This window comes from Pelophylax lessonae (assembly GCF_965119305.1).
Source record: "Pelophylax lessonae genome assembly, contig: HAP1_SCAFFOLD_341, whole genome shotgun sequence".
Classification (NCBI taxonomy): domain Eukaryota; kingdom Metazoa; phylum Chordata; class Amphibia; order Anura; family Ranidae; genus Pelophylax; species Pelophylax lessonae.
In genome coordinates this window covers 4,345-76,433 of record NW_028120003.1, presented here as the reverse complement: position 1 = coordinate 76,433, position 72,089 = coordinate 4,345, and the positions used below count along the sequence as shown (strand labels likewise).

The 72,089-nt window shown below is 46.4% G+C and overlaps 4 protein-coding genes across 4 annotated transcripts in view; 2 read left to right on the top strand and 2 right to left on the bottom strand.

Moving 5' to 3' along the window:
- Positions 1-10,370, bottom strand: part of LOC309543757 (uncharacterized protein) — a 116,222-nt gene extending 105,852 nt beyond the window's left edge. Inside the window, exons 1-3 of the mRNA XM_082276197.1 lie at positions 10,270-10,370; positions 9,980-10,183; positions 7,745-7,936 (exon numbers count right to left, since the gene is read on the bottom strand). Coding sequence (XP_082132323.1) covers positions 7,745-7,936; positions 9,980-10,183; positions 10,270-10,323 — 450 coding nt within the window. The 5' untranslated portion in view covers positions 10,324-10,370. The remainder of the gene's footprint in view (positions 1-7,744; positions 7,937-9,979; positions 10,184-10,269) is intronic.
- On the bottom strand, positions 5,052-7,012 carry LOC309543752 (uncharacterized protein; the record flags this gene model as incomplete). Its single annotated transcript, XM_082276194.1, has 2 exons — positions 5,052-6,032; positions 7,004-7,012. 2 exons carry the CDS (start codon positions 7,010-7,012, stop codon positions 5,052-5,054), a joined length of 990 nt encoding a protein of 329 aa, XP_082132320.1.
- Positions 10,371-13,922: 3,552 nt separating the features above from the next.
- LOC309543755 (uncharacterized protein) lies at positions 13,923-51,967 on the top strand. Its single transcript, XM_082276195.1, is given in 10 exon segments — positions 13,923-13,945; positions 14,953-15,080; positions 15,167-15,290; positions 15,407-15,504; positions 16,227-16,368; positions 17,763-17,947; positions 18,161-19,122; positions 49,814-50,663; positions 51,479-51,821; positions 51,824-51,967. Coding segments are annotated over 8 exon segments (2,697 nt in total). The 5' UTR covers positions 13,923-13,945; positions 14,953-15,080; positions 15,167-15,205; the 3' UTR covers positions 51,856-51,967.
- Positions 45,220-49,559, top strand: LOC309543758 (uncharacterized protein; the record flags this gene model as incomplete). The annotated part of the gene is made up of 8 exons (XM_082276198.1): positions 45,220-45,292; positions 46,524-46,655; positions 46,738-46,861; positions 46,978-47,075; positions 47,118-47,324; positions 47,443-47,584; positions 48,945-49,183; positions 49,551-49,559. The coding sequence occupies exons 3-8, from the start codon at positions 46,777-46,779 to the stop codon at positions 49,557-49,559; spliced, it is 780 nt and encodes a 259-aa protein (XP_082132324.1). The 5' UTR covers positions 45,220-45,292; positions 46,524-46,655; positions 46,738-46,776.
- Positions 51,968-72,089: the final 20,122 nt, after the last annotated feature.

Genomic DNA, 72,089 nt, shown 5'->3' with positions numbered 1-72,089 from the left:
AACAACAATTATATGTAAATTTTAAGTTGAATTGGACAAAGAAGGCCCTAAAATATCTTGGAACACGGATTACACCAAAAATAGCACAACTATTTAGCTTAAATTTCAACCCTTTACTAAAATCAATAAACCTATTATTGCAAAAATGGAAAGGGGGAATATATTCATGGATCGGCAGGTGCAATATAGTCAAAATGAGTGTATTACCAAAATTTCTATATATGTTCCAGGCACTTCCCATCCATATCCCATCTCGATTCCTGTCACAGATCGAAACCACGATAATGAATTTCATCTGGAAATCAAAACGTCCGAGAATAGGGAAAAAATATCTATTTAAATCAAAATCAGAGGGGGGCCTGGCAGTTCCGAACATGAGGAAATACTACCAAGCTATTCAACTGGGAAGAGTGATTGACTGGTGCCGTCATGGGAAATATAAGACATGGCTAAACTTAGAGCAGGCACAATGTGAGATCTTATTGAAAAGAGCTCCATGGTGCTATAAAATTATACCAGCATCCATGAAGAATCATCCTATTATAGGAAACACAATTAAAATATGCGCGAAAATATTCAAACAGGAAAAACTCATCCGGGAGAATTCCACCCTGTATCCAGTCTTGGGTAACCCCCACTTTGAGATAGGATATCAGGATAAGAAATTTAAGATATTGGCAGAGAGAGGAATATTCCAGATATCAGATTTCATCTCAGAGACAGGATGGGTAACCATGGAGGAACTAACAAGTGTCTCAGGCCATTTTGGCCTAGATTTATGGAGAGCATTTCAATTACGCCACTTTCTAGGGACGTTGCAGATGCCTTCTCAGGGGGACAAAATTGTATTACCTTTTGAAAAAATATGTAGCCAGAATGGGATTTTGGAACATACTATATCAAAATTGTACTCCCTGATAATGACATCAGCAGAACAGCGAAAACTTCCGTTCCTGAGGGAATGGGAAAGGGAAATGGGTACCACATTTTCAATAGAACAAGAAAATCAAATAATTAAGTCAGTATTTTCAACTTCAATGTGTGTGAGAATTCAAGAACTGAATTATAAGATCTTTACCAGATGGTATTATACCCCAGTTAAATTGAATAAAATTTCTGTAGCAAATACTGACCGCTGCTGGAGATGTGGAGCGGGGAGAGGGACAATGTTTCATATATTCTGGACATGCCCTGAACTAGAGGTGTTTTGGGAACAGATCTGGAGGACAATACAGAAGATTATGAAATGCAATTTTCTTAAAGAACCATCCCTCTTTCTGCTCCACGCCCCCAGTAAACCGGTGCAAAATTATAAAAAATCTATTATGCCCCATCTAGTAAATGCAGCAAAGATATGCATACCCCTTAGATGGAGAGAGACTAAGCCACCTAATATAAACATGTGGATGAGGAAAGTGGAGGAGATAAGCAGCCTGGAGAAATTGGTTCTATCAGCCCGCCAACAAACGGATAAATATGAGAAGAAATGGAAACAGTGGATAGATTATACTAATTCAGAGGAAGGCCAATCTGTAATCATAGAGCAAGAACCAGCTCATTAGCATACAGAAAATAGATAAATTAGAATAACAGAGTATTAACTATCCCTTCTGTTTGTTTTTTTTTTTTTTGTAGTTTGTCTGTTGTTAGGACCTCGGAGGAGAGGGGGGAAGGGAAAAGAGGGAAAAGATAAGGAAAAAGGGGAGATTTGGGTTCAGTTATAGAATATTATGAAAGATATTTGTCCCGAATGCGGGACATTGATGTTTTGTACACTATAATTTTGGAAGTTAACATGTATTAAATGTTTATGTAACTGAATTTAAAGAAATAAAGATATAATTTGAAAAAAAAAAAAAAAAAATTTTATAGCCTACACATCAGGATTTTGTCAGCCGAAAATTCGGAGTTGGCTATTGAAAGCACCATACTAACAAACCCGAAAATCGGCAGATCGGTCGTCGGACGAATTTTCCCTTCAGATTTTCTTATCGTGTGGACGGGCCTTAAGGCTGGATACACACTATACAACTTTTGTTGTTAGATTTACCTTCAACTATGTAGTGTAAGGGCCTGCCTGACTGCATACAAATTTAAAATGTTTAGGTTTGACCCCATATTATATGGTTTTGGTAAATCTAAAGGAAAAAAAATCTAAAGAAAATTGTATAGTGTGTATCCAGTTTAAGGCGACCCCCAGGCACTATATTTAAAGGAATTCTTTTTTTTTTTTTTTCATTTTAAGCATTAATTAAAATCATTGCTCCTTCAAAAACGATATTTTGTAAAAAAAAAAAAAAAAAATGCATTGATTGTGTCAAACATGAAAAAATAATAAAGAAAAGAAAACAGGCACACAGAAATTTCTGGTGTTGGGAGAACACCCAAATGGACGATGTTCAAGCCAAACTTATGCCCGTCCTGAACCATTTGCCCATCCCTCCTCCCTGGTTATCTCTCGCCTCGACTACTGCAACTCCCTCCTCACTGGCTTACCTTTACATAGACTATCCCCCCTTCAGTCCCTCATGAATGCTCCTGCCAGACTCCTTCACCTTACAAACCGCTCAGCATCTGCTACCCCTCTCTGCCAATCCCTCCATTGGCAGCCACTTACCCAAAAAAAATTCAATTCACAATACTAACGGTAACTTAAAAGCCATCCACAACCCGGCTCAGGCTACACCACTAACCTGGTCTCAATATGCCAACCAAATCATCCTCTTTGATCTTCCCAATATCTTCTGCTTTCTAGTTCCCTTGTCACTGCCTCCCACCTCCAGGACTTCTCCCGAGTCTCTCCTATGGAACTCCCTACCCCAATCTGTCTGACTATCTATTACTTTATCCACCTTTAGGTGTTCCCTGAAAACTCATCTCTTCAGGTAAGCCTATTCTTCCCCCACCTAACAACTGTACTTTTATTTTCTCCATCCGCCCATCCCCCGCAGTTATTACCTTTTGTATCACTTGACCCTCCCTCCTAAATTGTAAGCTCTAAAGAGCAGGACCCTCCGATTCCTCCTGTACGGAATTTTATTGTAATTGTACTATTTGCCCTAACATTGTAGAGTCTGCACAAACTGTTGGCACTTTATAAAACCTGTATAATAATAATAATAATATATGAGTGCCTAGTCCGGCCTCTGTCAGCCAGGGTTCCTCCAAAGGTTCCTAGGGGCTCCTTGTCACTTCCTTGGGCTGTATATGGAAGTGTCACCTACCAGCCGTTTCTGGATACCCAAGCTTGTCATCATTGCACCGACACACACAATTTTTTTTTTTTTCGTTCAATATATTTTTTATTCTAACTTTAATTTTAACAAGAGTCCAAAAAAAACATAAAATGGTAAAGGAAAAAATCCAATTGGTGAGGATGATCACATGTCTGGAATGTGGAGGCGGAGTCAGTAATACTTTGTGTACAATATAATACACAACATGTTACATTATTATACCAAAGTATTGTAGAAAAGATCACACCATAGAAAATGGGGGAAAGGAGAAAATAAACCCGGATATGAAGGTGACATTTGTGTACGAGGAACACCTTAACAATTACCATTATTTTATTCTCCAGGGCCTCTGCTTTCATATAATATATGTTTGGGGGTTTTATCCAATCTTCAGGCCCAAAATCTGCATTTTACCATGTGTGCAAAAATAACGCAAACACAGCTCTGGTATTTATGTCCTTCAATGTGTACTGTACTCATAAATACATGGGTGTGATCTCAGGGATTTGTATGACCCCTCCCCGACATAGGAAACTAAGCGGGTCTATGCAAAGAATATGTTGGGTGAGTGTAAAAAGCATGTGTCCAGCCGTGACAAATTCTGGCCGTATTCTAATAAACGCAGTGATTTCTATAATCGTTAGCTCCAACTAGTGGCCATAATGAGGTATTAGTTCCAAAATACCTCAATCAGGACAAATAGTTCAATACCGCATTATGGCCACTAGATGGACCCAATGATCATAGGAAATCACTGAATGAAATAAAATAAGACCAACATTTGTCATGGATGAATGAATGCTTGTCATATTTGTTCATGTATTTTATAAAAACTAAACATGTAAGTGAAGTGGTAACTATTGAGCCAATCACTTCATAAAACCACACATAATATCTCCCTTCAAAGGGAAAACAGAAATTATTTACAGGAAATCAAACAGTATAAATATTTTCCAACCAATAACCTCCACCCAGACAAGATATGTAGAAATATAAAGACAAGCGGTGTTACCTCTCTTGCTGCACTCCGCCAAGCCACCCAAACCTACACAGGAGCAAAGGAAAGAAGTTCTCACCTAGTTTATCTCCGAGTTCTCCTTCCCTTCTGTTGGAGGAAGGGAGAAGGATGGACTGAAGACAGAGAGACACGCTTCGGGGTCACCACTGGTAAGTAGAGCCTTGAAATGAAGGACATCAACTTCAGAATTTCTGTCTTGTCTGTGTAAAGTTTACTGATAAAGATATATGGGATCTCACAGCTTCTAGCTCTGTAACCCGCTATATCATTATCAGTAACCGTCACACAGACAAGCAAGACATTCTGAAGGTGATTCCTTCATTTCACGGCTCTACTTACCACTCTACACCCCAAAATTTACTCAGCCAATGAAAAGCCAACACGGGACAACACTTCATCCATGTCTTTAGTGATTTCTGATCTCCTTATCAACTTTTTCTTACATAATGAAGATCAGCCATGGAGTATATCTGAGGTGTATATCAGGGTGTGCTTCTTCCCCACATGTCCACCAACATTCATATAGAAGACATTTCCCGCAGTCATATAGAAGACATTTCTCCTGGACTATACTGTGTGATGTCCTTTTCTTCTACTTTACAGTCTGGAGACAAAGTGAGACAATCCTCTGAGGTTTTCCTCATCTCCCGTCCATCTACTAAAAATGCTTCGTCCCCACATGTCCACCAACATTCATATAGAAGACATTTCCCGCACTCAAGGCACTAATACACCTCCAGGGCTTTGTGTGGTCCCTCATGTACAGGAAGACAGGACTTCAGTGAGGTACAATTCCCTCACTCAGGATAGGAATATGGCTTCTCTCCTGTGTGCAATCTCTGATGTCTGTAAAGACTGTACTTCTGTGAAAAACATTTCCCGCACTCAGAACATGAATACGACTTCTCCCCCGTGTGAAATCTCTGATGCATGGAAAGATTTGACTTGCGTGAAAAACTTTTCCCACACTTAGGACAGGAATACGGCTTCTCACCAGTGTGCAATCTCTGATGTGTGAAAAGATTGGACTTGCTTGAAAAACATTTCCCACACTCAGAACAGGAATACGGCTTTTCCCCCGTGTGCAATACCTGATGTGTGGAAAGATGGGACTTATTTAAAAAACATTTCCCACACTCAGCACAGGAATATGGCTTCTCCCCCGTGTGAAATCTCTGATGATTGTTAAGACTAGACTTCTGTACAAAACATTTCCCACACTCAGGACAGGAATACGGCTTCTCACCAGTGTGCAATCTCTGATGTGTGGAAAGAGTGGACTTCAGTGCAAAACATTTCCTGCACTCAGAACAGGAGAATGGCTTTTCCCGCGTGTGCAATACCTGATGTGTGGAAAGATTGGACTTCTTTAAAAAACATTTGCCGCACTCAGAACAGGAATACAGCTTCTCCCCCGTGTGAAATCTCTGATGATTGTTAAGACTAGACTTCTGTACAAAACATTTCCCACACTCAGGACAGGAATACGGCTTCTCACCAGTGTGCAATCTCTGATGCGTAGAAAGATTGGACTTTGTTGAAAAACATTTCCCGCACTCAGGACAGGAATACAACTTCTCATCTGTGTGCAATCTCTGATGTGTGGAAAGATGGTACTTTGATGAAAAACATTTCCCGCACTCAGGACAGGAATACGGCTTCTCACCGGTGTGAGATCTTTTATGCACATTAAGCTTGCATTTAAAACGGAAACACTTCCCGCACTCAGTACAGGAGAACCTCTTATGTAAGGTAAGGAAGGCACTGTCCCTCACAGTCTGAGGTTCCTCAGGATAAGAGGAATACGATGGTCCGGCACCATCCCTCACAGTCTGAGGTTCCTCAGGATAAGAGGAATACGATGGTCTGGCACTGTCCCTCACAGTCTGAGGTTCTTCAGGATAAGAGGAATACGATGGTCTGTCACCGTCCCTCACAGTCTGAGGTTCCTCAGGATAAGAGTAATACGATGGTCCGGCACTGTCCCTCACGGTCTGAGGTTCCTCAGGATAAGAGGAATACGATGGTCCATCTACACTGTGTGGTGCCGCATGGACATTTGAGGTAGCCGGGTTTTCTCCTGGACTATACTGTGTGATGTCCTCATCTTTTACTTTACAGTCTGGAGACAAAGTGAGACAATCCTCTGAGGTTTTCCTCATCTCCCGTCCATCTACTAAAATATAAATACAAAGATTATTACTAGACAAGAGCAGATTGGTTCCCCTAAACCAGTACTCCGCCCACATCAGGCAGCTTTGTCTCTGAGGATCTTACAATTCCACCCTAAAAGTTACTAGTAAATGGTAGAGGGTGACTAGGTGTCCCAGGAGCCACACATCAAGTCAAGACCTGCTGTATGATAGTAAATGGCAGTCTCAGTCTGGACCTACGCTTGGTCACGCCTTGATGTGTGGGACACCTACTCACTATCTACCATTGCCTGTGCCTAGTAAATGGGTCCTCTGATCTCCTACCAGTTAATTTCTTTATTCATGGACCTTAGTCAGAGAGTGAGGAAACAACGAGAACTGTCTTTTATAGGAGTGACAGTGATGAGGGGATTATAGGACGAGTGTCCGCTCCCCCTCTATCATTCATTGCCATCTTCCCAACACAAGAAGTCCTGCACTTCCTTATTTAGTCCGTGATTTAGTCATGAATAACAGTGGGGCTGAGCCCCACCAGAGGTCAGAGAGTGAGGATGGGGGGAGAACAACTAAGATGAAGATTGGTTGTTCCTAAATACCACAATCATTAGGTTATTGACTCCTCCCTCATTATCACTTTCTGTTTAAGGTTCCAAAGTTTGAGGATGTTGTCCCATTATTATCAACATGTAAAAGTCTGTCCTCCAATCAAATCATCAATGACCAGTTGGTAGGATATGGGTGTAACATAAGAGAGTCCATATTATGTGTATATATAGCAGTGGATAGAGGGGAGAGAGCAGAAGTCAGGAGTATGTAATGTACAATATAGAGTATATAGTGCAGGGATCAGGAGTATGTAATGTACAACCTAGAGTATATAGTGCAGGGGTCAGGAGTATGTAATGTACAATATAAATTATACAGTGTATGGGTCAGAACTCATAATCTTGGTATTCAGTAATCAGTGGTGGCCTAAATGCTTACATGAGACAAGTTGCAGAGGTCCCACACCGCTGCCTCCCATCTACTAAGAGTGAATACATTGTTTCTATGTGTTTATCAGATGATGGGGGATCTAGGTGGAGCCTCCATACTGCTCTCTCCTTTACAATAAAGTCTCCTCTTACCCGGTGATGTGAGGGGCAGCTGATTGTCCATCATGACATCCTTGTAGAGATCCTTGTGTCCTTCTAAATACTCCCACTCCTCCATGGAGAAATAGACAGTGACATCCTGACACCTTATAGGAACCTGACACACACAATGATACAGTCACCATCCAGACACATCCCTTGTCTGTTACTGGATAATGTCCCAGAATTCCCAGCACCGCTCACCTCCCCTGTCAGCAGCTCCATCATCTTCTTGGTGACTTCTAGAACCTTCTGTGTGTTGTGTATTGTATGGATCAGGGATGGAGGTGGGGGGATGGTGATGGGATTCTGGATTCTCAAGGATCTTGTGGTCATATTATGAGATCTCCTTCTTGTGTCATTTTCAGTAGATTTCTTCATTATTACTGTACAGTTCTGTGTTATACAAAGATAAATATCACTCTCCCACAGGGACGTCTTATTATCGTCATGGTCCCCTGGGTAAAGTAATGTACTTGGGTCCTTACCAGCCTGCTCAAATGTATGCACATAGTCTCAAAAACGAAAGTATAAAGAGATGATAGAATTAAACATATATTTATTACTACTTTCAATATAATACATTTTAAACAATAAGAAAACATGCCTCAAATCAAAGACTAATCAACACAGAGCAAAGTACAGGGGAGTAAAAGGGCACAGTACAGGGGAGAATAGGGGCACAGTTCAGGGGAGTAGAAGGGCATGGTGCAGAGGAGAATAGGGGCACGGTACAGGGGAGAAGAGGGGCACAGTACAGGGGAGTAGAGGGGCACAGTACAGGGGAGTAGAGGGGGCACAGCACAGGGAAGAAGTACAGGGGAGAAGAGGGGCACGGTACAGAGGAGAAGAGGGGCCTGGTACAGGGGAGAAGAGGGGCATGGTACAGGGGAGAAGAGGGGCAAGGTACAAGGGAGAAGAGGGGCACGGTACAGGGGAGAAGAAGGGCACGTTACAGGGGAGAAGAATGGCACGGTACAGTGGAGAAGGAGGGCACAGTACCGGTAGAGGAAAGGCACTGTACAGGGTAGAGGGAGGGGCATCATACAGGGGAGTAGAGGGGCACCCTACAGGGGAGTAGAAGGAAATGATACAGGGGAGTAGAAGGAGGGCACATTACAAGGGAGAAAGAGGGCACATTACAAGGGAGAAAGAGGGCACATTACAAGGGAGAAAGAGGGCACGGTACAGGGGAGAAAGAGGGCACGGTACAGGGGAGAAAGAGGGCAAGGTACAGGGTAGAAAGAGGGCACGGTACAGGGGAGAAGGAGGGCACGGTATAGGGGAGTAAAGAGGCACAGGAAAAGGGGAATAGAGGGGCACGGGAAAAGGGGAGTAGAGGGGCATGGTAAAAGGGGAGTAGAGGGGAACGGTATGGTACAGAGGAGTAGAAGGGCACAGTTCAGCAGAGTAGAAGGGCACACTACAGCGGAGTAGAATTGCACAGTACAGGGGAGAAAGAGGGCACAGTACAGGGGAGAAAGAGGGCACAGTACAGGGGAGAAAGAGGGCACAGTACAGGGGAGAAGGAGGGCACAGAACAGGGGAGTAAAGGGGCACATGAAAAGGGGAATAGAGGGGCACGGTATGGTACAGTGGAGTAGAAGGGCACAGTTCAGCAGAGTAGAAGGGCACAGTAGGGGGAGTAGAAGGGCACAGTAGAGGGGAGTAGAAGGGCATAGTAGAGGGAGCTATTCTCAAAAGTGTCAGTTAGTGTCCAATATGTCCTCCACAATATCGCAGTCAGAAAGCTCTATTTGTGGGATGAAACATAAATGTTATTTTGGTACAGTGTCGCACGACTGCACAATTGTCAGTTAAAGTAACGCAGTGCCGTATAGCAAAAAAAATGGCTAGGGGGGTAAATCTTCCAGAGCTGAGATGGTTAACCAGCAAGACTGTCAGTACATGGTTCACACTGATTTTTAGGGCACTGATCATCAGTGCTGTCAATCAGTGCCTCCTCAGCAGGACTCTGAGCTGAGAGCATCTCTCTCATGCAGCTCAGAGCCTGCACTGATAGTTCCTCCTCCCTCACACAGATGGGAGAGGAGAGAGCCAATCTGCTCCTTCTCCTCCCAGCCCTCTCCTCCTGTGTGCACCATGGGAAGGGTGAACCCCAGCAGCTAAATGATCAAATTCCGCTGCTTAGCTTCACACTTCCCATGGTGCACACAGGAGGAGAGTGGGGGGAGGAGAAGGAGCAGATCGGCTCTCTCTTCTCCCATCCATGCGAGGGAGGAGGAACTGTCAGTGCAGAACCTGGCTGTATGAGAGAGATGCTCAGAGTCCTGTGGCCAGCAACCCCGCTGGGGCCCCCCGACCCTGGTAGTTCCAACACTGGTACGTACAATTTATGTATTCATAGTACCTGTGTGGATGTTCTTGTTGATAAGCAGAACATCAGAAGTCTTAAAGTAACCCCTTCATTACTCTCACCTCTCCAGTCAGCAGGCTGAGGATCTCCAGGGTGAGGTTAAATATCGTCTCATTCTGGGGAAATTCCTTCCTTGCATTCTTCACAAAACTCAAATTCTGCTGATTGTCCATCATGACATCCTTGTAGAGATCCTTGTGTCCTTCTAAATACTCCCACTCCTCCATGGAGAAATAGACAGTGACATCCTGACACCTTGTAGGAACCTGACACACACAATGATACAGTCACCATCCAGACACATCCCTTGTCTGTTACTGGATAATGTCCCAGAATTCCCAGCACTGCTCACCTCTCCTGTCAGCAGCTCTATCATCTTCTTGGTGACTTCTAGAATCTTCTGCATGTTGTGTCTCTCAGGTTTTAGGGAGTCACATGGAGGCACTGTGATGGTCATATGATCACCTGACTTCACAAGAGGAAATCTCTGTATTAAGGACCCAATAGGAATATCATGTTAGAATCCCATAATCCTCCTCACCTCTCCGGTCAGGTCTGTGTTTTATTTTCATGGGAAGGTATTGGACTGGCCAACCAGTAAGTGATGCTGCACAAACAGACCTCCTCAAAGAACAAGTCTCCTTCTTTGTTCTCTTTTGTGGCCTGCAACATATTTCTTCACCAGTGAGATGGTGAGGTGAAGGTGAGGTTACTTCACGTTCTTTAAGAAGGTCATCAAAGTAAGAGCAGGTGGCATGAGAGGACCATCAAAGATCAAGAGTCTCTATGAGCCCTAAAGCCCCCTCTTACCTCAGAGCCTTACAGCCCGACTACCCTCTCAGAGTCCCCCAAAGTCCTTCAGGCACACTATCTTCTCAGAGTTGTTCAGTCCGATTACTTCCTAAGAGGCCCCCAAAGTCCTTCAGCTACAGTTCCTCCTCAGGGGTCCCAGAGCCCTTCAGATGCAGTAAACCCTCAGAGGTCCCAGAGTCCTTTAGTCCCGCTACCTCCTCAGAGACCCCTCAGCTCCTCTCCTTCCCTCAGAGCCCTCAGTATTTTCCTCCCTCTGACACCAATGATGGAACATATTCTTCATGGCAGGCTGGAGAATGTTTTCTTCCTCCTGACCAGCAATGTAAGGGGCTCTATGCTCCATACTCCTGACCCCTGCACTCCATCATTGTGTTGGCTGCATATTGTAATGATTGCCCATTGGCTGCCTGTGTAGTGTAATAATTGCCCTTTGTAGGCCATGTATGGTCAGGATGGTCATTGTCTTCTCTATTTATTGTCAGTGCTGTTTGTTTAGAGGAACATATTACTAGAATTTATCTCCAAAATGAAGAGAATTTTCCAGCCCCGTAAGAGGGGAAATGTTCTGACACTGAAGGGGTTAATCTAGGTTTCCACACTATATATGTGTGTATCATCATCTGCTGGAGATAAAAGAGGTCACAGTGACTATGGAGGAAGAGGACGGACATGACGGGGGGTTACTGGGTGTAAATAGGAAATAAGATCTTTTTTTTCAACTTTAAATTTTTATTGGAATTTTAAACAATTTCAACAATAACATTTACAATCATTTGTTACTTCTGTCTCATTGCTTGGTACATGGAACAACAGTTAGGAAAATGAAGAAAATTACAGGAGTACACGGTAAGAAGAAAATAAGATCTTATTACCTTCCACTCACCTCTCTCCCGGAACTTCCTGTCTTTATTCCAGATCACTTCCTGTCTGTTCTTGACATCACTTCCTGTCTGTATTCCATAGAAACTTCCTATCTGAGTATAAGTGAGGTCTCCATCTTGTGGAGTTCAATGGAACTGCAGCCCTGAGAAACATCTCATAATAACCATTCCTGTTCAATATCTATTTTACATGGCTAATTTCAAAACAAAGGTATAGAAAACAAACTCTGGAAATTGATCTTTTTGGATAAGGAAATGGAAAAATATATCATAAAGCATTAAAATATATGTTAATCCACTCAAAATGAACATGCTAAGCATAAATTGCAAGGATGTAATGGTCACATAGGTGGAGATCTCTCAAAGTAATAGCAATTCCTTCAAGGGTTATATAAATAAAATAATTAATCCTGGAGTGAAAACATCTGTAAAGCAATACATAATATATACATAATACATAATATATAAAAATATGTAAATGTGCAGCTCTAAACCAAAGTGATAATAATAAATAAATCACTCAAAGTAATGATAAAAAGTCTAAATATAGATATAAGGTGAATATAAGGTAGTTTGACCGTCCAGGTACCGAGCGGCAAGCTATTCATCAGCGGGAAGTGACAGGACACAAGTTTTACCCCAGTTTTACACGCTTTACTTACCATTTGTCTGTGAGTGCAATATTTGAAGAATTTGTGTGTTGGAATAAAGGGGATTGTTATGCAGTATCACGCTATGTCGTGTTATTGATTTATTCACATGCACCTGGTATATGCGGAGCGATTCCTGTGTATAAGTGTGAGGCGAGAGTCCCTTCCTGGTTTTCAAGTCTTTGGTGGACCACACATCCCTGTGTTTGAGATATACATTGGCTTGTTATCCAGCGGCCTCTGGTAAGTGTACTGCCATTGTGTGTGCACAGCGGTGAGGTGGAGGCTTTCTAGGATCTGAATGTACAGTTGTGGAGGAGCTGCACTCTTTGATTCTGTGGACTCTCTGCATGAACTTGTCTCACATCATTTTATATTCCATCACAGAGACTTTATTCTCTTCTTATGATAGCGCTGCTAGTGTATTATTGGAAGTTGAGATGAGCATTTTTAATACTAGTAACATAAAAAAAAAAAAAAAAAAGTGAAAGAAGGGAATCTCTTGGTTTCCTATCTGGATAATACAAATAATTTTATAGTGTCAAAAAAAAAATGTATTTATACCCAATGTTTATAAATCTTGTACATTGTACATTGTTTATACTCCAAAAAAAAAAGAAATCCCCAAACCCTAAGCACCCCAAGTGTCAATTCTAAATGTATATATCTTAAGCAGTGAAATAAAAAAAAAAAACATCAAAAACATAAATATTGGGGAAAAAAAAGGGGGCTCCAAAAATATGAGTACAAAGAGGGAGGAAACCCCTTTTTTTCTTTATGTAGCTTGTGTAATGAAAAAAAAAATTAAAATATTAAAAATAAATAATAAGAAAGGAGGGGGATCAAAAGTAATATTTTAATACCATCCTCATAATATGTAAATAAATCTAAACACATGCCTACCATATATACATGTTTATAAATCTTGTACATTGTTTATACTCCAAAAAAAAAAAAAAAAAAACGACCCTAAGCACCCCAAGTGTCAATTCTAAATTTATATATCTTAAACAGTGGCAAAAAAATCATCAAAAACGTGACTGTAGTGGAAAAAAACATAAATAAATAAATAAAAGGCTCCAAAAATATGAGTACAAAGAGGGAGGAAACCCCTTTTTTTATGTAGCATATTATATTACATAGTATAATTTAAATTTTTGAGGGGTAATATATTATTTGACTTCTCTTCCTACAATATGTAGGTAACCCGATCTATAAATAAACCTCCTCTTCTCCATCTTTCTCCAAAAAAAAAAAAAAAAAAACCCCACCAGGTGTCCACCTCACCAAGTGAAGGAAGGGAAACTGTTGTTTCTCTATATATCTTATGCATACAATTCCCTGCGCTTTCTGTCAGTCTCCCTCCTAGACTCGGCTTCCTCCTCCGACCGCTGTTCCAGCAGGAGCTCCGCCTCTTCATACACACTCAGGGAGGAGAGAAAGGGGAAGGATATACAGTACATACACACACAGCACAAGGCCATGTTCACACTACCAGACGGTTCTCAGGGCTGCAGTTCCTCTGAGCTCCACAAGGTGGTGATCTCACCTCTACCCAGACAGGAAGTTTCTATGGAATACAGACAGGAAGTCTCTATGGAATACAGACAGGAAGTGGTGTTAGGTAAAGAGGACGTTCCATAGAACGTAGAGGGAGACACTGCAGGATCTGGCGGCAGAAGAGGTAATAAGTAGATTAACCCCTTCAAGGGGATCAGTTGATGATTAATATATCTTTCTTCCAAAGCTGACCACACATGGATGGAAATGTGAGCGATCCCTGCTGAACCAGCTGAATTTCCATGTATCTATGGTCACCTCCCCTCCCCCTCATCTCCTTCATTATGTAAGTCATGCTGAGATAATCTCCCATTGGCTGAGCAATATTCTCATTTGTCTCTGAGCTCCTTCTTGCTATGCCTCGTCCTGCCTGTTGTTTCCTTGGATTGATTTTCTGTGTAGTGACCCCGGCTTCATCTCTTGGATGCGTTCGTCTGTTGCTTGTCCTGACCTTTATCCTGATTTCTGGATCTCCGCCTCGTCCCTCCTCCATATCCTCTTACACAGCTTTTCTCCACCCCTGCAGTGACCCTGGGGGGTGGAAACGTGGCACCAACACGCAGCAAAATCCATCCCCACCATTAGAAGCTCTGGAGAAAATTGTCTGCTATTTACACTCCATTCCTCCGCACGTCACCTGCTCACATGAGAGATGACTTTCACACATTCCTGACATATTTCTGTATGGTAAAGGTCAAAGTTCACTCTTCATTTTAGGAGAAGTGGGAGGCACCCGGGAACAATGATTTGGTTAGCACAGGATCCTCATATAGAGGTCCCCTCAAATCTCCCCAACTAAATGTCCCTCCATTCAGAGTCTATATGTCCGATGACATCACACTGACCTCACAGCTCCTCCCCCCAATGTCCATCCATCTGGCTTTTTTTTCTCATGCTCTTAGGATGTGGGCGGATCCTTGGCATCCTCATTAGCAAAGTGGGTCTGTTGGTCCTGCGTTGTATGTAATGATGTCAGAATGCCTGCAACAAGCTTTTACCCTGCGCAGTGTGGGGGTCCTGTGGGGGTAAATTATGCCTCATTCTGAGGTGGGGCTTTAATCAAATGGAAACCTGAATGGTGAGGTGAGGAGGATTCTGGGAGTTTCATTTGATTTTACTATTTGTGTTCAGATCTAGAGTTTTCCTCCTGTGAAGTCTGGAGATCATATGACCATCACATTGCCTCCACCTCCCTCCCTGATAGAATAGAGAAATACAAAGAAGATTCTAGAAGTCACCAGAGAGATCATGGAGGAGAGGTGAGCGGTGCTGGGAATTCTGGGACATTATCCAGTAACAGACAAGGGATGTGTCTGGATGGTGACTGTATCATTGTGTGTGTCAGGTTCCTATAAGGTGTCAGGATGTCACTGTCTATTTCTCCATGGAGGAGTGGGAGTATTTAGAAGGACACAAGGATCTCTACAAGGAAGTCATGATGGAGAATCAGCCGCCCCTCACATCACCGGGTAAGAGGAGACTTTATTGTAAAGGAGAGAGCAGTACGGAGGCTCCACCTAGATCCCCCATCATCTGATAAACACATAGAAACAATGTATTCAGTAAGTGTGTGTGTTTCCTACAGATGGATCCAGTAATGGGAACCCACCAGAGAGAAGTCCCCGTCCTCTGTATTCCCGGGATTCCACACAGGAAGATCACACCATCCCCCACCATCATCAGGTAGATGAGGAACAATCACTGATAGTATCATTAGGATCTGTACATTATCTGCATTGTTACCATTGATGTCATTTTTATTATATATTCAGAGTGGAAACCTGAGAGATTCTAAAGTTGGGGTTAAAGAAGAGATAAAAGAGGAGGATGATGAGGATGGGGTGATGGAGGAGTCAGAGTTTCTAAAAGAACACAAAGATCTGTACCAGGACACCATGGTGGAGTCATCCAGCTACAGAAAGCCACCAGAGAGATGTCCCCGTCCTCTGTATTCCCGGGATTCCACACAGGAAGGTCACACCATCCCCCACCATCATCAGGTAGATGATTGTCAATTATTGGTAATTCTGATTTATATACAGCATGTTTGTTACAATGAATGTTTTATTATATATTCAGAGTGGAAACCTTGGGGAGGATAATATTGTTGTTAAAGAAGAGTATAAAGAGGAGGATGAGGAGTATGGAGTGATGGTGGAGTTTTCAGAAGGACACAAGGATATGATGGAGCCACCTAATACCAGGAACCCACCAGAGAGATGTCCCCGTCCTCTGTATTCCCGGGATTCCACACAGGAAGGTCACACCATCCCTCACTGTTACAAGGTTGGTGAGACAGAGATTATAAAACACAGACTCATGGAGACAATGTGTGGATTTTTATGTGATGTCACAATAATAATCTTATATTTTACAGATGATATTCTTTCATTTTCTTGGTTTAGAGTGGAGATCCAATCGATATAGAATTTGAGGTTAAAGCAGAAGAAGAAGAGAGGTATGTGAGGGATGATCAGCAGTCTATGGAGGAGGATGGAATAACGGGGACATTTATAGAGGAGGACACTCCTACAGAGATCAGCACAGGTGGGTCATTAACACTAAATACATTCCTCCACCCATACTGCTCACTGATTGGTCCAGAGTAGGGGGGGGGGGGCTGGGTGATATCAGCCTGTAATCCCCTGGTCACTTTCCTGTGCTGTGTTTCCCATCCTGTATTTCTCTCGGATAATCTTCCTTCTCTGTGCTGCAGACACATTTTATGTCTCTAGACTGGATTTATGAAGATTCTGGGGTTCAGCTGGTAGCAAAATGTTGATTTTCACCATAGACGTTGCTCAGCCTAGACCCCTGGGTCTTCTGCCCCATGCCCAGGTCTAGCAAGATCTCTGACAGAACAATCCTCCCGGGGTTACTTGCTCTGTTATTTGCTGGCTGTGTTGGGTGGAGGGATATGTCTGTATAGTCTCACACCCAAGTCACTGAGTTCCTTTCTTTTTTTTTTTTGAGCCGTGTATATTCTATCTATACAATGCACACACTGTTACACACAAAAACTTGAATAAAAGACATGAAAAGACACGCACACTGGTGAACAGTCGCAAACAGTTTTACAATCCACAGTAAACATGAATGAGCCACAAATCCACCCTTCTCTTGTCACGGAGAATAAGCTGACAGTGCGCCACTCTGCAATTCCAGGTGTACTCTCACCTCTTCAGATGGACCCCATTGCTCCATACCAAGAGGACACACCCAGCATGAAATGACACACCTTCAGGTACATGTAGGCGGAGCCTCCTCTTTAGGTAGCCAGCTCCTGCTACTAGAGATAAAGAGACTCCATAGTGCTCACTGTTATATTTATTACATGGATAAGAAAAGCACTCACAAGGTTAAAAAAGCAATCCAGTATTGAATACACCCAATCACTGCAGATTCCCCAAGCATCAGTCTCAGTGTAACTTGAGGGCACTCCGCCTAACGTGATGATGTCCTCAAACCACTCCCATCTGATGCGTTGCATCCTGATTGGACTTCCCCAAAGATATATATGGTCTTCAGGATCAGTCCAATCTCCATCGTGGTTGTTCTCCCCCATCCTCACTCTCTGACCTCTGGTGGGGCTCAGCCCCGCTGTTATTCATGACTAAATCATGGACTAAATAAGGAAGTGCGGGACTTTTTATGTTGGGAAGATGGCAATGAGTGATAGAGGGGGAGGGGGACACTCGTCCTATAATCCCCTCATCACTGTCACTTCTATAAAAGACAGTTCTCATTGTTTCCTCACTCTCTGACTAAGGTCCATGAATAAAGAAATGAACTGGTAGGAGATCAGAGGACCCATTTACTAGTTACCTTGAGGGGGGAATTGTAAGATCCTCAGAGACAAAGCTGTCTGATGTGGGTGGAGTCCTGGTTTAGGGGAACCAATCTGCTCATGTCTAGTAATAATCTTTATATTTCTATTTTAGTAGATGGATGGGAGATGAGGAAAACCTCAGAGGATTGTCTCACTTTGTCTCCAGACTGTAAAGTAGAAGATGAGGACATCACACAGTATAGTCCAGGAGAAAACCCGGCTACCTCAAATGTCCACCCGGCACCACACAGTGTAGATGGACCATCGTATTCCTCTTATCCTGAGGAACCTCAGACTGTGAGGGACATTGCCAGACCATCGTATTCCTCTTTTCCTGAGGAACCTCAGACTGTGAGGGACAGTGCGGGACCATCGTATTCCTCTTTTCCTGAGAAACCCAAGACTGTGAGGGAGGGTGCCGGGCCATTGTATTCCTCTTTTCCTGAGGAACCTCAGACTGTGAGGGACAGTGCCGGGCCATCGTATTCCTCTTTTCCTGAGGAACCTCAGACTGTGAGGGACGGTGCCGTCCTTACAACAGATAAGAGGTTCTCCTGTGCTGAGTGCGGGAAGTGTTTCAGTTTTAAATCCAATCTTCATGTGCATAAAAGATCTCACACTGGTGAGAAGCCGTATTCCTGTCCTGAGTGCGGGAAATGTTTTGCACAGAAGTCCGATCTTTCCAGACATCAGAGATTTCACACGGGGGAGAAGCCATATTCCTGTCTTGAGTGCGGGAAATGTTTTACACAGAAGTCTAGTCTTCACAATCATCAGAGCTCACACACTGGTGAGAAGCTTTATTCTTGTCCTGAGTGTGGAAAATGTTTTTCACATAAGTCATATGTTTCCACACATCAGAGATTGCACACGGGGGAAAAGCCATATTATTGTTCTGAGTGCGGGAAATGTTTTTCATGCAAGTCACATCTTTCCACACATCAGAGATCGCACGCGGGAGAGAAGCCGTATTCCTGTCCTGAGTGCGGGAAATGTTTTTCACAGAAGTCCACTCTTTACAGTCATCAGAGATCTCACACTGGCGATAAGTCTTATTCCTGTCCTGAGTGCGGGAAATGTTTTTCACAGAAGTCCCATCTTTCCACACATCAGAGATCACACACTGGTGAGAAGCCGTATTCCTGTCCTGAGTGCGGGAAATGTTTTTCAAAGAAGTACACTCTTTACAGACATCAGAGATCTCACACTGGTGAGAAGCCGTATTCCTGTCCTGAGTGCGGGAAATGTTTTTCACAGAAGTCCTATCTTTCCACACATCAGAGATTCCACACTGGTGAGAAGCCATATTCCTGTCCCGAGTGCGGGAAATGTTTTTCAGAGAAGTCCAATCTTTCCAAGCATCAGAGATTGCACACTGGTGAGAAGCCATATTCCTGTCCTGAGTGCGGGAAATGTTTTTCAGAGAAGTCCAATCTTTCCAAGCATCAGAGATCTCACACGGGGGAGAAGCCGTATTCCTGTCCTGAGTGAGGGAAATGTTCCTCACTGAAGTCCTGTCTTCCTGTTCATCAGGGGTCCCACACAACCCTGGAGGTGTATTAGTGCCTTGAGTGCGGGAAATGTCTTCTATATGAATGTTGGTGGACATATGGGGAAGAAGCACACCCTGATATACACGTCAGATATACTCCATGGCTGATCTTCATCATGTAAGAAACACTTCATAAGGAGATCAGAGATCACCAAAGACATGGATGAAGTGTTGTCTCGTGTTGGCAATTGATAGCAGGAGAAAAATAAAAATGGAGTCCTTACCTTTCATTGGCTGAGTACATTTTGTGCGGGAAGATTTCACAAACACTTACAGATCTGGTTGTTATAAATGTGCTGATGAAATGTGACCCGCATTCCCCCAGTCATGGTGAATTGGGATTTCCTATAAAGGTCAATTCCATCTGGTGGCCATAATGTGCTTTCCTGACAGATGTCAATGGCAGCATACGTTTGGGTAGCCCCGCCCTCGTTCCTCCCCCATGAGACCCCACCCCATAAATGTTCAGGATAAGCCAATGGCTGCGTTCCTTTTTTGTCCTCCTCACTTATAGCAGTGGTTCTCAAATCCGGTCCTCGGGACCCACCAACAGGCCAGGTTTGCAAGATAACTAAATTACATCACAGGTGATCTCATTTGCTTCTCAGTGATTGCAGTATTCTAGTCTGCATCCCCCAAGGTAATACTTAAAATCTGGCCTGTTAGTGGGTCCCGAGGACCGGATTTGAGAACCACTGACTTATAGGACCATTTTTGTATGAAGTTTTCCTACCTATTGGAAGCATTGGTGGGCGGGTCTGGTGCTGGGCAGCTGTGCGGGATGTCAGGAGCTTCCTTTGGTATCCAGAAGTCTTCCAGGATGTCCCGAGTGGTTATTGAGTCCCCAGCTATCAGCAGGGTGGTGTTATGGCACACATATGTAGAGGATCCATGCCTGGAGAGTGGGCCCTGCCATCGGCGGCCATTTGCATTGGCTGGGAGCCCAGCTGTTAGCGGGTGGCCATTAAGTGTTAGACACGTGAAATCCGTTTCGGTGCAAAAACAAATTCCAACAAATTTTTGGTTATTCCTAGATTCGGATGTATCCAAATCTCCAAATGAAATTGTAATGAATTTTGTTGAAATCTGTTAAAATTGGTTTTGTTTATTTGTTTTCTAACGAAATTCCAACTTTTCAGAATGATTCAAATTCGGATCAGACAAAAAAACGATCAACCATACCAGGCCACAAGTCCTCAACATGGGGGGGGTGGGTGCTTTGGGTAAGCTATGCCCCCCCACCCCGAAGCACCTTGTCCCCATGTTGATGGAGACAAGGGCATCTTCCCCACAACCGTGGCCTGTGCTTGTGGGGGTCTGCAGGTGCAGGCAGGGGGCTTGTCATAATATGAAAGCCTCTTTTACCAAGGGGGCCCCCAGATCCCGCCCCCCCCCCCCATGTGAATGAGTATCGGGAACATTTTACCCGTACCTATTCACCAAAAATTGTCAAAAAGTAATAAAAACACACACAAATTTTGAAAAATCCTTTATTTAAAAAAACCTACTGCAGGCTCCTCCTCCATACATAGGAAAAGGGCGGGGTCATCTGTCTACATCACCTGGAGGCACTGCCCCTTCTGGCCTCATGGATCGGTGCATGCTGGGTCCCTGACGTCAGAAAGGGCGGTGCCACCAGGTGATGTAGACAGGTGGCCCCGCCCCTTACCTTTATAAAATATGTGAAACGGGGAGCCTGCAGTAGGCAGAGGGTCTCCATGATGGCGAGAGCTTCTCTATTTATTTATTTTTCCGGGTGCGGCGGGCTTTGTGATTGATGACGGATCTACATCGGGGGACGCTGGTTTTTATTTTATAATAAAGGATTTTTCAAAAATTGTGTGTGTGTTTTTATTACTTTTTGACACTTTTTTGGTGAATAGGTACAGGTACTATGGTCCTGATACTCATTCACATGGGGGGGGGGTCCCTTGGTAAAAGGGGCTTTCAGAAAACGACAAGCCCCCTGCCTGCAGACCACCACAAGCACAGGCCACGGTTGTGGGGAAGAGGCCCTTGTCCCCATCAACAAAATGGTATGGGGTCTGGTATGGGTTAGGAGGGGGGGTCTTGCTCTTCCCCCCTTTTCTGACTTGCCGAACTGCATGCTCAGGTAAAGGTCTGATATTTATTTTGGGGGACCCCACGTCAATTATTTTTTTTTTACATTTTGGCATGGTCCTGGTATAGCCTGGGGGGCGGGGGGAGACCCCTTGTCATTTTTTTAAACATTTTCTATTGCCGGGCAATGTCGGCATTCTTTTCTTTCCATTCATCTGTCATTGGGGAAGCCCACTGACGGCTGATGAGTCGTCGGTTGGTAAGGATGCGGGCGGCCGGCTTCCCAGCCCCCTGCTTAACAACCAGCTATTTCTTCACTCAGAATTCCAATCAGTCGATTGTTTCTCGACCAATCGGAATTCTGATCGTTCTGATAAATTCTTTAGATTAATAAACTAAACAAATTTTAGCGAAAAGGAAAATAAATTTAACAAAAACTAAACAAATTCCAAAACCAAACTAAAAGAATTCCAAATTCCAGAATGAAATGAAATTAGTAACATAATGAATCTATCCGAAACGAAACAAATGTTTCCATTCTGCACATGTCTCCTAAGCGTGCCCAACCCAGATATAGCAGTTGTGTTCCTGCCTCTGGGATCCGGGTCGCCCTGCGGATGCTTCGATTGCCCTGTGGAAGAGGTCCGGGACACGTGAGTATGTTTGGCTTGAGGTCAGCAGAAGGGAGCAGACGCCATGCGGGCTGCTAGGGAGTAACCAAAAGGAAAACCTATGGAGAGGACTCTGCTCTCTGGGTGATCGATGTGCATTGCAGCATCTTATCAAAGTTTGGTGCAGTCGCCTACCTTTGTCTTCTTTTCTGTCCTGAGGAGAGAACTGTTTGTTGAAGCAAGGTTTGCTTTCTGCGTAGCGGTACCCCTGCAGGAGCCGCTTGGATATTGGTGTACCCGGGCCTCCCACTGATTACTCCACAGCCAGATACAGGGTATTTTCACACAGCCAGGTGCACACACTCTTCCGCTCGTTGTCTCCAATGACCAGTCTAGGGGATGTGTTTTTATGTTTTATTTGGAGAACTTGGATAGGAGAAGAAAAACCAGAGCCAACATGAGAGTTCCAACATCCTATCTGATCAGAGAAATGGGAACCTACAGATGTTCACAAGGAACCACTGTCATATGTGTGGACTTTAAGGGCACAGCATGAGACAGATAACAACTACATGGATTTATCCTAAAATAACATTTATTGATTTATCTAAAACCAGATCTCAATAAAATGAGGAAACTGACCCCAAACTGAGCTCAGCTCGTACACAGGAGATCAATGTCTCCTACTAATTTCACTCATGTACATCATACATATATAAGGATAAGTTGGTATATATCATAAGGTTCGTGTAGGTATAGATATTTCCTCTCTTCACTTAGATGTAACATTTAGTGACGGCCATGTACTTTTTTACTGAATATATCTTATTACTGTCTCCAGACCTAAACCCTATTGAGCATCTGTGGGGGATCCTCACGGAAGGTGGAGGAGCGCAAGGTCTCTAACATCCACCAGCTTTGTGATGTCATCATGGAGAAGTGGAAGAGGACTCCAGTGGCAACCTGTGAAGCTCTGGTGAACTCCATGCCCAAGGGGGTTAAGGCAGTGCTGGAAAATAATGGTGGCCACACAAAATATTGACACTTTGGGCCCAATTTGGACATTGTCACTTAGGGGTGTACTCACTTTTGTTGCCTGTGGTTTAGACATTAATGGCTGTGTGTTGAGTTATTTTGAGGGGACAGCAAATTTACACTGTTATACAAGCTGTACACTCACTACTTTACATTGTAGCAAAGTGTCATTTCTTCAGTGTTGTCACATGAAAAGATAGAATAAAATATTTACATAAATGTGAGGGATGTACTTACTTTTGTGAGATACATATGTCTTGGATGGGATGCGGATAAAGCAGACTCATGGCGAGGATTCCATCAATTCAATTTTTAGGGCTCTGTTGGATCAGCTAACTTGGAGGCAGAGGAGGGATCAGATAGACCCTGGATTTCTCCATAAAGAGTATCTGTCCCTGACAAAGCTATCACAAGGGATGTTCCTTGTGGTAGCAAAAATGTAAAGGTATGTGATGTATGGCCATCCATGTGAGGTATCGCCATCCATGTGAGGTAGTGGTGCACTGAATTTTCGGCAACCAAAATTTTCGGCTGAAAATGGGCCTATTCCATTTCGGGCGAAAATGGGTTAAAGATGCCGAAATTAATGATGGCCGCCGCGGGCGCAGCGCAGGTTTCTAAAGTCCTGCCTCTGGCTAGTGGCTCGCCTCCCGGTGATGTCACTACTATGACTGTGTGTATGAATGAACTAACACACCGGCCGGGCGGGCGAGCGGCCGCTAATACCTATAACTAAGTGAGCCCTTCACTTCCCTATCAGGCGGGTATCTCCGCTGACAGGGAAGTGAAGGGCTCACTTAGTTATAGCTTTTAGTGTGTTAGGTGCGTTAGTTCATTAATACACATAGTCGTAGTAGTGACATCACCGGGAGGTGGGCCGCCGGCCAAAGGTGGGACTTTTGAAAGGAAGGACACAGGAGGAGCGGAGAGTTTGCCTGCCTGTGGCATGGAGGTGCCGACAAGTAAGGAGATTGCCATCATTGAGGGGGGGGGGGGGCTGAGGCAGGGTTACCAATGATATTTGTATTGTGCAGCATGAGGGGGTTAATGTATTGCCACTGCTGGTCACTGATGCATTAGTGACCGACCAGTGGCAGTTAATTACCACTGGTTGCACTAATGCAGCACAAAGGGGTTAATTAACTGTCACCGGCTTCAGTGACCAGCAGTGGCAATACCTCAACCCCCTCATGCTGCATAATACAAATACCATTGGTAATTAAATTAACCACTTGCCAACCCGTCACTGTACATATACTGCGACAGGGTGGCAGCTACAGGTGTACGTCGCTGCCTGTTTCTGGTGTATGCCCCTCTTCTATCTATTTTTTAATAATTTGGGGGGGGGGGGGAAGTCATTTTCGGTTTTTGGCCAAGGGCATCCTGCATTTTCTGTTTCGGCCTGGAATTTTCATTTCTGTGCATCCCTAATGTGTGGTATCGCCATCCATGTGAGGTATCGCCGTCCATGTGAGGTATCGCCGTCCATGTGAGGTATCGCCGTCCATGTGAGGTATCGCCATCCATGTGAGGTATCGCCATCCATGTGAGGTATCGCCGTCCATGTGAGGTATCGCCATGAACATCAGTGTGAGAGAAGAATTCTACCAGCAGAGATCACATTTACCGATAAGCTGTAAACCTAGAAAGGCTTTTATAAGGGACACCTATGGATAATTTTAGGCTCCGTAGTTTGTCACAGGCGTGTGCAATTTTTATTCTTCACATTTTTGGTATAAATTTACTTGCCACAACATTATATTTTATATCTTACCGATAAAATGGGTATTCTATTGTATTCATGTGCATTCAAATTTGTGTATTATTTCCTGAAAATTTGATGTGGCAAAAAAATCCCCAATTTATTCCCCAGGGTCTCTGCTTTTGGAATATATTTCATGTTTGGGGGTTCTAAGCAGGGGAGGCAGCCTTAGGTCTGGGGGGCAAGTCCAGTCGAGTGGCCCATTGAACCACCGAATCGGCTCCCCATCCATCTGCACCACATTTCCCTCACAGAGAGATAGAGAGAGACTGCTCCACATTGCCCACACAGAGAGAGAGAGAGAGAGACAACCCCACATTGCCCGCAGAGAGAGAGAGACAACCCCACATTGCCTGCACAAAGAGAGAGACAGCTCCACATTGCCTGCACAGAGAGAGAGACCGCTCCATATCATCTGCACAGAGAGAGAGAGAGCGCGAGAGAGACTGATCCACATTGCATGCATAGAGAGAAAAATCGCTCCACATTGCCTGCACAGCAAGGGAGAGACTGCTCCACATTGCCTTCACAGAGAGAAAGAGACTGCTCCACTTTGCCTGCACAGATAGAGACCGCTCCACCTTGCTTGAACAGATAGAGAGAGAGAGACCACTCCACATTGCCGGCACAGGGAGAGGGACCGCTCCACATTGCAGTTTCTCTGTGGAGCAGTCTGTCTCTCTGTGCAGGCAGTGTGGAGCAGTCTCTCTCTCTCTCTCTCTCTCTCTCTGTGTGGGCAGAGTGGAGCGGTCACTCTCTGTGCGGGCAGGGTGGAGCGGTCACTCTCTCTCTCTGTGTGGGCAGAGTGGAGCGGTCTCTCTCTGTGCGGGCAGAGTGGAGCGGTCACTCTCTGTGTGGGCAGGGTGGAGCGGTCACTCTCTGTGTGGGCAGGGTGGAGCGGTCACTCTCTGTGCGGGCAGGGTGGAGCGGTCACTCTCTCTCTCTGTGCGGGCAGAGTGGAGCGGTCACTCTCTGTGTGGGCAGGGTGGAGCGGTCACTCTCTGTGCGGGCAGGGTGGAGCGGTCACTCTCTCTCTCTGTGTGGGCAGAGTGGAGCGGTCACTCTCTGTGCGGGCAGGGTGGAGCAGTCTCTCTCTCTCTCTCTCTCTCTGTGCGGGCAGAGTGGAGCGGTCACTCTCTGTGTGGGCAGGGTGGAGCGGTCACTCTCTGCAGGGCCGGATTAAGAGCAATATGGGCCTGGTGCTGGGGATTTTGGTGGGCCTTAAGGGTTGTGTGTCGGCGTGCGCAGGCCAAATGCTATGGAAGTCCCAGGCTTCCATAAGAGCCCTGCATCAGTGTACGAGGTGCGCCCTGAAGTGAGGTTGAAGGGCGCAGCTGTGCAGAGCTAACACAACATTACAGAAGCTGAATACCTGGCTTCCATTAGGACTGCCCGCAGTGCCCATTATTAATCCCACCACCCGGCCCAGGTGATCCATGCGGAATGCAGAACCGGTCAGGCCAGGGGAGACCTCTCCCTGTCGGCCCATTGCTTTCCATGCATGGCCTGTTCTTTTTGGGCGGCTGGGCCCAGGGTCACATCATTGGGTGGGTGTGGCCAAATTGTACATGGGGAGGGTCCTAAAGAAACATTGTTAAATAAAACCAGGAATGCATAACACACAAGCACAGGGTTAAGGTCAGGAGAGAGTAATACACAGAATGCTGGGTTCAACACAGCGTAATACACAGAGTGCTGGGTTCAGGACAGCATAATACATAGGGAGCTGGGTTCAGGACAACGTAAAACACAGAATGCTGGGTTCAGGACAGCGTAATACACAGAGTGCTGGGTTCAGGACAGCGTAATACACAGAGTGCTGGGTTCAGGGCAGCATAATACACAGAGTGCTGGGTTCAGGACAGCGTAATACACAGAGCGCTGGGTTCAGGACAGTGTAATACACAGAGCGCTGGGTTCAGGACAGCGTAATACACAGAGTGCTGGGTTCAGGACAGCGTAATACACAGAGTGCTGGGTTCAGGGCAGCGTAATACACAGAGTGCTGGGTTCAGGACAGCGTAATACACAGAGCGCTGGGTTCAGGACAGTGTAATACACAGAGCGCTGGGTTCAGGACAGCGTAATACACAGAGCGCTGGGTTCAGGACAGCGTAATACACAGAGTGCTGGGTTCAGGACAGCATAATACACACAAAATGCTGGGTTCAGGACTGCGGAATACACAGAGCACTGGGTTTAGGACAGTATAATACACAGAACGCTGGGTTCAGGACAGCGTAATACACAGAGCGCTGGGTTCAGGGCAGAGTAATATACAGAGCGCTGGGTTCAGGACAGCGTAATACACAGAGCGCTGGGTTCAGGACAGCATAATACACAGAGTGCTGGGTTCAGGACAGCGTAATACACAGAGCGCTGGGTTCAGGACAGCGTAATACACAGAGTGCTGGGTTCAGGACAGCATAATACACACAAAATGCTGGGTTCAGGACTGCGGAATACACAGAGCACTGGGTTTAGGACAGCATAATACACAGAACGCTGGGTTCAGGACAGCGTAATACACAGAGCGCTGGGTTCAGGGCAGAGTAATATACAGAGCGCTGGGTTCAGGACAGCGTAATACACAGGTTCAGTAGGAGGCTACTTGCAGGGTGCAAGGTTCAGGAGGAGGCTACGTGCATAGGGCAGGGCTATTACCCATTTTTTTTTTTTTCTTCTGTATGTAATGACTGTATACATGTAATTTTTGTGTGTGTATTATATTTTGTCAGTATATGTGTGAATATTATTTTCTGTGTGTGGGTGTGTCTGTGTAATGTCACTCACACACAGCCTGTATAAAACATATACACCTCACATCACTCACACACCAGAGAGACACTACAGGAGATGGTGAGAGACTGCAAACCAGACATGGTACAGGAGATGATCAGAGTGCAGACATGGTACAGGAGATGGTCAGAGTGCAGACATGGTACAGGAGATGATCAGAGTGCAGACATACTACAGGAGATGGTCAGAGACTGCAGACATGGTACAGGAGATGGTCAGAGAGTGCAGACATGGTACAGGAGATGGTCAGAGAGTGCAGACATGGTACAGGAGATGGTCAGAGACTGCAGACATACTACAGGAGATGGTCAGAGACTGCAGACATGGTACAGGAGATGGTCAGAGACTGCAGACATGCTACAGGAGATGGTCAGAGACTGCAGACATGGTACAGGAGATGGTCAGAGACTGCAGACATGGTACAGGAGATGATCAGAGACTGCAGACATACTACAGGAGATGGTCAGAGACTGCAGACATGGTACAGGAGATGGTCAGAGAGTGCAGACATGGTACAGGAGATGGTCAGAGACTGCAGACATGATACAGGAGATGGTCAGAGACTGCAGACATGGTACAGGAGATGGTCAGAGACTGCAGACATGGTACAGGGGATGGTCAGAGACTGCAGACATGGTACAGGGGATGGTCAAAGACTGCAGACATGGTACAGGAGATGGTCAGAGACTGCAGATATAGTACAGGAGATGGTCAGAGAGTGCAGACATGGTACAGGAGATGGTCAGAGAGTGCAGACATGGTACAGGAGATGGTCAGAGAGTGCAGACATGGTACAGAAGATGGTCAGAGAGTGCAGACATGGTACAGGAGATGGTCAGAGAGTGCAGACATAGTACAGGAGATGGTCAGAGACTGCAGATATAGTACAGGAGATGGTCAGAGAGTGCAGACATGATACAGGAGATGGTCAGAGAGTGCAGACATAGTACAGGAGATGGTCAGAGAGTGCGGACATGGTACAAGAGATGGTCAGAGAGTGCAGACATGGTACAGGAGATGGTCAGAGAGTGCGGACATGGTACAGGAGATTGTCAGAGACTGCAGACATGGTACAGGAGATCGTCAGAGACCGCAGACATGGTACAGGAGATGGTCAGAGACTGCAGACATAGTACAGGAGATTGTCAGAGAGTGCAGACATGATACAAGAGATGGTCAGAGAGTGCAGACATGGTACAGGAGATGGTCAGAGAGTGCGGACATGGTACAGGAGATTGTCAGAGACTGCAGACATGGTACAAGAGATGGTCAGAGACTGCAGACATGGTACAGGAGATGGTCAGAGACGGCAGATATAGTACAAGAGATTGTCAGAGACTGCAGACATGGTACAAGAGATCGTCAGAGACCGCAGACATGGTACAGGAGATGGTCAGAGACAGCAGACATACTATAGGAGATGGTCAGAGATTGCAGATATGGTTGATTCAAGAGATGGTCAGGGACTGAGTTTACAGCTGAACCCGGTGTAAAAGTGTATGGTATCGCAGGGCTGCTCCACTCTATTTAAACCAGCTCTGCAAGATCAAGTCAGTAAAAGTGACAGAAGACAGCAGCACATCCAATTTCCAAAATAAAAATTGTCTTACAAACAGTTCAGTAAACAGGTAATGGGTCTCTGAAGCTTCTAACCTGAACCAACAGTAAATGCTCCAAAAATAAAATAAAAACCCCATGCAGCACACACACAGCTCAAACTAGCTGAATGGAAGCTGAAATGGTTACCAGTCATTTGTTCCTGGTGTTGCTGCAGCGTCTTCTTATCAGTGTATCAGGCAATGTATAGCTCAGGGAGATAAAACATAAGGAGTGAGGGGAGAGGAGGCTGATCGGTAACCTGCACACTGCCTGAACACACAGATATCCGGAACACACTGCAGCCCACCAGAATTACATGTGACATTGCTCTAATTGCTGTCATACCTTCTTGCCTTGCATTTACATCCCTGGTGCTCCCAGTCAAATGTGGCGGGCTGGAGAGGGGCGGGGGAGGAGTGCGATACTGCCTGCTGACTGGCTGTGGATGAAAGGGAGGAGGAGCTCCACATCTAGCCTGCCCATCCCCAACATCAGAGCTCCGATTTGACAGCTCTGCTCCTCTCACTCTCACTGACACTATGCTGGACGGTCACACTGAATGTAGAGCTAGACTGCCAGTACACCGTCCCTGAATCCAGGGACATGCAGGGAGGTTCTGAAGGAGCAGCCCGCTGTCACTTGTAGCACAGAATCCGGGCTTCTGTGTTTACAAGTGACAGAAAACAGCAGTGATAATGGACCTTGCCGGCCAGGGCCTATATTATGGTGGGGGCCTGGTGCTGCAGCTCCAATAGTCCCTATGTTAATCCGGTCCTAACTTTCTGTGCGGGCAGAGAGGAGCAGTCACTCTCTGTGTGGGCAGAGTGGAGCGGCCACTCTATGTGCGGGCAGAGTGGAGCGGTCACTCTCTGTGTGGGCAGAGTGGAGCGGTCACTCTCTGTGTGGGCAGAGTGGAGCGGTCACTCTATGTGCGGGCAGAGTGGAGCGGTCACTCTCTGTGCGGGCAGAGTGGAGCGGTCACTCTATGTGCGGGCAGAGTGGAGTGGTCACTCTCTGTGCGGGCAGAGGGGAGCGGTCACTCTCTGTGCGGGCAGAGTGGAGTGGTCACTCTCTGTGCGGGCAGAGGGGAGCGGTCACTCTCTGTGCGGGCAGAGTGGAGTGGCCACTCTATGTGCAGGCAGAGTGGAGCGGTCACTCTATGTGCGGGCAGAGTGGAGCGGTCACTCTCTGTGTGGGCAGAGTGGAGCAGTCACTCTCTGTGCGGGCAGAGTGGAGCGGTCACTCTATGTGCGGGCAGAGTGGAGTGGTCACTCTCTGTGCGGGCAGAGTGGAGCGGTCACTCTATGTGCGGGCAGAGTGGAGCGGCCACTCTATGTGCAGGCAGAGTGGAGCGGTCACTCTATGTGCGGGCAGAGTGGTGCGGCCACTCTATGTGCAGGCAGAGTGGAGCGGTCACTCTATGTGCGGGCAGAGTGGAGCGGTCACTCTCTGTGCGAGCAGAGTGGAGTGGTCACTCTCTGTGTGGGCAGAGTGGAGCGGTCACTCTATGTGCGGGCAGAGTGGAGTGGTCACTCTCTGTGTGGGCAGAGTGGAGCGGTCACTCTATGTGCGGGCAGAGTGGAGCGGTCACTCTATGTGCGGGCAGAGTGGAGTGGTCACTCTCTGTGCGGGCAGAGGGGAGCGGTCACTCTCTGTGCGGGCAGAGTGGAGCGGCCACTCTATGTGCAGGCAGAGTGGAGCGGTCACTCTATGTGCGGGCAGAGTGGAGCGGTCACTCTCTGTGCAGGCAGAGTGGAGCGGTCACTCTCTGTGGGGGCAGAGTGGAGCGGCCACTCTATGTGCAGGCAGAGTGGAGCGGTCACTCTCTGTGTGGGCAGAGTGGAGCGGTCACTCTCTGTGGGGGCTTCTCTCAGCAGCGGCAATCTCTCAGAGACTGTTCCACATTAATGCCACCAGAGAGACTGAGGCAGAGAGTCTGCGCCTTCCCCACTCCTATTACATAGATCAAAAAGACTGCAGTAAGATGAAGGCAAAAGTCTGTGCTGTCACTGCCGCCACACTAAGCGCTACTTGTGGAGTCTGGACCTTCTCTGATGAGTGAGCACCACACCACTGGGCAAGCCAAGCGAGCAGAGTAGCCGAGAGTTACAGTAAGTGCAGCAGGCTAAACACGCAAGTCCTGCTGTCTCCCTGGGCATGACCACCAGATTCTCCAGGCTGCAGGCTCCTCCTGTGTCAATTGCAGGTAGTGAGAAAAGCACATGCCGGTGCACCGGCCCCCAGAGCCAGATAAGGGCATTGTGGGTCTGGTGCTGCAGTGGAGCAGGTTTAGGAGTGGCAGAGATATGATATACAGTAAGTAACGTCATATCCCAGCTCTCCTCTTACTGACCACCCTCCTCTGTTTCCAAGAGCCTGTGCTGGCTTGTGCCCAGACTTGGTCGCAGCCACACAGGTGTAATGCTAGGGAAGCCTGGCATTTGATTTACCAAGCTTCCGTAGGAGCCGTGCATTGGGGTGTGCTCTGTGAAGAAAGTTTCCCAGCCATCAGAATACAGTGAACACTGCTGGCAGCTATAACAGCCAGCAGTGATCGACAAAAAATAAAGACAAGCTGGTTGTACTGAAGTCAATTGATCGAATTCTGTACAACCAGTCTGCACATAGATTGAAATTCTGCCGGTTCAGCAGAAATGTAAATCTGTCTATGGTGGCCTAAGTCCACTAGTCTCTGGGTTTATTAACCACTTAAGCCCCGGAAGATTTTACCCCCTTCCTGACCAGGGCCTATTTTGCGATTCGGCACTGCATGACTTTAGCGGACAATTGCGCGGACGTGCGACGCTGTACCTAAACTAATTTGACGTCCTTTTTTTCCCACAAACAGAGCTTTCTTTTGGTGGTATTTGATCACCTGTGCGATTTTTTGATCATGCGCTATAAACAAAAACAGAGCGACAATTTTGCAAAAATAACAATATTTTTCACATTTCTTATATAAAATTCCCCAAAAACAAATGTAAAAATCTAAATTTTTTAACATTTTAGGCCAATTTGTTTTCTGCTACATGTGCTTGGTAAGAAAATCACAATAAGCGTATTTTAATTGGTTTGCGCAAAAGTTATTGCGTTTACTAACTAAGGGAAAGTCTTTTGTCATTTTTATTGGTTTTTTTTAACGAGTAATGGCGGCGATCTGCGATTTTTTTTGCGGGACTGCGACATTGCGGCGGACAGATCGGACCCTTGACTGACATTTTTGACACTTTTGGGGGTACCAGTGACATTACTACAGTAATCAGTGCTATACATATGCACTGTTACTGTAAAAATGACACTGGCAGTGAAGGGGTTAACTTTATTTGAGAGGGAGGGGTTAAGTGTGTCCCTAGGGGCGTGATTCTAACTGTGATTGGATGTGGCTAGTGATGTAACAGCAGAGAGCTACGGTCCTACATAGCAGGACCGAATGATCTGTGCTGTTACACAGGGAAGAATGACAGGCGGCTTTGTTTACATTAGCCGCCTGCCTTTCTCCCTCTGTAACCGACGATCGCGAGTGACCGGCAGACATCGGGTCCACCGGTCACTCGCGTGGGGGGGTCCGTGAGCGGGAGCGCGCCTCCAGCGGTGCGCTCGCTCCCTAGAGCCTCACAGGCTAGCGACGTAGTACTACGTCACTTTGCCTGTGAGGGGCTGACTGCCGATGTAAATCGTCCTTAGGCGGTCGGCAAGTGGTTAAAACCCTCAAATCTTCTAAAAGGGGGGCTCCACCTAGGTGCAGAAATTCACTTTGAACTCCACCTTATTTTCATAACTCTCTTTAGGTAATAGAAGTGCAAACAATGAGGTGGGAGCACATCTAATACCTACAAAGAGTAATGAAAATAAGGTGGAGTTCAAAGTGAACTGTGCCATCACCTGGCATTGAGGAAGTTAAAGAGGAAGTAAACCCTCCTCGGGAAGTTGTACCTATAGGTGATCCTATGATAAGACTTACCTATAGGTACTGCAAATATATCCTAAACATGTACCGTTTAGGAGATATTTACCTTACATGCAGCCAGTGACGTCACTGGCGCATGCGCTCTGAAGGAACGGCCGCTGGTGCCGTTCCTTCAGAGCCCCGTGCCGCGAACCCGGAAGAAGGGTGACAGAACATGTCACCCATGGGAGAGGTGAGCGGTCGGCGCTTCGGGGCTTTTCTAAGGTAAGTATTTCATAATGAGCTAGTATGCGATGCATACTAGCTCATTATGTGTTTGTCTTTCAGGTGTACTTTAACCACTTGCCGACCGCTGCCCGACTAGTATATAGTCGGGCGGCGGTCAGCCTCTCCCAGGCAAAGTGACGTACCGGTACGTCACTAGCCTGGGAGCGAATAGGGGACAAACGTGCGCCGCCGGAGGCGTGCTCCTGCCCCCGCTCGTAGCCGAAGAAGCCGACGCGTTTCCGCCGGTCACTCGCGATCGTTGGGTAGAGAGGGAGAAAGGCAGGCGGCTGATGTAAACACAGCCACCTGTCATTCTCCCCTGTGTAAAAGCACAGATCGCTCGGTCCTGCTATGTAGGACCGTTGATCTGTGCTGTTACACACACAGCCACATCCAATCACAGTTATAAACACGCCCCTAGGGACACACTTAACCCCTCCCTCTCCAATAAAGTTAACCCCTTCCCTCCCAGTGTCATTTTTACAGTAACAGTGCATATGTATAGCACTGATTACTGTAGTAATGTCACTGGTACCCCCAAAAGTGTCAAAAATGTCAGTCAAGGGTTCGATCTGTCCGCCGCAATGTCGCAGTACCGCAAAAAAAATCGCAGATCGCCGCCATTACTCGTTAAAAAAAAAACAACAAAAATGACAAAAATCTTTCCCTTTGTTAGTAAACGCAATAACTTTTGCGCAAACCAATCAAAATACTCTTATTGTGTTTTTTTTTAACAAACATAGGTAGCAGAAAACAAATTGGCCAAAAATTTTTAAAAAATTAGATTTTTACATTATTTTTGGGGGGAATTTCATATAAAAAAATGTGAAAAATATTTATTTTTGCAAAATTGGCGCTCTTTTTTTGTTTATAGCGCATGATCAAAAAATCGCACAGGTGATCAAATACCACCAAAAGAAAGCTCTGTTTGTGGGAAAAAAAGGACGTCAAATTCATTTGGGTACAGCGTCGCACGACCGCGCAATTATCTGTTAAAGTCACGCAGTGCCGAATCGCAAAATACCCTCTGGTCAGGAAGGGGGTAAAATCTTCCAGGGCTTAAGTGGTTAAAAAAATAAAAATAAATCTGAGGTTTACAACCTCTTTAAAACAGGCAGGAAGGAAATGTGATAACAACTCCTCACTGCCTGTCAAATGCCTCTGAAAAGTGACCTGAGCATGGCCTGAGCATGGATCACTTTTCAGTGGAGTGGCAGTGCCTGCTGTAAGTGAATACAAGCCTTTGGGCTCACACAGTGTGCTGCGGTTTGGCTGCAGTGCAGGTGCACTGGCACTTTTCCTTCGCCGCAGTCCCTTAGACTTCTTGTAGGTTGTCCGTTTTGCCTGCATTTTCTGGAAGTGCACCAAAGATGCAGCATACAGGACTTTTTGTGCACTTTCAGAACATGCAGTAAAAATGTGCAACCTAATAGAGGTCTATGGGGCTAGGGGCAACATGCAGGAAGACTGCCAGCTGCAGAGAGGGGGAGGGGGAGGAATAGCTGGAAGGAGGGAAGAGAGGCTCTGGCTGCCGAGTAGACTGCTCAGTTTAAACTTTCCCGCCCAAAGAGAGAGCAGATCCACTACCAACCATTGGTGTGGAGGAGGGAGGGGCTGGGTAATTCACTCTGTAACACAGACTGTCAGCCCCTTGACAGTACACATCGCTGGCTGCCTGCCTCCTAGTGCTGGATGGAGGGATAAGAGTTCACGCCTGTACAGCCTCACTCGGCCAGCTCCGGAATTGCACATGCGCAGTTCTGAGCTGGCGACACATCGGCCTTTGTACAGGAGATCAGCGCTGCCCAGGGGGAAGATGCCTCCCTGCCCCCCGGCCCAGTCCGCCCCTGGTTCTAAGTCATTTTATAGCATAACAAATATGCTGATTTGTACATGGATGTGAAAAATGCCCCAGACAGCAAGAGGTTAAATAAATGAGAAATATATATGGACGTTTTACAATGTAAATAAAATGCAGATTTGTAATTGTTGGTATTTTTATAACAATATCAGTGCAGTTCCAATTCTCTCCAACAACAAGAAATGGAACAATCACATGTCAAATATTATCTCTAATAGAAACTGAAGGTTTGTCGAGAAACACTGCCACCGTGTGGCAAATGTTGTAACTGCAGCTCGTCTGTATTGCTGGGAAACACTGCCACCTTGTGGTCAATTATGTAACTGCAGCCACCTATATTGCTGGGAAACACTGCCATTGTATGGTCAATATTGTAACTGCAGCCGCCTATATTGTTGAGAAACACTGCCACCATGTGGTCAATTCTATAACTGCAGCTAGTCTGTATTGCTGGAAAACACTGCCAATTGTGTAACTGCAGCCACCTACATTGCTGGGAAACACTGCCACCATGTGGCCAATTTTATAACTGCAGCTCGGCTGTATTTGCTGGGAAACACTGCTACCGTGTGGTCAAATTTGTAACTGCAGCCACCTATATTGCTGGGAAACATTACCACCATGTGGCCAATATTATAAATGCAGCTCGGCTGTATTGCTGGGAAACACTGCCACCGCGTGGTCAATTTTATAACTGCAGCCACCTATATTGCAGGGAAACCCTGCCTCCGTGTGGTCAATTTTGTAACTGCAGCTCGGCTGTATTTGCTGGAAAACACTGCCACTGTGTGGTCTATTTTGTAACTGCAGCCGCCTATATTGCTGGGAAACACTGCCACCGTGTGGCCAATATTATAAATGCAGCTCGGCTGTATTGCTGGGAAACACTGCCACCGTGTGGCCAATTTTGTAACTGCAGCTCGGCTGTATTGCCGGGAAACACTGCCACCGTGTGGCCAAAATTATAAATGCAGCTCGGCTGTATTGCTGGGAAACACTGCCACCGTGTGGTCAATTTTGTAACTGCAGCTCAGCTGTATTGCTGGGAAACACTGCCACCGTGTGGCCAATTTTGTAACTGCAGCCGCCTACATTGCTGGGAAACACTGCCACCGTGTGGCCAATTTTGTAACTGCAGCCGCCTACATTGCTGGGAAACACTGCCACCGTGTGGCCAATTTTATAACTGCAGCTCGGCTGTATTTGCTGGAAAACACTGCCACTGTGTGGTCTATTTTGTAACTACAGCCGCCTATATTGCTGGGAAACACTGCCACCGTGTGGCCAATATTATAAATGCAGCTCGGCTGTATTGCTGGGAAACACTGCCACCGTATGGCCAATTTTGTAACTGCATCCGCCTATATTGTTGGAAAACACTGCCACTGTGTGGCCAATTTTGTAACTGCAGCTCGGCTGTATTGCTGGGAAACACTGCCACCGTGTGGCCAATTTTGTAACTGCAGCTCGGCTGTATTGCTGGGAAACCCTGCCACCGTGTGGCCAATTTTGTAACTGCAGCCGCCTACATTGCTGGGAAACACTGCCCACCGTGTGGCCAATTTTATAACTGCAGCTCGGCTGTATTGCCGGGAAACACTGGAAACACTGCCACCGTGTGGCCAATTTTATAACTGCAGCTCGGCTGTATTGCCGGGAAACACTGGAAACACTGCCACCGTGTGGCCAATTTTGTAACTGCAGCTCGGCTGTATTGCTGGGAAAAACTGCCACCGTGTGGTCAATTTTGTAACTGCAGCCGCCTACATTGCTGGGAAACATTTGCACCATGTGGCCAAATTTATAACTGCAGCTCGGCTGTATTTGTTGGGAAACACTACCACCGTGTGGCCAATATTATAAATGCAGCTCGGCTGTATTGCTGGGAAACACTGCAACCCTGTGATCAATTTTATAACTGCAGTTCAGCTGTATTGCTGGGAAACACTGCCACCGTGTGGTCAATTTTATAACTGCAGCCACTTATATTGCAGGGAAACCCTGCCTCCATGTGGCCAATTTTGTAACTGCAGCTCGGCTGTATTGCTGGGAAACACTGCCACCGTGTGGCCAATTTTGTAACTGCAGATCGGCTGTATTGCCGGGAAACACTGCCACCGTGTGGCCAAAATTATAAATGCAGCTCGGCTGTATTGCTGGGAAACACTGCCACCGTGTGGTCAATTTTGTAACTGCAGCTCAGCTGTATTGCTGGGAAACACTGCCACCGTGTGGCCAATTTTGTAACTGCAGCCGCCTACATTGCTGGGAAACACTGCCACCGTGTGGCCAATTTTATAACTGCAGCTCGGCTGTATTTGCTGGAAAACACTGCCACTGTGTGGTCTATTTTGTAACTACAGCCGCCTATATTGCTGGGAAACACTGCCACCGTGTGGCCAATATTATAAATGCAGCTCGGCTGTATTGCTGGGAAACACTGCCACTGTGTGGCCAATTTTGTAACTGCAGCTCGGCTGTATTGCTGGGAAACACTGCCACCGTGTGGCCAATTTTGTAACTGCAGCTCGGCTGTATTGCTGGGAAACCCTGCCACCGTGTGGCCAATTTTGTAACTGCAGCCGCCTACATTGCTGGGAAACACTGCCACCGTGTGGCCAATTTTGTAACTGCAGCTCGGCTGTATTGCTGGGAAACACTGCCACCGTGTGGTCAATTTTGTAACTGCAGCCGCCTACATTGCTGGGAAACATTTGCACCATGTGGCCAAATTTATAACTGCAGCTCGGCTGTATTGCTGGGAAACACTGCCACCGTGTGGTGAATTTTATAACTGCAGCTCGGCTGTATTGCTGGGAAACACTGCCACCCTGTGGCCAATTTTGTAACTGCAGCTCGGCTGTATTGCTGGGAAACACTGCCATCGTGTGGTCAATATTATAACTGCAGCCACCTATATAGCAGGGAAACCCTGCCTCCGTGTGGCCAATTTTGTTACTGCAGCTCGGCTGTATTGCTGGGAAACACTGCCATCGTGTGGTCAATATTATAACTGCAGCCACCTATATTGCTGGAAAACACTGCCACCGTGTGGCCAATTTTGTAACTGCAGCCACTTACATTGCTGGGAAACATTGTCACCATGTGGCCAATTTTATAACTGCAGCTTGGTTGTATTTGCTGGGAAACACTGCCACCGTGTGATCAATTTTATAACTGCAGTTCAGCTGTATTGCTGGGAAACACTGCCACCGTGTGGTCAATTTTATAACTGCAGCCACCTATATTGCAGGGAAACCCTGCCTCCGTGTGGCCAATTTTGTAACTGCAGCTCGGCTGTATTGCTGGGAAACACTGCCACCGTGTGGTGAATTTTATAACTGCAGCTCGGCTGTATTGCTGGGAAACACTGCCACCCTGTGGCCAATTTTGTAACTGCAGCTCGGCTGTATTGCTGGGAAACGCTGCCACCGTGTGGTGAATTTTATAACTGCAGCTCGGCTGTATTGCTGGGAAACACTGCCATCGTGTGGTCAATATTATAACTGCAGCCACCTATATTGCAGGGAAACCCTGCCTCCGTGTGGCCAATTTTGTTACTGCAGCTCGGCTGTATTGCTGGGAAACACTGCCACCGTGTGGCCAATTTTATAACTGCAGCTCGGCTGTATTTTATGGTAAACACTGCCACCGTGTGGTCAATTTTATAACTGCACCTCGGCTGTATTTGCTGGGAAACACTGCCACCGTGTGGTCTATTTTGTAACTGCAGCCGCCTATATTGCTGGGAAACACTGCCACCGTGTGGCCAGTATTATAACTTCAGTTCGGCTGTATTGGCGGGAAACACTGCCACCATGTGGCCAATATTATAAATGCAGCTCGGCTGTATTGCTGGGAAACACTGCCACCGTGTGGCCAATTTTGTAACTGCAGCTCGGCTGTATTGCCGGGAAACAATGCCACCGTGTGGCCAATTTTGTAACTGCAGCTCGGTTGTATTGCTGGGAAGCACTGCCACCATGTGGCCAATTTTGTAACTGCAGCTCGGCTGCATTGCTGGGAAACACTGCCACCGTGTGGTCAATATTATAAATGCAGCTCGGCTGTATTGCCGGGAAACACTGCCACTATGTGGTCAATTTTATAACTGCAGCTCAGCTGTATTGCTGGGAAACACTGCTACCGTGTGGTCAATTGTATAACTGCAGCCGTCTATATTGCCGGTAAACACTGCCACCGTGTGGCCAATTTTGTAACTGCAGTCGCCTATATTGCTGGGAAACACTGCCACTGTGTGGCCAATTGTATAACTGCAGCGCGGTTGTATTGCTGGGAAGCACTGCCACCGTGTGGCCAATTTTGTAACTGCAGCTCGGCTGTGTTGCTGGGAAACACTGCCACTGTGTGGCCAATTTTATTACTGCAGCTTGGTTGTATTGCTGGGAAACACTGCCACCGTGTGGCTAATTTTATAACTGCAGCTCGGCTTTATTACCGGGAAACACTGCCACCGTGTGGCCAATTTTATAACTGCAGCTCGGCTTTATTGCCGGGAAACACTGCCACCGTGTGGCCAATTTTATAACTGCAGCTCGGTTGTATTGCCGGGAAACACTGCCACTGTGTGGCCAATTTTATAACTGCAGCTCAGTTGTATTGCCGGGAAACACTTCCACCGTGTGGCCAATTGTATAACTGCAGCTCGGTTGTATTGCTGGGAAGCACTGCCACCGTGTGGCTAATTTTATAACTGCAGCTCGTCTGTATTGCTGGGAAACACTGCCACTGTATGGTCAACTAAGATGAATTTTCAGGGAACACCAATAGGTGGATAGAGTAAGAGATAGTGAGACAGATTGGGGTAGGGAGTTCTATGGGATACGAGAGGCTCGGGAGAAGTCCTGGAGGTGGGAGGAGGTGACAAGGGAACTAGAAAGCAGGAGATATTGGGAAGATCGAATAGGATGATTTGGTTGGAATATTGAGACCAGGTTAGTTGTGTAGCTTGGGCGGGGTTGTGGATGACTTTGTAAGTTACTGTTAGTATTTTTAATTTAAATTTGTTGGGTGAGTGGCAGCCAATGGAGGGATTGGCAGAGAGGGGTAGCAGATGCTGAGCGGTTTGTGAGGTGGATGAGTCTGGCAGCAGCATTCATTAGGGACTGAAGGAGGGATATCATATGTAAAGGTAAGCCAATGAGGAGGAAGTTTCAGTAGTCGAGGCGAGAGATAATCAGGGAGTAGGGATGGGTAAATGGTTCGGGACGGGCATAAGTTCGGCTTGAACATCCTCCGTTTGGCCATTTGCCCAACACCAGAAATTTCTGTGTGCGTTTTTCTTTATCTTTTTTTTTTTTTCATGTTTGATAATATCAATGCAATTTTTTTTTTTTTTTTTTTTTTACAAAATATTGTTTTCAAAGGAGCAGTGATTTTATTAATGCTTAAAATGAAAAAAAAAAAAAAAAGAAAAATTCCTTTAAATATAGTGCCTGGGGGATCCCCTTAACCACTTTACCACTAGAGCATTTTGCTGTCTTATGTCTGGGCCACTTTTTGCGATTCGGCGCTGTGCGACTTTAACTGACAATTGCGCGGTCATGCGACGCCGTACCCAAACGAAATTTACATCCTTTTTTTCCCACAAACAGAGCTTTCTTTTGGTGGTGTTTGATCACCTGTGCGATTTTTACTTTTTGCGCTATAAACAAAAAAATAGCGTTTATTTTGAAAAAATAACAATATTTTTTTTACATTTTTTTATATGAAATACCCCCAAATAAGATGTAAAAACCAATTTTTAAAAAAATTTTTGGCCAATTTGTTTTCTGCTACCTATGTTTGGTAAAAAAAATCGCAATAAGCGTATTTTGATTGGTTTGCGCAAAAGTTATTGCGTTTACTAACTAAGGGAAAGATTTCTGTCATTTTTGGTGTTTTTTTTTTAACGAGTAATGGTGGCGATCTGCAATTTTTTTTGCAGGACTGCGACATTGCGGCGGACAGATTGGACCCTTGACTGACATTTTTGACACTTTTGCGGGTACCAGTGACATTACTGCTGTAATCAGTGCTATAAATATGCACTGTTACTGTAAAAATGACACTGGCAGGGAAGGGGTTAATTTTATTGGAGAGGGAGGGGTTAATGTATGCCTGGTGCTTACTGACGTGTGGGGGGGAGGTGACTGTGTGAGACAGGGACAGATCGCATGTCCAGCTATGCTGAACACTCCGATCTGTCACTCCCTGTCACTGAGGAGATCCGCCCGCTCTGTTTACACAGGCGGGCGGATCTCCAAACTGGATTCCCTGACGATCGGGGCAGAGCAGCGGCGATCGCCGCCGCTCCTCCCCTGGCCCGACTCCCGCTGTGAATGAAAACAGCGGGAGCGCGCCTCCGGCGGCGCGCGAGCGCCGCCTAGAGGGGAGGAGTCTAGCAACGTAGGTCTACGTCGCTAGACGATAACGAGCCACTGTGCCGCAGTAGCAGCACAGTGGCTAGTGTTAAAGTGGTTAAACTGGATACGCACTATACAATTTTCTTTAGATTTTTTCCAATTTCCAAACCTAAACAGTTTCAATTTGTATGCAGTCAGGCAGGCCCTTACACTACATAGTGGAAGGTAAATCTAACAAAAATAGTTGTATAGTGTGTATCCAGCCTTAGTCTGCCTGTAAAGTGGTGTATATGTACTGTGTATAGAACCTGCTGCAGCAAAACTGACAATTATAAAGAAAAAAAAATTACATTTAAATTGATTTTAATCAATTGTCGGCAATATAAATAAATAAAAATAACAGTGTGGGGGTTCCCCCCGGTCCATACCAGGCCCTTTAAAATCCCCACAATCATTCTCGGTGACTTCAACATCCCTGTTACTACAAACACTTCTGCTACTTCTAAATGTTTTAGTCTAACCTCCTCATTTGGCCTGAAGCAATGGATACACAATGGATAGAGGCTTCTACTCACTCTGGTGGAAACACCCTCAGCCTTGTATTCTCCCACCTATGCACTCCATGCAACCTCTCCAACAATCCTCTCCCTCCCTCTAAACACCACTAGGGATGGGCGAGCAGTTTGGACGGAGCATAACTTCAGCCCGAAATGGACCCTTCAGGAGTTTGCCAAACACCCGAATTTTCTGTGTGCTCTGCGTTTCTTCTATTTATTTTACTATTTACATCCCGACGAGTGCACGGTCAATAGGTTGTTAAGAAGTGAGGCCGGGAACCCGCAAGAGTGTCCTTACCAACAAATGAGTCATCAGCTGTCAGCAGGCTTCCCCGCAGACAGCTGAAAGTAAAAAAATAAATAATTGTTGGCAAGGAAGATAAAAAATGGGGAAAAAAAATGCGTGGGGTCCCCACCGTCTATACCAGGCCCCATCCATACCAGGCCCAAAAAAAGCTGCATGCTTGGATAAGGGTCTGGTATAGATTTTTAGGGGAAACCCCACACCATTTTTTTTTAAATGGCGTATCTTCCCCCCCAAAATCCATACCGGACCCTTATCCAAGCACGCAGCCTGGCAGGCCAGGACAGGGGTGAGGACAAGCAAGTGCCCCCCAAACCACACCAGGCCACATGCCCTCAACATGGGGGGGTGCTTTGGGTTAAGGGGGTCTTCAGGTCTTCAGGGGGCTAATCGGAATCTGGAGGCCCCCTTGAAAAAGGGGGCCCCCAGATCCTGGCCCTCATTTACCAAAAAAAGTGTTAAAAATAAAGACATGAGACACTTTTTGATAGTTCCTTTATTAAAAAAAATAAAAATAAAAAAACAATGTCCCCTGATGTAGATCCATCGTCAATCACAACGACTGCTGCACCGCCGAGCCAAAATAAGAAAAAAAAACCTCCGCCCACGAGGAAGGCTGACTGTCGAATGCCTGCTCCGCTAGGTGACAGTTTTTAAATAGGTAATGGACATAGCCACCTGGTGATGTCACCTGGTGGCCCTGCCCCTTATGATGTCACCGATCCAACTGGCATTAGTCAGTTACATCACAAGGGGGCAGGCCACCAGATGATGTCACCAGGTGGCCCTGCTGCTAACCTTTTTAAGAACTGTTAGACTGTAATTCCTTGAGAGTGGAGTGTTTTATTTTTTGGGGTCCAGAGGTGCAGTGGGTGTCATGATTGATGATGGATCTACATTGGAGGACATTGTTGTTTTGATTTTTCTATAGAAGGAATTGTGAAAAACGTGCTCATAGCCTCATTTATTCTTACAATGTACCCCAAACTCATTCACACAGGGGGCGGGATCTGGGGGCCCCCTTGTTAAAGGGGGCTTCATGATTCTGATAAGCCCCCTGCCTGCAGGCCCCCGCAACCACAGGCCAAGGTTTTGGGGAAGAGGACCTTGTCCCCATCAACATAGGAACATGTTGAGGGCATGTGGTCTGGTATGATTCAGGGGGGCACTCGTCCATCCCCCTCTTTCCTTGCCTGCCAGGCTGCATGCTCGGATAAGGGTGAGGTATAGATTTTCGGGGTACCTCATGTCATTTGTTTTTTAAATTTTGGCATTGAGTTCCCCTTAAAATTCATGCCAGACCCAAAGGGCCTGGTATGGATTTTGGGGGACTACACGCCAATTTCTCCCCGATTTTCTTCTTACCGGCAATTCTTTTTTTTACATTCCGCTGTCATCTGAGAAGCCAACTGACAGCTCATGACTTATTCGTTGTTAAGGACGCAGCAGCCGACTTCCCGCTTTCCCTTCTTAACAACCTATTGACTTTGCGCTCGGTGGGATGTAAATAGTAAACAAAATGAAAACACAGAGCGCACAGAAAATTCGGGTGATTGGTGAAGTTCTCCTCAGCCCAAACCGCTCGCCCCTCCCTAGTGGTGTTTAGAGGGAGGGAGAGGATTGTTGGAGAGGTTGCATGGAGTACATAGGTGGGAGAATACAAGGCTGAGGGTGTTGTCACCAGAGTGAGTAGAAGCCTCTATCCATTGTGTACCCATTTCTTCAGGCCAAATGAGGAGGTTAGACTAAAACATTTAGAAGTAACAAAAATGTTCATGTTAACAGGGATGTTGACGTCTCTGAGAATGATTGTGGGGATTTCAGAAGAGAGAAAGTAGGGCAGCCAGGCAGAGAAGTCATCAAGGAAAGTAATACCGGTCCAGCGGGGCGATAGATCACAGCAATTCTAGAGGAGATTGGAGAAAATAGACGTATACAGTGAGCTTCAAATGATGAGAGGGAGGAGAGTGGAGAACCTGGAAGGTGCTCTGTGAGGATAGGAGGATTCCCACTCCATATCCCTTGTGTTCCACAGGTCTAGATTTACACCTACTTCATTCATCTTATGGTGTTTATTAATACATTACCTAAACTGAACCATGTGCAAATTCATATACAACATAAAGTGCTTTGTGCTCATGCTGCTGTTCCCTGAAGATCTCCTGCTTCCACTTTACACCTACTTCATTATCTTATACTATTTTCTATAAAGTAATAACCTGTGCAAATTCATTTAATCATACAATATTTTTTGCTCAATATAGTGTTCTCTGCAAGTCCACGGCTTCCACTTTGTATCTACTTCAATGAAGTTCTGTTGCTCCAAAAAAGTCCACAAATGAATGAAAAGTTGATAAGGTGTGAAAGTTCTCCGTGCTCCAAACTGTGCCAGCTGTAGTGTAGCCACGCCTTCTTCCACCTCTTACACACATGATGGTGAGGGTGCCCCCCTTAGTAGTGCTTCCCCACTCACCAGAGCAATATGACTCCCAGCTTTTCAGCTACCAGAGTCACAAACATCCTTCACACTCTCCTCACCTCCGATGGCAAAGGAACTGGATCCTCCTCGCTCACTCCTGCAAGTCTGCTGCGCTTTCTGTCAGTCTCCCTCCTAGACTCGGCTTCCTCCTCCGACCGCTGTTCCAGCAGGAGCTCCGCCTCTTCATACACACTCAGGGAGGAGAGAAAGGGGAAGGATATACAGTACATACACACATAGCACAAGGCCGTGTTCACACTACCAGACGGTTCTTAGGGCTGCAGTTCCTCTGAGCTCCACAAGGTGGTGATCTCACTTCTACCAAGACAGGAAGTCTCTATGGAATACAGACAGGAAGTCTCTATGGAATACAGACAGGAAGTCTCTATGGACTACAGACAGGAAGTGATGTCAGATTCTGATAGGACGTTCCATTTGGTAGGACGGAAAGAGGAGACAATGCAGGAATTGGCGGCAGAGGAAGTAATAAACATAGATTAACCCCTTAAGGGAAATCAGTTGATGAATAATATATCTTGCTATATAAAGCTGACCATACATGGTTCAGTTTTATAGTTCAGCCAGCGGGATGAGTGAAAAAAAAAACTGAAGCGATTCCCCCATCCACACATTGGAGGGGGATGGGGTAATCCTCCCCACTGCACTATTGTATTCTGACAATGGGGGGCGCTCCTCCACTGTCAGAATACACAGATCAGTGATGAAGCTATTGGCTGCAGCTTCTGATTGAGTGACATTTCTCCGGCAGTGACCACACATGGATGGAAATGTGACCGATCCCTGCTGAACCAGCTGAATTTCCATGTATCTATGGTCACCTCCCCTCCCCCTAATCTCCTTCATTAAGTAAGTCATGCTGAGATAATCTCCCATTGGCTGAGCAATATTCTCATTTGTCTCTGAGCTCCTTCTTGCTATTCCTCGTCCTGCCTGTTGTTTCCTTTGATTGATTTTCTGTGTAGTGACCCCGGCTTCATCTCTTGGATGCGCTCGTCTGTTGCTTGTCCTGACCTTTATCCTGATTCCTGGATCTCCTCCTCATCTCTCCTCCATATCCTCTTACACAGCTTTTCTCCACACCTGCAGTGACCCTGGGGGGTGGAAAGTTGGCACCAGCATGCAGCAAAATCCATCCCCACCATTAGTAGCTCTGGATGAAATTGTCTGCTATTTACACTCCGTTGCTCCGCACGTCACCTGATCACATGACAGCTTACTTTCACAGAATCCTGACAGATTTCTGTATGGTAAAGGTCAAAGTTCACTCTTCATTTTAGGAGAAGTGGGAGGCACCCGGGAACAATGATTTGGTTAGCACAGGATCCTCATATAGAGGACCCCTCAAATCTCCCCATCTAAATGTCCCTCCATCCAGAGTCTATATGTCCTATGACATCACACTGACCTCACAGCTCCTCCCCCCCAATGTCCCTCCATCTGGCTTTTTTTTTCTCATGCTCTTAGGATGTGGGCGGATCCTTGGCATCCTCACTAGCAAAGTGGGACTGTTGGTCCTGCGTTGTATGTAATGATGTCAGAATGCCTGCAACAAGCTTTTACTCTGCGTAGTGTGGGGGTCCTGTGTGGGTAAATTATACCTCAGTCTGAGGTGGGGCTTTAATGAAATGGAAACCTGAATGGTGAGGTGAGGAGGATTCTGGGAATTTAATTTGATTTTACTATTTGTGTTCAGATCTAGAGTTTTCCTCCTGTGAAGTCTGGAGATCACATGACCATCACATTGCCTCCACCTCCCTCCCTGATAGAATAGAGAAATACAAAGAAGATTCTAGAAGTCACCAGAGAGATCATAGAGGAGAGGTGAGTGGTGCTGGGAATTCTGGGACATTATCCAGTAACAGACAAGGGATGTGTCTGGATGGTGACTGTATCATTGTGTGTGTCAGGTTCCTATAAGGTGTCAGGATGTCACTGTCTATTTCTCCATGGAGGAGTGGGAGTATTTAGAAGGACACAAGGATCTCTACAAGGACGTCATGATGGAGAATCAGCCGCCCCTCCCATCACCGGGTAAGAGGAGACTTTATTGTAAAGGAGAGAGCAGTACGGAGGGTCCACCTAGATCCCCCATCATCTGATAAACACATAGAAACAATGTATTCAGTCAGTGTGTGTGTTTCCTACAGATGGATCCAGTAATGGGAACCCACCAGAGAGATGTCCCCGTCCTCTGTATTCCCGGGATCCCACACAGGAAGGTCACACCATCCCTCACCATCATCAGGTAGATGAGGAACAATCACTGTCATTTTTATTATATATTCAGAGTAGAAACCTCGGGGATGATAATATTGATATTAAAGAAGAGTATAAAGAGGAGGATGAGGAGTATGGAGTGATGGAGGAGTTTTCAGAAGGACACAAGGATATGATGGAGCCACCTAATACCAGGAACCCACCAGAGAGATGTCCCCGTCCTCTGTATTCCCGGGATTTCACACAGGAAGATCACACCATCCCCCATTGTTACAAGGTTGGTGGGACGGAGCATCTAGAACATGGACTCATTGAAGTGATTTTTTTAAAAGTTATATCACAATATTGAAGCTTATGTTTTACAGATGACCTCTTCTATTGTTTTCTTGGTTTAGAGTGGAGATCCAATCAATATAGAATTTGAGGTTAAAGCAGAAGAAGAAGAGACGTATGTGAGGGATGATCAGCAGTCTATGGAGGAGGATGGAATAACGGGGACATTTATAGAGGAGGACACTCCTACAGAGATCAGCACAGGTGGGTCATTAACACTAAATACATTCCTCCACCCATACTGCTCACTGATTGGCCAAGAGTAGGGCGGGGACTGGGTGATATCAGCCTGTAATCCCCTGGTCACTTTCCTGAGCTGTGTTCCCCGTCCTGTATTCCTGTATTTCTCTCGGATAATCTTCCTTCTCTGTGCTGCAGACACAATTTATGTATCTAGACTGGATTTATGGAGATTCTGGGGTTCAGCTGGCAGCAAAATGTTTGTTTTCACCAGAGGAGTTACAAGACCTAGACACCTGGGGTCAGGGTCGGGACAAGGGGTGGGTAGGAGGGGAGGCTGCCCTGGTCACTGTGGTATCATGCAGGGAGGGGGGGGGGGACCACAGTGAAATTGAGGGGGGAAGGGTTCTGTGTTGCGAGGAGGAATTTAAGGAGCAGCAGGGACTAAGAATTGTTATAGGAAGGGAAATTTGGGGGGGATTTGTATTAGGGGGAGAATTTCTTATGCGGGGGGCAGGATTTGTGCTAGTAGGGATGGGCCGGGTGATCATGCAGATTAGTACCCAATGTTTGTTTTGTTTTGGGGGGGGGGTTACTCACACATAATGCTCATACATATTGGGGGGTGCAATTTGGCATGTTTGCCGTGGGATATAGGTGACCTTCTACCGGCACTGCCTGGGATATGCGCTTTATATTTCCTTCCCAAAGCCGAGGTCTAGTAAGCTCTCTGATAGAACAATTTTCCCAGGGTTACTTACTCTGCTATTCACTGGCTGTGCCTGACTTATGAGTCCTGACCCTTACACTGTATAATTTATATTGTATATTACATACTCCTTACCCCTGCACTATATACTCTATGTTGTATATTACATATTCCTGACCCCTGCACTATATACTCTGTTATACATTACATACCCCTGCACTATATACTCTATGTTGTACATTACATACCCCTGACCCCTGCACTATATACTGTATGTTGTACATTACATACCCCTGACCCCTGCACTATATACTGTATGTTGTACATTACATACTCCTGACCCCTGCACTATATACTCTTATGTTGTGCATTACATAGTCCTGACTTCTGCTCTCTGCTCTCTACCCACTGCTATATATACACATAATATGGATTCTCTTTTGTTACACTCATTTTCTACCAGCTGGACATTTTATATATCGGTAGATAGTGAGTAGGTGTCCCGCACATCAAGGCGTGAGTCTGAGACTGCCATTTACTATCATATAGCAGGTCTTGACTTGGACACCTAGTTGTAAGATCCTCAGAGACAAAGCTGTCTGATGTGGGCAGAGTCCTGGTTTAAGGGAACCGATCTGCTGATGTCTAGTAATAATCTCTGTATTTCTATTTTAGTAGATGGACGGGAGATGAGGAAACCCTCAGAGGATTGTCTCACTTTGTCTCCAGACTGTAAAGTAGAAGATGAGGACATCACACAGTATAGTCCAGGAGAAAACCTGGCTACCTCAAATGTCCATCCGGCACCACACAGTGTAGATGGACCATCGTATTCCTCTTATCCTGAGGAACCTCAGACTGTGAGGGACGGTGCCGGACCATCGTATTCCTCTTATCCTGAGGAACCTCAGACTGTGAGGGACGGTGCCGGACCATTGTATTCCTCTTATCCTGAGGAACTTCTGACTGTGAGGGACAGTGCCGGACCATCGTATTCCTCTTATCCTGAGGAACCTCAGACTGTGAGGGACGGTGCCGGACCATCGTATTCCTCTTATCCTGAGGAACCTCAGACTGTGAGGGACAGTGCCGGACCATTGTATTCCTCTTATCCTGAGGAACCTCAGACTGTGAGGGACAGTGCCGGACCATTGTATTCCTCTTATCCTGAGGAACCTCAGACTGTGAGGGACGGTGCCGGACCATCGTATTCCTCTTATCCTGAGGAACCTCAGACTGTGAGGGACAGTGCCGGACCATCGTATTCCTCTTATCCCAAAGGAACCTTAGACTGTGAGGGACAGTGCCGGACCATCGTTTTCCTCTTATCCTGAGGAACCTCAGACTGTGAGGGACGGTGCCGGACCATTGTATTCCTCTTATCCTGAGGAACCTCAGACTGTGAGGGACGGTGCCGGACCATCATATTCCTCTTATCCTGAGGAACCTCAGACTGTGAGGGACGGTGCCGGACCATCATATTCCTCTTATCCTGAGGAACCTCAGACTGTGAGGGACGGTGCCGTCCTTCCAGCAGATAAGAGGTTTCCCTGTACTGAGTGTGGGAAATGTTTCCGTTTTAAATCCTATCTTAATAGACATGAAAGATCTCACATGGTAGAGAAGCCGTATTCCTGTCCTGAGTGCGGGAAATGTTTTTCACATAAGTCCTCTCTTTACACACATCAGAGATCTCACTCGGGGGAGAAGCCGTATTCCTGTCCTGAGTGCGGGAAATCTTTTTCACAGAAGTCCTCTCTTTACACCCATCAGAGATCTCACACGGGGGAGAAGCCGTTTTGCTGTCCTGTTTGTGGGAAATGTTTTTCACAGAAGTCTCATCTTCACACACATCAGAAATCTCACATGGGGGAAAAGCCGTTTTCCTGTCCTGAGTGCGGGAAATGTTTTTCACTGAAGTCTTATCTTCAAACACATCAGAGATCTCACATGGGGGAGAAGCCGCATTCCTGTCCTGAGTGCGGGAAATGTTTTTCACATAAGTCTTATCTTTACAGACATCAGAGATCTCACACGGGGGAGAAGCCGCATTCCTGTCCTGAGTGTGGGAAATGTTTTTCGCTGAAGTCCTATCTTTACACACATCAGAGATCTCACACGGGGGAGAAGCCGCATTCCTGTCCTGCGTGCGGGAAATGTTTTTCACATAAGTCTGATCTTTACAGACATCAGAGATCTCACACGGGGGAGAAGCCGCATTCCTGTCCTGAGTGTGGGAAATGTTTTTCGCTGAAGTCCTATCTTTACACACATCAGAAATCTCACACGGGGGAGAAGCCGCATTCCTGTCCTGCGTGCGGGAAATGTTTTTCACATAAGTCTGATCTTTACAGACATCAGAGATCTCACACGGGGGAGAAGCCGCATTCCTGTCCTGAGTGTGGGAAATGTTTTTCGCTGAAGTCCTATCTTTACACACATCAGAAATCTCACACGGGGGAGAAGCCGCATTCCTGTCCTGAGTGCGGGAAATGTTTTCCACTGAAGTCTCATCTTAACACACATCAGAGATCTCACACAGGGGAGAAGTTGCATTCCTGTCCTGAGTGTGGCAAATGTTTTTCACATAAGTCCCATCTTTACATACATCAGAGATCTCACACAGGGGAGAAGCCGTATTCTTGTCCCCTACCGAGGAAGTCAAAGGAGCATTACGCTCGACGTAACGCGTATAGGGGGACGGAGCGTGCGTGGCCGACGCAGAGTCTCTCTCTGGTAACAGATCGCTGACATCGCTTATACAGCAGGCACGGCTGAGTGCCCAACAAATGTGAGTTGATCTGCCTTTCTCTAATAAAGCACACCCTTATTAGTAAGCAGAGAGCACTAGATTTCTTCATCTGTTTTTTATATGTCCCGGGATCCCTCGAGGTGCAATACAGTGTGGCTCTTTCCTGGAAGTCTGATCCATGATACATGTGATTGCTGGCCCGTTTGGGTCCTTTAGGAAGGTGAGAGGCTAATTCACCTGGTGGAGGGATTCACTAATTGGTGTTTACAACTTGTTTTCATCACTGGATTTTCTTCAATTGGATACGGGGACACTCTTCATATCACTTTATTGGAAGCACACACATTGCTATGTGCCTTATGAACTGGATTTGATTTATTGTATTTAAAGTCATCACTTTTTTATTATATTTCTGGCGCATCACATTTTGGTAGGATTCCATCTTTACATACATCAGAGATCTCACACAGGGGAGAAGCCGTATTCTTGTCCTGAGTGCGGGAAATGTTTTTCACAGAAGTTCAATCTTTACATACATCAGAGATCTCATGCGGGGGAGAAGCCACAATCCTGTCCTGAGTGCGGGAAATGTTTTTCACTGAAGTCTCATCTTCACAGACATCAGACATCTCACACAGGGGTGAAGCCGTATTCCTGTTCTGAGTGCGGAAAATGTTTTTCACAGAAGTCTACTCTTTATATACATCAGAGATCTCATACGGGGGAGAAGCCGTTTTCCTGTCCTGAGTGCGGGAAATGTTTTTCAGATAAGTCCAGTCTTTCCAGACATCAGAGAACTCACACGGGGAGAAGCCACTTTCCTGTCCTGAGTGAGGGAATTGTTCCTCACTGAAGTCCTGTCTTCTTGTACATCAGGGGTCCCACACAACCCTGGAGGCGTATTAGTGCATTGAGTGTGGGAAATTTCTTCTATATGAATGTTGGTGGACATGTGGTAAAGAAGCACACCCTGATATACACCTCAGATATACTCCATGGCTGATCTTCATCATGTAAGAAACAGTTGATAAGGAGATGAGAGATCACCAGAGACATGGATGAAGTGTTGTACCGTGTTGGATTTTCATTGGCTGAGTAAATTTTGGGGTGTAGAGTGGTAAGTAGAGCCATGAAATGAAGGAATCACCTTCAGAATGTCTTTCTTGTCTGTGTGAAGGTTACTGATAATGATATAGCGGGTTACAGAGCTACCGTGTTTCCCCGAAAATAAGCCCGGGTCTTATATTAATTTTGGCACCAAAAGACACAGTAGGGCTTATTTTCGGGGTAGGTCTTACTTTCATGTGCTGTCCCTCTCTTCCCTCTCTGCGTGCCAAGAATCCTGTGTGAACCTAGTTTAGTGTATATAAAATCCTAGGATGCGCTTTATTAGTGTTTTATATATGTCCAGTGTGTGTTTTTGTAATACAATAGTGTAAAATACCTTCCTTACTGCTCTGTGCTCAGTTACAGTAATCTCCCACTCTCTCCTGTCTTTCTTCTCTCATACCGTGGCTGTCAGACTCAGAGGGAGATATCAGCCCCTGCCCTCTGCAGTTTACACAGAAGCGCAGGATAGATTCGATTACAATAGTGTGAAATACCTTTCTCTATCGCTCATTGACAGACGTAGTCTTCTTGATTCTCAAGAGCTGGGTTATGTTGTCTCCGCAGGAGTAGGACTAGGCAGAAAGACAAAACGTTCTGGCTCCACCTTAGGGGCAGTCCCTGAGGGTATATCCTCCCTCTCTCTGCTACAGGGAATCAGTTTTTTTCTGTCTAGTCAGGAGTAAGGACCTAAGTTCCTTGCTGGGATCTTTTTGGTCCTGGCAAGATTTTTTCTTTAAAAAAAAAAAAAAAAAAAGATTTTTTTTTAGGCAGTTTTTCTCCAGTATTTTTTTCCTGTGAGATCTTCAAGCAAATACGCCTGACTGGGCGACACTAGTGGTCACCCCAGCCGGCCTACGAGCACACGCAGACCATTGCATTGCGCTTGGTCGGCCGCGACACATTCAAGTAAGTATGCGGGGCCGGGCGATGGGCTGGGTGTTGAGATCCAGTGGTCACCCCGGTTTCTGCCTACGAGCGCGTGCAGACCAGAGCTCCACGCTGGGTCGGCCGCGACGGAGTCCCAGTGGAGGGACTGACCTTGCGAGTTAAAAGTCTCGCTTGGACGCCAGGAACCAGAGAGTCGAGGCGTCCGGAGTGGTCCACAACCCCCCACCCCGGTGGAGAGGGTATTGTGAAGAGAGGGTGCCTGTCGGTTCGGTATGGTGAGTAAACGTTCCCTTTTTTCTTTCCTCGTTATGAGGCAGTATGAATTATGGGCCCCTCCATACATGGTCAGTATATATCTGACACTAAAAGTCCCCCTTGTAAATACAGTATGTGTTTGTGGGAAGTGGACTTGGTTTGAGAGCTAACACTCTACCCAGCAGACTGTAGCATTACAGCAGACATAGGAGGTATAATCCTACCTTATTTGTAGTGTATCTCCTGTAGATCAATAAATCGCCACTTAGCAGAGATGCAGGTGGATATGCTGGGAAAAACGATTTCGGCGGTCCGCCGCCATTTTGCCGTAGACCAGGTGCATGTATGTCCTCAGGTCACGCCGGCCGCCATGTTTTTGGAGTCTAATGTCTCTTGTATGGGGGCGGCCATGTTTCATGAGCCCAGCTACCTCGTGGAGAGCTGGGAACGCCGGAAGGCGTACACAGGGGGCGGAGCCACGTCCTTCTACCCGGGAAAAAGCAACAGCTCCTTCCAGTCTGTAAAAGACAGACGCTGACTGCAGTCGGTTTGAAACTTCACTGCATCGGTTGGTGAGCCTTGGGGGTCCCTCTCTCTCTCTGTGGGGATCGAGAAGCAGGTACTCTGAGGGGCGCTATTGCGCTAGGGGGAGACACATAAAAAAAAAAAAAGAGGTATTTTTTGATTTAAAAAAAAAAAAGTTTTTTTGTTTTTTCTGGCAAAGGTGTCCTGAATTAACATGGACCCTGCCACTCATGTATCTCCTCCGGATCCCCTCGAGGTGTCTGCAGGATCCTCCAGCACCCCACTGACGATTGAATCATTGTCAGCTATTATGGAAACTTTTGTGTCCCGGCTGGAAGTGGCTTGTCAGGGACAGGGCGCAAGAAAGCGACTCCCGCCTAACCCCTTATTATCTGAAACCTCGGATTCAGACTCTGAGCCTATTTCTGCAGTTGCAGGTACTTCATCTGGGATTGGTGTCTCGTGTACTGTCTCTTCAGACAGTGAGGAGGATGTTTCGGCATCAGCCATAGCCAGAGAGGAAGCGTTGGTAAACGCACTCATTGTATCTGTTCAAGAAACCTTAAGATTACAGGGTATTCCGTCGGAAATAGCTGAAACTGAAATCCCTTTTGGGACTAAAAAAGGCGAAGGTTTTTCCATTGCCCAAATGTTTTGGCAATCCAATCGAAGAAGAATGGCGTCTGCCAAAACGCACTTCTGCTATTTCTAAACGCATTAACAGGCGTTATCCGTTTGAGGAAACCCTCATTAAGAAATGGACAGAACCACCTGTGGTGGATTCACCAATTGCTAGATTGAATAAAGCCACGGTTATTCCTCTAGAAGACGCTCCGTCTTTTAAAGATCCAGTGGATCGCAAGATAGAAGCTATGTCTCGCACCATGTTTACCTTGATTGGATCAGCTTTCAGACCAATAATTGCTATTGGTCTGGTTTCGCAGACTGTAACTGTAATGGACCAAGTGGTTACGCCGGGATTTAGAAGAGGTCCCTCAGGCGGTATCAGATTTGTTGGAACAAATGATACAGGGGTTACAGTTTGTGTGTGATGCGGCGTTAGACGCCACTACATTATTGGCGCGAGCATCAGTCTCAGCAGTGGTTCTCAGGCGTACACTGTGGCTAAAAGGTTGGTTAGCCGACCAAGGTTCCAAAAAAGCATTGGCTAGTATCCCCTTTTTAGGAGAGCGTCTTTTTGGAGCCAACTTAGATGAGATCATTAAGGATCTCACGGGTGGAAAGAGCACCTTTTTACCGCAAAATGTTAAAGGTAAAGGAACTCGTCAAAGACGAGGGCCTTCTTTCTCTGCTCACAAAAAGTTTTTTTCGTCCCGCGGGTGAAAAAATTAAGTCCTCCAAAGCTCCTTCATGAGGCTTCAGGGGACGTTGGTCGGGCAAGCAAAAGCCCGCCCCCTCCAGACCTGAAGATAAATCGTCCAAAGCCTGAAGGTGCGCCCCCACCCATAACTGGGGTGGGGGGACGTCTTCGCCGGTTCCCGGATCCATGGCTTTCCAGAATCCCGGACTAGTGGGTTTGCGAAGTCATAAGGTCAGGGTACAAGATCGAGTTTTCGATCTCTCCCACCGGCGCGATTCTTCCCTTCCAATATTCGACTATCCCCGGATCGTTTAGAAGATCTGCGGAGAGCAGTCACGGATTTACTACAACAAGAAGTGGTAGTCCACGTTCCTTGGACAGAACGTTTTTTCTAGGGTTTTATTCAAACCTATTTACAATACTCAGGAAAGAGGGCAAAGTGCGTCCAATTCTGGACTTAAGGGCACTCAATTCCTTTCTCAACATAAGGAAATTCAAGATGGAATCCATTCGCACAGTAGCAGCCTTCCTGCATCCAGGGGATGTCCTAGCGTCCATAGACATCAAGGACGCCTATCTTCACATTCCCATTTTCGCAGGACATCAGCGGTTTCTACGCTTTTCCGTAGAAGAGAACCACTATCAGTTTGTGGCGTTACCTTTCGGTTTCGCCGCGGCTCCTCGGGTCTTCACGAAGGTGTTGGCCCCAATGTTGGCACTACTGCGCCAAAGAGGCATATCGATTCTAGGTTACCTAGACGGTCTCCTGCTTCATGCAGAGTCTCCTCAGACCCTGCTACAAAACATAGAAATTACTATAATTTCTTTACAGGAATTCGGGTGGCTGGTGAACCAGCAAAAGTCTTTTCTGGTTCCCACCCAGAGGCTCGAATATCTGGGTCTAATTCTAGACACAGTCAGGACAAGAGTTTTCCTTCCGGTAGGGAAACTCCGGAAGATTCAATCTGCAGTCCAGTTGTTACTATCCAACAGCTGGTCTTCCCTTCGGACTTGCATGAGGGTTCTGGGGTTGATGGTGGCTTCCTTCGAAGCAGTCCCATTTGCCCAGTCCCATACCCGAATTCTTCAGCAAGAGATTCTTCTCAGATTGAATCGGAATCCGGAGTCCCTGGACTATCGGATCCAATTGAGCAAACAGACCAGAGAGTCTCTGGTCTGGTGGCTTCGGTCTCCGATGCTCAGCCAGGGAAAGTCATTTCGGCCAATATATTGGACGATAGTGACCACGGATGCCAGTCTATCCGGATGGGGAGGAATTCTCGGTCAGTTATCTGTCCAGGGACTTTGGTCCCTGGAAGAATCCAGGTTACCGATAATGTATTGGAACAGAGAGCGATCAGACTTTGTCTGATTCACTGGACCGAGCAGCTCCAGGGCAGCCCGGTTCGGATCCAGTTGGACAACGCCACGGCCGTGGCTTATGTCAATCACCAGGGGGGCACCAAGAGTGTCCGAGCGGCCAAAGAAGTGGCTTGCATTCTTCGCTGGGCGGAATGTTTTGTTCCAGCTATCTCTGCGGTGTTTCATTCCGGGGGTGGAAAATTGGCAGGCAGATTATCTCAGCCGTCAGACTCCGGATCAGGGGGAATGGTCCCTCCATCCAGAAGTTTTCCATCAGTTGTGCCTACGTTGGGGCACCCCGGATGTGGATCTGTTGGCATCACGATTCAACAGAAAAGTACAGAGATTCGTGGCTCGCTCCCGCGATCCTCTAGCAGAGACCGCAGACGCACTGGTCACCCCGTGGGGGCAATACCAGCTAATGTATGCCTTCCCTCCTCTTGGGTTACTGCCAAGACTTCTTCGCAGGATAGAGGAGGAAGGAATTCCAGTAATCCTGGCAGCTCCGGACTGGCCTCGTCGAGCTTGATACGCCGACTTGGTCAGACTGGTGGCGGACGTCCCGTGGAGACTTCCTCTCAGGGAGGATCTACTGTCTCAGGGACCGATCTTCCATCCTGCTTTACGATCGCTGGTTTTAAACGGCCTGGTTATTGAGACCCAGGTGCTGAAGGACAAGGGATTGTCAGCTTCAGTTATTCCTACTCTAATTAAAACAAGGAAAGCGACTTCCAGAAAGATTATCATCGTACATGGAAGTCTTATATTGTGTGGTGTGAATCCCTTGGGTTCCATCTACATCTTTATTCGGTAGCCCGAATATTGGCTTTTCTGCAACAGGGAGTTGAGCAGAAGCTGGCCTTGAGTGTTATCAAGGGTCTGGTTTCAGCATTTGCTATCTTCTTTCAGAAGCCTTTGGCTACTCATTCCTTGGTGCGGAATTTCATCCAGGGGGTGCTACACCTGGCTCCGCCAGTGCACGCGCCGTTACCATCCTGGGATCTTAATTTGGTGCTGTCGGTTCTTCAGACACCTCCCTTTGAAAATATCAGGGAGATTCCCTTGCTTACTTTATCCCAGAAGGTGGTCTTCTTGGTGGCTATCACTTCTGCACGCAGGGTGTCAGAACTGGCTGCATTATCCTGTTGTTCCCCAGATCTGGTGGTTCATAGGGATAAGGTTGTTCTTCATCCGAATCCATCCTTCCTTCCTAAGGTGGTTTCAAAGTTTCATTGAATGAGGACAGTGTATTGTCCTTCCTATGTCCTTAGCCCAATCATCCTCAAGAATTTGCATGGCATTCCTTGGATGTAGTTCGGGCGATCAGGATATATTTGAATACTATGGATTCAATTTGTAACGGATTCACTGTTTGTGATCACGGATGGCCCTAAGAAGGGGTTGCCTGTTCTGCTGCGACCATCTTTAGATGGATCAGACAGACGGTGGTATAGACTTATTTTATCTAAGGGTCGGGATCCCCCGTTCCCTGTTAAGGCGCATTCTACTCGGGCGCTTAGAGTTTCCTGGACCTTCCGCCATCAGGCGTCAGTGGTTCAGGTTTTTCAAGGCGACTGTTTAGTCGTCGGTTCATACCTTTACAATATTGTATAAGGTTTATGTGATGGCATCGTCAGATGCCTCTTCTGGCCGCAAGGTTCCTGCAGGCCACTGTTTGAGGAGACTGTTGGTCTACCTCGAGGATTTGTGGGGTAGGTCTCATCTGTTTACTCGATGAGTCCTTTGATACTTCTGGTTGGCTCCGGTTGGGCCTTCTAGATTGGATTTTGATTTTTGTCAATCCCACCCCTCATTTGTGGCACTGCTTCTGGATGTCCCAGCTCTTGAGAATCAAGAAGACTACGTCTGTCAATGAGCGATAGAGAAAAATGGATTTTTGTAAGATCTTACCGTAAAATCCTTTTCTCTTAAGCTCATTGACAGACGTAGTACCCGCCCCTCTATCATTGAGTTGGGTTGGGTTAAATTCTCTGTTACTGCTTTAGAACAGAACTGATTCCCTGTAGCAGAGAGAGGGAGGATATACCCTCAGGGACTGCCCCTAAGGTGGAGCCAGAACGTTTTGTCTTTCTGCCTAGTCCTACTCCTGCGGAGACAACATAACCCAGCTCTTGAGAATCAAGAAGACTACGTCTGTCAATGAGCTTAAGAGAAAAGGATTTTACGGTAAGATCTTACAAAAATCCATTTTCTTCATCGCTGCTACGGGCTAAGCTGATCTGCCGCCCTCTTCTCCCCCGCTGACAGCTGGGGGTCACGGAAGTGCCGATGTAAAGGTATTTCCCACAATTCTAATCGAACACTCTGCGCTTCTGTGTTACACTGCAGAGGGGAGGGGCTGAGATCCCCATCTGACAGGACAGCTAAGGTATGAGAGGAGACAGAATCAGCTTAGAGCAGAGCGGCGATGCAAGGAATGTATTTCACAGTATTATATTACAAAAACACACATTGGACATTATTTAAAACACTAATAAAGTGCATCCTAGGATTTTTCATACACTAATTTTCAGGGCTTATTTTCAGGGTAGGGCTTATATTGAAGCCCTCCCCAAGAATAACATTAGGTCTTACTTTCAGGGTAGGTCTTACTTTCGGGGAAACACGGTAGAAGCTGTGAGATCCCATATATCTTTAACAGTAAACTTTGCACAGACAAGACAGAAGTTCTGAAGTTGATGTCCTTCATTTCAAGGCTCTACTTACCAGTGGTGACCCCGAAGCGTGTCTCTCTGTCTTCAGTCCCTCTTTCTCCCATCCCCCAACAGGAGGGAAGGAGAACTCGGAGATAAACTAGGTGAGAACTTCTTTCCTTTGCTCCTGTGTGGGTTTGGGTGGCTTGGCGGAGTGCGGCACGAGATGTAACACCGCTTGTCTTTATATTTCTACATATCTTATCTGGGTGGAGGTTATTGGTTGGAAAATATTTATACTGTTTGATTTTCTGTAAATAATTTCTGTTTTCCATTTGAAGGGAGATATTATGTGTGGTTTGATGAAGTGATTGGCTCAATAGTTACCACTTCACTTACATGTTTAGTTTTTATAAAATAGATGAACAAATATGACAAGCATTCATTCATCCATGACAAATATTGGTCGTATTTTAATTTCATTCAGTGATTTCCTATGATCATTGGGTCCATCTAGTGGCCATAATGCAGTATTGAACTTTTTTTCCTAATTGAGGTATTTTGGAACTAATACCTCATTATGGCCACCAGTTGGAGCTGACGATTATAGGAAATCATTGTGTTTATTAGAATACGGCCAGAAATCGTCACGGGTGGACACATGCTTGTCACACTCACCCAACATATTCTTTGCATAGACCCCTTCGCTTCCTATGTCGGGGAGGGGGTCATACAAATACCTGAGATCATACCCATGTATTTATGAGTACAGTACACATTGAAGGACATAAACAAAATAAAACCACAGGATTAAACCAACTATTGATTTAAAACCAAAAATACCTAATTTGGCCTTTAGATGGCGCTAAGCATCATAGCAATTGGTGCCATCTAGTGTCCAAATGCAACATTTTCCATTTTAAATCAATGGAAAATATTCAACCAGATCAGCAAATCCCCTAATAACATTCATTGTTTCCCCAATCACACAGAAGGAATGTACATGCATTGTCACTGAGAGAATTGCTATGTAAATGTTCTAATATTTACCCCTAAATGTCAGGAGACGTTTATATAAAGAGGGGAAGTATGGAGCAGATAAATGAATAGACCTCCTAGCAATGTTATTACCAGGCTGCAGCTAGGGGGAGCTCTAATGTGACCACAGCAGAGTGATCCCATCTAGACACCCTTTCACTGCCAGACCTGTGTTTTGCATTATTTTTGCACACATGGTAAAATGCAGATTTTAGGCCTGAAGATTAGATAAAACCCCCAAACATATATTTTCTGAAAGCAGAGGCCCTGGAGAATAAAATTGTGGTAATTGTTAAGGTGTTCCTCGTACACAAATGTCACCTTCATATCCGGGTTTATTTTCTCCTTTCCCCCATTTTCTATGGTGTGATCTTCTCTACAATACTTTGTTATAATAATGTAACACGTTGTGTATTGTATTGTACACAAATTATTACCGACTCCACCTCCACATTCCAGACAAGTGATCATCCTCACCAATTGGATTTCTTCCTTTACCATTTTATTCATTTTTTTTTTTTTTGCACTCTTGTTAAAATTAGAATAAAAAATATATTGAACGAAAAAAATTGTGTGTGTCGGTGCAATGACAGACTTCAGTATCCAGAAACGGCTGGTAGGTGACACTTCCATATACAGCCCAAGGAAGTGACAAGGAGCCCCTAGGAACCTTTGGAGGAACCCTGGCTGAGAAAGGCTGGACTAGGCAGTCGTATATTATTATTATATAGAATTTATATAGTGCCAACAGTTTGCGCATGCTCTACAATGTTAGGGCAAACAGTACAATTACAATAAAATTCAATACAGGAGGAATCGGAGGGTCCTGCTCTTTAGAGCTTACAATCTAGGAGGTAGGGTCAAGTGATACAAAAGGTAATAACTGTGGGGGATGGGCTGCTGAAGAAAATAAAAGTGCAGTTGTTAGGTGGGGGGCAGAATAGGCTTCTCTGAAGAGGTGAATTTTCAGGGAACACCAAAAGGTGAATAGAGTAAGAGATAGTCAGACAGGTTGGGGTAGGGAGTTCAGTAGGACAGGAGAGTAGGGTTGAGCGGACACCTAGATGTCCGTGTTCGACGGGTTCAGCCGAACTTGAACTTCAACCGAACGTGTCCCGGACTTTTGCCGAACTTTTCCCGGACACGAACCCCATTGAAGTCAATGGGGACCCGAACTTTAAGGCACTAAAATGGCTCTAAAACACCAATGGAAAGGGCTAGAGTGCTGCAAATGGCAGCAAAACATAGTTAAGAGCATGGCAAGTGCTCTGCAAAAAAAAATGTGGATAGGGAAATAACTTAAAACAACAAAAAAAAAAACAGAAAAATAAAACAATGTTCTTCATCTCTGAAGGACGAGGCCCATATGGAGTAGGAGGGAGGTTGAGGTGGTGGTGGATGTGGCGGTGTCATAGGCGTGCGCACAGGGTGTGCCGGGTGTACCTTGGCACACCCTAATCACCTAGGGCACATAGCATTATCGCTCTGTTTGCCAGTGAGGAGATGGGAAAGATCTCCCTCGGACCTGCTCTGCTCTATTTCTCTTTGCCAGCAGGGAGAGTAATGTATCGGGCCATGTACATGTAGGCAAACACATGCATGTGTATTTCAACTTTGGGGTGCACACCCTAATGCAATAGGCTGCGCACACCTATGGGCGGTGTAGATGGAAGCGGCGGTGGAGGAGGACCAGGGCCGGATTAAGAGCATCATGGTCTTGGTGCTGAGGATTTTGAAGGGCCTTAAGGGCCGTGCCTTGGCATGCACCCAGAGGAGGAAGGGTGCAGCCATGCATGCCTAATTCAAAATGGGATGCTGTCTCTGAAGCCCATAAACACATCCATGCATCGGCAACTGTCCCTCCTTGTCCAGCCTTCGCGCTGTGTGGGGAGGTTCTGAGGGTGCTGCCTGGGGAAGCGAGCATAGAAGCCAGACTTCTGTGTTTACAAGTGACAGAAGAGCGGTAACAGTGAATATGGCCAACCCGGGGCCTATATAAAAGGTAGGGGCCTGGAGCTGCAGCTCCAATAGCCCCTACGTTAATCTGGCCCTGAGGAGGAGGACGAGGTAGCCAACACTGCTTCTTTTCACAAATTTTAAATGAGGGTACACCCCAAAAGAGTGAGAAAGAGCAAAAATGGAACAATGGGTGGGTAAGGTCGGTATCCATTGCTATTCTGCATAAGGTACGGAAAAGTCCCGTGGGATCCATGCCTGGTTCATTTTAATGAACGTGAGCTTGTCCACATTGTCTCTGGACAGGCGGCTGCGCTTGTCTGTTATAACGCCCCCAGCCGTGCTAAATACCCGTTCAGATAATACACTGGCTGCAGGGCATGCCAGCACCTCCAAGGCGTAAAGGGCAAGCTCAGGCCATGTGCCCAATTTGGAGACCCAGAAGTTGAAGAGGGAAGACCCGTCATTCACTACATGTAGGCGTGTGCACACATACTGCTCCACCATGTTGGTAAAATGCTGCCTCCTGCTAAGACGTTCCATCTGAGCTGCTGGTGCTGCTGTTTGTTGTGGCGTGCTGACAAAGCTTTTCCACATTTCGGCCATGCTAACCCTGCCTTCTGAGGTGCTGGCGGTGCCCTGGTTGCGTTGGCGACCTCCTCCTCCTCCTCCTCTGCCTTGTGCTTCCACTGTGGCCCCGCTGTCAGATGGGAATGCCAGCAGCATGGCGTCTACCAGCGTGCGCTTGTACTCGCGCATCTTGCGATCGCGCTCCAGTGAGTGAATTAAGGACGGTACGTTGTCCTTGTAATGGGGATCCAGCAGCGTGGCCACCCAGTAATCAGCACAAGTTAGAATTTGGGCAACTCGGCGGTCGTTGTGGAGACACTGCAGCATGTAATCGCTCATGTGTGCCAGGCTGCCCAGAGGCAACGAAAGGCTGTCCTCTGTGGGAGGTGTATCGTCCGTGTCCTCTGTATCCCCCCAGCCACGCACCAGTGATGGCCATGAGCTGGCCTGGGTGCCACCCTGCTGTGAACATGGTTCCATCTCCTCCTCCAGCTCCTCCTCCTCCTCATCCTCCTCATCCTCCAGAACTGTGCCCCTGCTGGACAATTGTGTCCCTGGCGTTTGTGTGTGCAGGAACCCACCCTCGGAGTCCCTTGCGAATGACTGCCCTGAAAGCCTTGGAAATGTTACCTCTTCATCCTCCTCCTCCTCCTCATCCTGTGCCACATCCTCTTCCATCATCGCCCGAATTGTTTTTTCAAGGAGGCACAGAAGTGGGATAGTTAAGCTGAGAACGGCGTCATCGCCACTGGCCATGTTGGTGGAGTACTCAAAACAGCGCAACAAGGCACACAGGTCTCGCATGGAGGCCCAGTTATTGGTGGTGAAGTGGTGCTGTTCCGCAGAGCGACTCACGCGTGCGTGCTGCAGCTGAAACTCCACTATGGCCTGCTGCTGCTCGCACAGTCTTTCCAGCATGTGCAAGGTGGAGTTCCACCTTGTGGGCATGTCACATATGAGGCGGTGAGCGGGAAGGCCGAAGTTACGCTGCAGCGCTGCCAGGCGAGCAGCAGCAGGGTGAGAACGCCGAAAGTGCGCACAAACGGCCCGCACTTTCTGCAGCAGCTCTGACATATCAGGGTAGTTTTTAAGGAACCTCTGCACCACCAAATTCAGCACATGCGCCAGGCAAGGGATGTGCGTCAAACCGGCTAGTCCCAGAGCTGCTATGAGATTTCGCCCATTATCGCACACCACCAGGCCGGGCTTGAGGCTCGCTGGCAGCAACCACTCATTTGTCTGCTGTTCCATGCTCCTCCACAACTTCTGCGCGGTGTGTGGTTTGTCCCCCAAACAGGCAAGTTGTAAAACTGCCTGCTGTCGTTTACCCCTGGCCGTGCTGAAGTTGGTGGTGAAGGTGTTACGCTGTCCGGATGAGGAGGCGGTAGAGGATGAGGAAGCGGAGTAGGAGGAGTTAGGAACAGGAGGCAAACTGAAGCGCCCTGCAATCCTCGGTGGTGGAAGGACATGCGCCAAATTGCTATCCGCCTCAGGCCCATCCGCCACTGCATTTACCCAGTGTGCCGTTAGGGAGATATAACGCCCCTGACTGTGCTTACTGGTCCACGTATCGGTAGTTAGGTGGACCTTGGCACAGATGGCGTTGCACAGTGCACACCTGATTTTTTCCCCCACTTGGTTGTGCAGGGAAGGGATGGCTTGCCTGGAAAAGTAGTGGCGGCTGGGCACGACGTACTGTGGGACAGCCACCGACATAAGGTTTTTAAAACTGTGCGTCTCCACCAGACGGAATGACAGCATTTCAAAGGCCAATAATTTTGAAATGCTGGCATTCAGGGCCAGGGATCGCGGGTGGGTAGGGGGGTAGTTCCTCTTCCTCTCAAGTGTTTGGGAGATGGAAAGCTGAACGCTTCCACGGGACATTGTGGAGATGGTTGTTGGTGACCCAGGTGGTGGTGTTGCTGACAGATCGTCTGTTTGCGGGGTGGCAGGTGCCGGTATCACTACAGATGTGGCTGGAGCGGCCGAGACTGCAGCAGAAGAGGAAGCAGGATGAGCCAGAGACGTTTCTTGGTTTTGAAGGTGTGTACTCCACTGCAGCTCGTGCTTTGCACTTAGATGCCTGATCATGCAGGTTGTGCTCAGGCTGAGAAGGTTTATGCCTCGCTTCAAGCTCTGATTGCACAGGGTGCAAACCACTCGTGTCCTGTCATCAGCACATTTTCTAAAGAACTTCCACGCTAGAGAACTCCTTTGAGCTGACTTTGGTGCTCTCGTTCCCTTGCTGCGTTGGGCAGTAGCGGGCGTAGTGTCTAGGGCACGGCCGCTCCGCTTCTGCACCCTGCTCCCTCTTCTGCTGTGCTGGTGGCTCTGTGCGACCACCGCCTCTTCCTCCAAACTACTCAGGTCACCTGCATGACCTTCATTCCATGTGGGGTCGAGGACCTCATCGTCCTCCACATCATCTTCCACCCAGTCTTCACCCCTGCCCTCCTTGTTGGTCTCCACAATGCTGAACGCCGCAGCAGTTGGCACCTGCGTTTCGTCATCATCGGAGACGTGCTGCGATGGTCCTTGCATGTACTCATCTTGAGAAATAAGTGGTTGGGCATCGCTGCACTCAATCTCTTCCACTTCTGGGGCAGGGCTAGGTGGATGGCCCTGGGAAACCCTGCTGACAGAATCCTCAAAAAGAAGAAGAGACTGCTGTATGGCTTGGGGCTCAGACTGCTTGCCTGATTTGCAAGGGGGTGAGGTGAAAGACGGTTGGACATCGACTGCAGGTGCCAACTGTGACCTTTCTGCAGTAGACTGGGTGGGAGACAATGTGAAGGAACTGGAGGCACTGTCAGCAGCAAACCAATCTACTATCGCCTCCACTTGTTCTGGCCTCATCACTTCTAGAGGCGTATGATGCCCTACCAAATACTGATGCAGGTTCTGTCGCCTACTCACACTTGAGGAAGGTGTTTCACTTGTGCGTGTAGCTGGCACAGATCGACCACGTCCTCTCCTTGCAACAGGAGCTCTACCAGCAGCACCACGACCCAGGCCACGGCCCTTATTTGACGGTCTCCTCATATTTCTGTAATTTAAGATCTTGCCCTAGAAAGGTTTTTATTGAATAGCGGAATAGGAAATATGATCCAAAAAAGTGTATGTATCTCGCACGTACACAGCCACACTAGGCCCCAATTACTATTGTTTGTACCACTAAAAGGATGGATGAGGAGTAGGAGGAGTATGGAACAGGCAGCACCCTCAAATCTTCAGAAGTATGAGATGAACCCCAAAAACTTGGAAAGGTGGATCTCACACGTACCGACACAGACTATCCCGCAATTTAATTGTTCCCCGAAAGGTTTTTATTGAATAGCGGAATAGGAAATATGATCAAAAAAAGTGTATGTATCTCGCACGTACACCACCACACTAGGCCCCAATTACTATTGTTTGTACCACTAAAAGGATGGATGAGGAGTAGGAGGAGTATGGAACAGGCAGCACCCTCAAATCTTCAGAAGTATGAGATGAACCCCAAAAACTTGGAAAGGTGGATCTCACACGTACCGACACAGACTATCCCGCAATTTAATTGTTCCCCGAAAGGTTTTTATTGAATAGCGGAATAGGAAATATGATCAAAAAAGTGTATGTATCTCACACGTACACCACCACACTAGGCCCCAATTACTATTGTTTGTACCCCTAAAAGGATGGATGAGGAGTAGGAGGAGTATGGAACAGGCAGCACCCTCAAATCTTCAGAAGTATGAGATTGTGTTCACTGTACCCCACAAAGATTGTGTTCACTGCACCCCACAAAGATTGTGTTCACTGTACCCCACAAAGATTGTGTTCACTGCACCCCACAAAGATTGTGTTCACTGTACCCCACAAAGATTGTGTTCACTGCACCCCACAAAGATTGTGTTCACTGCACCCTAAAAGGATTTTGTTCACTGCACCCCAAAAAGGATGTTGTTCACTGCACCCCAAAATGGATTTTGTTCACTGCACCCCAAAAAGATTGTGTTCACTGCACCCCACAAAGATTGTGTTCACTGCACCCCACAAAGGATTTTGTTCACTGCACCCCACAAAGATTGTGTTCACTGCACCCTTAAAGGATTTTGTTTACTGCACCCCAAAAAGATTGTGTTCACTGTACCCCCCAAAGATTGTGTTCACTGCACCCCACAAAGATTCTGTTCACTGTACCCCACAAAGATTGTGTTCACTGCACCCTAAAAGAATGTTGTTCACTGCACCCCACAAAGATTGTGTTCACTGCACCCTAAAAGGATGTTGTTCACTGCACCCCAAAAAGGATGTTGTTCACTGCACCCCAAAAAGATTGTGTTCACTGCACCCCACAAAGATTGTGTTCACTGCACCCCACAAAGGATTTTGTTCACTGCACCCCAAAAAGATTGTGTTCACTGCACCCCAAAAAGGATTTTGTTCCCTGCACCCCACAAAGATTGTGTTCACTGCACCCTAAAAGGATTTTGTTCACTGCACCCCAAAAAGATTGTGTTCACTGCACCCCACAAAGATTCTGTTCACTGTACCCCACAAAGATTGTGTTCACTGCACCCTAAAATGATGTTGTTCACTGCACCCCACAAAGATTGTGTTCACTGCACCCTAAAAGGATGTTGTTCACTGCACCCCAAAAAGGATGTTGTTCACTGCACCCCAAAAAGATTGTGTTCACTGCACCCCACAAAGATTGTGTTCACTGCACCCCACAAAGGATTTTGTTCACTGCACCCCACAAAGATTGTGTTCACTGCACCCTTAAAGGATTTTGTTTACTGCACCCCAAAAAGATTGTGTTCACTGTACCCCCCAAAGATTGTGTTCACTGCACCCCACAAAGATTCTGTTCACTGTACCCCACAAAGATTGTGTTCACTGCACCCTAAAAGAATGTTGTTCACTGCACCCCACAAAGATTGTGTTCACTGCACCCTAAAAGGATGTTGTTCACTGCACCCCAAAAAGGATGTTGTTCACTGCACCCCAAAAAGATTGTGTTCACTGCACCCCGCAAAGATTGTGTTCACTGCACCCCACAAAGGATTTTGTTCACTGCACCCCAAAAAGATTGTGTTCACTGCACCACAAAAAGGATTTTGTTCACTGCACCCCACAAAGATTGTGTTCACTGCACCCTAAAAGGATTTTGTTCACTGCACCCCAAAAAGATTGTGTTCACTGCACCCCACAAAGATTCTGTTCACTGTACCCCACAAAGATTGTGTTCACTGCACCCTAAAAGGATGTTGTTCACTGCACCCCACAAAGATTGTGTTCACTGCACCCTAAAAGGATGTTGTTCACTGCACCCCAAAAAGGATGTTGTTCACTGCACCCCAAAAAGATTGTGCTCACTGCACCCCACAAAGATTGTGTTCACTGCACCCCACAAAGGATTTTGTTCTCTGCACCCCACAAAGATTGTGTTCACTGCACCCTAAACGGATTTTGTTCACTGCACCCCAAAAAGATTGTGTTCACTGTACCCCCCAAAGATTGTGTTCACTGCACCCCACAAAGATTCTGTTCACTGTACCCCACAAAGATTGTGTTCACTGCTCCCTAAAAGGATGTTGTTCACTGCACCCCACAAAGATTGTGTTCACTGCACCCTAAAAGGATGTTGTTCACTGCACCCCACAAAGATTGTGTTCACTGCACCCTAAAAGGATGTTGTTCACTGCACCCCAAAAAGGATGTTGTTCACTGCACCCCAAAAAGATTGTGTTCACTGCACCCCACAAAGATTGTGTTCACTGCACCCCACAAAGGATTTTGTTCACTGCACCCCAAAAAGATTGTGTTCACTGCACCCCAAAAAGGATTTTGTTCACTGCACCCCAAAAAGATTGTGTTCACTGCACCCCACAAAGGATTTTGTTCACTGCACCCCAAAAAGATTGTGTTCACTGCACCCCAAAAAGGATGTTGTTCACTGCACCCCAAAAAGGATTTTGTTCACTGCACCCCAAAAAGATTGTGTTCACTGCACCCCACAAAGGATTTTGTTCACTGCACCCCAAAAAGATTGTGTTCACTGCACCCCAAAAAGGATGTTGTTCGCTGCACCCCAAAAAGGATTTTGTTCACTGCACCCCAAAAAGATTGTGTTCACTGCACCCTAAAAGGATTTTGTTCACTGCACCCCAAAAAGATTGTGTTCACTGCAGCCCAAAAAGATTCTGTTCACTGCAGCCCACACACAGAAAAATGGATGTGGATCACTGACACCTGCCTATCTCCTATCCCACACCACACAGCAATATCGATTGTAGTTTGTAGAACACAGGTTCCCTAAAATTCAGCAGCAGCCTCTCCCTAACAGGATTGAGAAGAGATCGTAGATCGGGACTAAGTGCAGACCCCACACAGCAATATCGATTGTAGTTTGTAGAACACACTTCACACTTTCCCTAAAATTCAGCAGCAGCCTCTCCCTAACACGATTGAGAAGAGATCGTAGATCAGGATTAAGTGCAGACCCCACCCCACACAGCAATATCGATTGTAGTTTGTAGAACACACTGACCCTATAATTCAGCAGACTCTATCCCTAAAATGCCTACAACTCGCCCTGCCTAAACACTCCGACCTGTCCCTCAATTCTATCCGGACACCAATTCGTTTTCCCTGCCTGTCTTTCCCTAATCAGCAGCCAGCACGTATGTGTGCTCTGTCCCTGATCTAAGCAGCAGAATGACGCCGCTGCGGCTGCCTCGAACTTATAAAGACTTGGTCACATGCTTCAGACGGCCAATCACAGCTACTGATACATTTGCAGGCATGGCTGGGATGGCTTAAGGCACACCAGTTAAACGATTGTTGATTGGCTGTTGAAAGCCCGCCATGAAAAGAGCGCCAAAGCATGCAAAACCCGGAAATAAAACGACTGAACACGGATTTTTACCCGAACATACAGTAAAGTGTCCGTGTCCGTGTTCGGGTACAAAAAATTCAATTATTCGGTACGAACACAAATAATACAGTCCGTGTTCGCTCAACACTACAGGAGAGGCTTGGGAGAAGTCTTGGAGGTGGGAGGAGATGACAAGGGAACTAGAAAGCAGAAGATATTGGGAAGATCGAAGAGGATGATTTGGTTAGAATATTGAGACCAGGTTAGTGGTGAAGCTGGGGGTCGAGTTGTGGATGGCTTTGTAAGTTACCGTTAGTATTTTTAATTTAAATTTGTTGGGTGAGTGGCAGCCAATGGAGGGATTGGCAGAGAGGGGTAGCAGATGCTGAGCGGTTTGTAAGGTGGAGGAGTCTGGCAGGAGCATTCATGAGGGACTGAAGGAGGGATATCATATGTAAAGGTAAGTCAATGAGGAGGGAGTTGCAGTAGTCGAGGCGAGAGATAACCAGGGAGTAGGGATGGGCAAATGGTTCGGGACTGGCATAAGTTCGGCTTGAACATCGTCCGTTTGGGTGTTCGCCAACACCAGAAATTTCTGTGTGCGTGTTTTCTTTTTTTTTTATTATTTTTTCATGTTTGCAATTTTTCTTTTTTTTTTTACAAAATATTTTTTTTAACCACTTCAATACAGGGCAATTTCACCCCCTTCCTGCCCAGGCCAATTTTCAGCTTTTAGCGCTGTTGCATTTTGAATGACAATTGTGCGGTCATGCAACACTGTACCTAAACCAAATTTATGTAATTTCCCCCCCCACAAATAGAGCTTTCTTTTGGTGGTATTTGATCACCGCAAGGTTTTTTCTTTTTTGCTAAACAAATAAAAAAAAAAGACCGAAAAGTTAGAAAAAAAAAAAGTTTTTTTTTTTATTTTATACAATTTTGTAAATAAATACGTTTTTTCCTGCACTGATGAGCACTGATGAGACTGCACTGACAGGCACTGATGAGGAGGCACTAATGGGGTGGCACTGATGGGTGGTATTGATAGGCGGCACTGATAGGCACTGATATGTGGCACTGATAGGTAGCACTGATATGCAGCATTGGTGGGCACTGATAGGTGGCACTGATGGGCACTGATAGGCGGCACTGGTGGGCAATAATGGGCACTGGTGGGCGGCACTGATAGATGGCAATGATGGGCACTGGTGGGCAGCACTGATGGGGAGGGCACTGGCAGGCAGCACTGATGGGGAGGGCACTGAGGGGCTCCCTGAGCCCTGATTACCATCCCTGGTGGCCATAGTGGGCATCCCTGGGGTCATGAGTGGGCATCCCTGGTGGTTCTAGTCAATGATCTGATTACCAGTGCAGACCCCCCCCCCCCCCCAGTCAGGAGAGCTGCAGATCGGCGCTCCTTTACTCGTGCCTGTCAGGCACGTACTGAGGAAAGCCGATCAATGGCTCTTCTTGTGTACTATATGACCAGCTGTGATTGGACACGGCTGGTCACATGGTATAGAGCCTACGTGAGTAGGCTCTTTACCGAGATCGGAGATGCGGTGTGTCAGTGTGACAGGTCGCATCACGATCACCGCTCTGCGCGCCCCCCGGGGGCGCACAGAGCTCATTATCCATTATCCTGCCTCCGTCATATGACGTCCGGTCAGGATAATGCAACCACTTTCCCGCCATCATTTGCCTATAGGGCGGGCGGGAAGTGGTTAAAGGAGCAGTGATTTTAATTAACCACTTTAGCCCCTGAGGATTTTGCTGCTCAATGACCAGGCCACTTTTTTTAACTTGGCACTGCGCAAATTTAACTGACAATTGTGCGGTCATGCATCGCTGTACCCAAACAAAATTTATGTTCTTTTTTTCCCACAAACAGAACTTTATTTTGGTGGTATTTGATCACCTCTGCGCCTTTTATTTTTTGCGATATTAATAAAAAAAGAGCGAAAAGTTTGCGAAAAATTGACATTTTCTAATTTGACAGTTAAAAAATATCCAATATATTCAATTTTTGTCATATATTTAGGCCAAAATGTATTTAGCTACATGTCTTTGACAAAAAAATTCTCAATGAGCATATTTTAACCACCTTAAGACCGGAAGATTTTACCCCATTCCTAACCAGGCCATATTTTGCGATTCAGCACTGTTTTTATATAACAGACAATTGTGGGGTCGTGCAACTCTGTATCCAAATTACATTTATGTCGTTTTTTTCCCACAAATAGAGCTTTCTTTTGGTGATATTTGATCACCTGTGCGATTTTTAATTTTTGAAAAAAGAGTGACAATTTTGAAAAAAATAAAAACAATATTTTTCACATTCTGATATATAAAATTCCCCCAAAAAAATTAAAAATCAACATTTTTTAACATTTTAGGCCAATTTGTTTTCTGCTACATATTTTACGCAAAAGTTACTAACTACGGGAAAGATTTGTCATTTTTATTGTTTTTTTTTTTTCACTAATAATGGCGGCGATCTGCGATTTTTTGCAGGACTGCAACATTG